The following is a 71,595-nucleotide window of genomic DNA, read 5'->3' as shown; positions in this document are numbered from 1 at the left end:
CATATAAACCATAGTTCTTTTTCTATGTTATGGTATAAATCAAATTTATATGAATTCCTCCAATTAATGTATCCAATACATCATATCAATTATATCACATATAAAACTTCCTCTTGTTAATTTGAGCACTTCAAATTAACCCAAAATCTTATTCTCAACTTGAACCCACTGAGCTACCAAGGGGACCTTATGGATCTCTAGCTTGAAGCTCCAACAGTACGTGAATAACTAACTAAACTCTTTAATCAGAGATCCACCATCCGTTAACTATTGGTCGCTCCACTAAAGACTGACAACTGCACTCCTTGCACTACAGATATATTTCTGTGTCCATTGGATATAACTAGTCAACAGTGCGATGACCCTTCACAAATCGCTCGTAAGTACAGCTGGGCCAATTTACCGTTTTGTCCCTGTAATTACATCTAACTCCTTAAGTACCACTGATTCCTCTAATGAAAAATAAGTCATAGTCCTACTATGACTGAGTCTTCTTTTTCATAGAGAGGGTATGGCCACTATGTTCAAGACCCGAAATCGGCCCTTAAGAGAACAATCTATCTACTTACCCCTGCTTCTGGGAAGGAGTGAATTCCGTCTTGTGTAGCTGAGTTCCCAGCTCCCCAATCAGACGAATCCCCAAAATGGTAGTCTTATTGAGTTGGCAATCTGGCTGCTCTCACCCATACAAATCAAAGGACCGCCCTCATGAACAGGAGTTCCCAACTCACTCGAGATTAAGACCATGTCACCTATGGTCATCCTAGTGAGATGTAAGTCTCAATTATCAATGGCGTTATATAAAGAGTCTAATCATCTCGTGGGTCTGGTCTTATACAAACTCTTTGTATAGGATACCCCCGCCCACATGTCTCAACATGAATAGTCAAGATCAGACCGTTTATAGCACTTTATAACACTTATAACGTCTACAAAGCGGGTCGTATCCGTAGTGTCATCAGGATAAGATATCCCTCCTTTATCCATCTACTGCATAGCATTTAGGTTATTACTTAAGGCATGATCCACTTATATATCTCCACATACATGCTTAAGTTATATGAAATAACTATGGATCTTAGTTTATTAGATTTGAGTAAATGCTTATAAAATAAAATTTATTTTATAAATAAAAATATGATTACAAAATGTTTACAAACTACGAGACTACCAAGAGAATTAGGACACCAATCCCAACAGAAGGCTCTTTTGTAGTGATGTCCATATTAGATATTACTGTTTTCTTGTTCGTTGAGATCAAGTTTTAAGAGAAGAATTCCTGATCATTGGAGAGGATTTCATGAATGCTTTGTGACTTCAAGAGTCGGTAATCTAAATCCTATTTTCTCTTCTTTTTTTTTTTTTTTTTTTGGTTAAGCATGCTGTAATTTTTGTTAGAATTCATATCTTTTGTTTCTGAATTTTAATTCCCTGTGAAATTGTAAATTAGGATTGATCCTTGCTTCTGCATCAAATCTCACAGTCCTTCAATTGATATCAGAGTGGCGTTTTTTGTTCATAGTTTTAAATTTCTAGAATTATTTTTTAGCTTGTGGTAGGTACTGTATTTTTTTATGCGTTTCATGTTGATGAATGTTGATTTTGCAATTGTGGATGTTTCATGATTGGTCTTTAGATTTACTGCTTTCTTTACAAATTGGTTTGTAAGGACTCGGTGTTTTGGGCATACTTATGCAATCAAGCCTGTATATTCATAGTCCGGGTCGATTTTGATTTTTTCCGACCAAGTTCTGGAGAAAACAAGATCCGAATTGGAGCAAAATTGGAAAAGATCGCCATTGTATAGTAGGCGACTGTACAATAGTGTTACAATGTTGTGCTCAAAGAGACGAATGGAAGAATTTTTCCATAGCGTTGCAACGTTCCGAGAATGTGGTCACCTTGCTTTCATGCATTTTGCATCATTTCATAGGACAAGAGTAAAGACTTAGGAATAAGCTCTATGGACACTTTGCATTCAACACATGCATCCTAGAATTAGGAGCATCGCATTTCCATTGGAAAATGACTTGCCGTTTATGGTTGTAACATGATTGCATAGTCTGACGCTGACTAAGGTTCACTTGCGGTCACTCTTAAGGGTTGCAATAAAAACATCTTCGCATTTTATCCATTTTCCCATTCATTTATTTCATGCCAAGGTTTGTCGCATCTTTACCTTTCATGCATATTCTCATTGCGTTGTCTGTTAGAAAGGAGTAGGAGTGGGATTAACTTAGCAACATCCCTTTTATTCTTTTACACAACCACCGCATGCACAATCACCGCAAACATATAGTTACAAGTCCCTGTGTTCGACCTCAGATTACCTGAGAAACTTGCGTTCATGTTATACTTGGCATGAACGCAAGAAAACTTGTGGCAGGACGCATGGTCATCGCATACATTCGTTAACGCAATTTTCATTCCAATGCATGACTATCAACGCATATTTTAGGAACATGCATCGCATAATTCGACCACGGGATTTGGTTGTCGAGTAAAATTGACTTCCAATTTCCGCACATCAAGTTTTTTTTTCAAATGATCGCAATATAATAAATGCAATTCTCCGAGACCGCTGCCACCCCCAAACTTAGAGGTTGGCAGCGTTCTCACTGCAAAGCTAAAAACAAAATTACAAGAATGCGATAATAAATGTTTGAACACAGGTTTGCACAAAATAAAACTTAAGACTTTAAAAATTTGAAGAAGCTAATAAAAGTAAAGAATGTCTTGCATTGATTAGTTAGAAAATGTGGTGAACTATACGTACCATTATAAAAACATCGCAAAACAACACAATCGGAAAAAAGAGAATTTTAAAAGGATAAGATATACAAGATAACAAGAAAAGACCTTAGGCGGAACAACACATGCGCTCATGCGTTGGAATCCACGTGATTGAAGCCTTGCGTTGAAGGGTGAAAGGAATTCTTCCGTTGAACTACGAACCAAGGAGACTTATTGTTGCACCTACAGGAGCAAACGTACCTAAAACCAAGGAAGCAACCATATATCCAAAATAAAATAAAAATAACCTATACTAAGAAAGCAAAGTAAAGATAGGGTAGAAGACGTCCCTGGAAAAAAATAGGCGTGTTGTCACCGCAAGGAGTCTTCCATGCAGGAGATGGCTCTCAACTGCTTGGGTCAAGTTTCCTTGACCATTGGAACTTCCGAAAATTGTTGGGCGCATGTTGGCCACCATGAGCTTAGAACTGCCTTCGGCTCTTTTGCAACTAATTGCCCTCCTACCTTGGGGTCAATACTGACTTTCAGCACATTGCCCACACTTCAATATTGTTTGCAACCTGGTCGCACAAGCTGCAATACACTCAAGATAAAAAGTTTGCTCACAGAGACACAAAACTTAACAAATATTTAGTTGCCAAATCCCCGGCAACGACGCCAAAAAATTTATGTGCGGAAATTGGAAGTCAATTTTACTCGACAACTACCGTGGTCGCATTATGCGATGCATGTTCCTAAGATATGCGTTGATAGTCATGCGTCAATGGTCATGCATTGGAATGAAAATTGCGTTAACGAATGTATGTGATGACCATGCATCCTGCCACACGTTTTCTTACGTTCATGCCAAGTATAACATGAATGCAAGTTTCTCAGGTAATCTGAGGTCGAACACAGGGACTTGTAACTATATGTTTGCAATGATTGTGCATGCAGCGGTTGAATAAAAGAATAAAGGGGATGTTGCTAAGTTAATCCTACTCCTACTCCTATCTAACAGACAACACAATGAGAATATGCATGAAAGATAGAGATGCGACAAACCTTAACATGAAATAAATGAAATGGAAAATGGATAAAATGCGAAGATGTTTTCATTGCAACCCTTAAGAGTGACCACAAGGGAACCTTAGTCAGCGTCAGACTATGCGATCATGTTACAACCATACACGAAAAGTCATTTTCCAATGGAAATGCGATGCTCCTAATTCTAGGATGCATGTGTTGAACGCAAAGTGTCCATAGAGCTTATTCCTAAGTCTCTACTCTTGTCCTATGCGATGATGCAAAATGCATGAAAGCAAGGTAACCACATTCAATCCTATCCTATCTCAAGGATGCATGTGATGCGTTAATAACAAATACTGCTCATTCCTAAGCGCCTATCTCTGGTATTATGTGTTCTATTCATGCTCTCCCAAGCCTAGATTCTGACCTGACCTTCCCAAGCCTAGATCCTGTCCTTAGACTACCCTCCCGAGTATCCCTAATGGACGAATGAAGCATACATAATACAAGACAATCGCATAAACTTTGCTGACCTATGGTTGTTACTATCCCTAGTGAACAACGCATACCTTGCTTAATGCATTCAACCACTTACCCTCTCGGGCAGTTGATTATTGCTGACTTCACTCATAGACAAGCAATGTGTTAGCCCATAGACAGGCGTTGCAGCAGCTTCACACTAAGAAAATAAGATTACTCACATACTTGAACAACGCACACCTCTCAGTGGGTTGCTACATGCTTCATATCCCTAATCCACATGACTAAGTATGCAATACCCAAGCAATCTCACTAAGTGTTGCAATGAAAGTAAAGATGCTAAGCAAGAAGATAGAGATGGAGTCGAAGGAATAGAGAAATGCATTGAAAACACATTGTTTTAATTTCTTAATTCAAAATATCATACAATACAATATAGAAAAAGAAAGGAAAAGAAATGATCGGCTGGAAGTAAAACTTTGCTTCCAGCGGATATGCGTCAAGGCTGCCGGTAGTGCCATGGATGGATGAAGGAGCTGACTCTATCGAGATCTAGCTCCGATCAAAGGCTCCGATCGTCACTCGAAATGGATAAAGGAGGTGAAGAACTCTCAGCGTCTTCTCACGCAGTTTTTCTGGATCACAAGGATCCGCCATAGGCGAACCTCAGGCGAAAACCTTGGATAAAATGAATTTGAGCTCATCGGCTTCTATTTATAGAGTTTGGCCGCCGACAGCATTAATTAGACTACTCTGAGTCTGATGCTCAACACGTTCGTCCTTTCTGAACCTTGCCACTAATGGCGTGGTAGGTTAAATGTTAGCATCAGCTTTGGATTTTCTTGAGGTAGCTGCGTTGATGCGTTCATTCCACCAACCTTGCGTTGATCCCATTAGAATGCATTGTCGCGTAGCCGTAATCATTTAATAGCCGTATTCGCTTAACACCGCAACTCTACATGATGACCAAAATCGCTTGACGAGCGTAACTCCCATGCGATGGACACATGCGGCTGATTACCGTAATATCCATGCGTTGATCGATGCGTTTACCTNCGATGGAGTGTTTCTCCGCATGCGGTTGTCTATGCGATGGTCCGATTTTCACGTTTGCGTTCATTTCCTACATTGGCTACAAAAATAGAACATTGAACCCATAATTAACGCAAAGTAATGCTGAGATTCATCATGTTGATCGACGCAAACTCCTTTTCTCATGAATTCCTAGCACAATCGACACATTTCTGCCTAACAACCTTCATAATTCTAAGTAAAAGGACTAAGATGACATGCATTTCTGCATGTCATCAGTATGCCATATAGAAAATCTCACCTTAGGTTATGCATTTTTTCATGCACCATAAATATTATAACTATTTCAATATAATTGCATAATTTATTTTATAGCATGTGCATGGATCATATAATATAAATGTTACAATATATAGTGCATGCATTAATGACATCATCATGCATCATTATATGATAATTATTATAATATATAGTATGCATGTTTTGATGAATATCATTATCAATTTCATTACTTTATTATATAAATGTTATGTATGTTGAATAATGAAATGGAAATTGCATAAAGCATGTCATTACTTTAAGTAATTTTATAATTGTTATAACTTTTCCTAAGTATGATTTCAAACGCAATGTATGGGATTAATTTATTTCATTTGTTTTATAATTGTTATAATTAAATGAAACTAGAAATTAAAATCAATAATAAATAATTGCATACAAATTTAGGTTAAAATCATTTATTTTAAATAGTTTAAAATATGATTCATATAGACCTAAGTTCACAATATTTCTAATATGATTAGAAATTAGTTTAATCTTTTTAATAAGTTTGATAGGATTAAAATGATTTTAATAAAATATTAAAGTTGTAGCAAATGTGTCTCTAAGGGACCTTTGTCTAAGGCTAGTTCTGTCTAGGCTGTGGTATTTAATCTGACGAAAACGGAACACTCCTATCTGGGAACTGACCGGAAAGGTGAATTAGATAGATTTGCTACAAGCATGCAATTATTTATTAAAGTTTATTAAAATATTTAATGAACATTAATCAAAATTGTTTAACTATCCAAAGCAGATGTTATTATTGGGCAGACTTAAATAATCACTTAGTGAAAATCAGTAGCCGTATTTTTCCTAAGTTAAATTATCCCTAGGTAAAACACTCAGTGAGAGGAAAATGGAGTATATGATACTTCATTGTTCTTTTCACATTTCTCCCTCATATTTTACATTGTGAGACCTATACTCTCAAGGCACCTTTGTTTGTGTCTCCCTATAGGTTGTGTTTGTATAGGTCAATACCAAGGTGAATGGAGAGAGTCCTATGGTCTCTCTCATTAATTTGTAGTAAATTTTCATACTTGGCCTCTAGGCACCTCTGCTTGTGCCCTCCTACAGATGGCATTTGCATGACTCTTTACTCAAACTCCAGAAATGGATAGGGTTGCTTTAGTTTTTGCCCCAATATATTTTTCCCTGCAGTTGACTCATTGGGATAGAACTCTCGAATCTAAAATGAGGGGTTACACTTATAAGAAAATGTTAAGCTAGTTAACAATCTTTTGATCGAACAATGGTGACTAATATTTACAGGAACAAAGAGTTGTTCTGTATATTGGTTGAGATTGTCTCATTTCAGTGAAGGGGTACCTGATTACCCTACGGTGGCTTTTGCCCTGCCTCACTGTAACATCATTGCAAAATAGATTTCATATAGGGTGCATGAAATTATTTTTCTAAATTTAATTCATTTTTAAAAAATGGTTAGTGCATGGATTACTAATATAAATAAATTATATGTTTTAGCAATATTATATATATGACTTCTGCGACTCTAAAGATGCTCAACGCTGAAAAATTAACTGGTGACAATTACATCCCATGGAAAAACACAATCAATATAGTTCTGATCATCGATAACTTATGATTTGTCCTGTTGGAGGAATGCCCTCCAGCCCAGCTCAAAATGCCACTTGAAACGTTGGGAGGCATATGAGCGTTGGGTACGGGAAAATGAAAAGGTCTGAGCGTATATATTGACAAGCCTTTCTGAAGTCTTGGCCAAGAAGCATGAGTCCATGCTCACTGCACATGGGATCATGAGATCTTCAATACCTGTATGCAAAAAGGGGCCTTTGTTTGAGAACAAGTTCTGAATATGATGGTCCACTTCAATGTGGCTGAGATGAACGCTCTATCATTGATGAGGCCAGTCAGGTTAGCCTCATTCTAGAAAATTTACCTGAAAGTTTCCTACAATTCCATAGTAATGCTGTTATGAATAGGATTGACTACAACTTGGTCACCTTACTCAACGAGCTATAGACTTTCCAATCCTTGATGAAAGTCACGGAACAAAAGGGTGAGGTAAATGTTGCCTCGTCCTCCAAAAAGTTCTACAAAGCTTTGACCTCTGGAACTAAGTTTGTACCTTCCTCTTCTGGCACTAAAAAATGGAAGAAGAAGAAAGGTGGAAAGGAGAAAGCTAATATACCAGTTGCTGCCTAAAAGGACAAGAAGGCTGAGGCTGTAAAGGGAATGTGTTTCCATTGCAACCAGGAGGGATATTAGAGAAGGAATTGTCCCAAGTACTTGGCAGAAAAGAAGAAGGCCAAGCAAGGTAAATGCGATTTACTTGTATCGGAGACTTGTTTAATGGAGAATGATAATTCGACCTAGATAATAAATTTATGGCCACTAACCATATTTGTTTTTCATATTAGGAAATTGGTTCCTGGCAGCAGCTGACACCTGGTGAGATGACGATGCGTCGATGCATGTAGGAATTGGACACGTTGTCTCTGTGAGGGCAGTGGGAGGACTCCGGTTTACTCTACAGAAAATATATATTTGGTTAGAAAATGTATATATAGTTCCTGATCTAAAGAGGAACTTAATTTCTATAAAGTGTCTTCATGAACAAAAATACACTTTATCTTTTAATATAAATAAAGTGTTTATTTACAAAAATGGTATTAAAATTTGTTCTGTTAAACTGAAGGATAAACGATATGTGCTAAGACTATTAGCAACTAAAGCTCTCTTAAAGACAGAATAAAATTGCGGTAACTCAGAATAAAAGACAGAAAACTTCTCCTAAAGAAAATGCCCATCTTTGGCACTTAATATTAGGACACATAAATCTCAATTGGATTGAGAGACTGGTTAAGAATAGACTTCTAATCAAGTTAGAAGAAAATTCTTTACATGTATGTGAGTCATGCTTTATAGGTAAAATGACTAAAAGATCTTTTACTAGAAAAGGTCACAGGGCCAAAAAACCCTTAGAGCTTGTACATTCAGACCTTTGTGGTCCAATGAATGTTAAGACAAGAGAAGGGTTTGAATATTTAATCACTTTTATTGATGAATATTCTAGATATGGGTATATTTATTTAATGCAACATAAGTCTGAAGCCCTTGAAAAGTTCAAGGAGTACAAGGCTATGCCGTAGTCGCAGAAGTTGGATCAACATCATGAAATTCCAAGGCTATTTGATAGAGCATGGAATTGTATCCCAACTATCAGCACCCGGTATACCTCAACAGAATGGTGTATAAAAAAAGAGAAATCGAACCCTGTTGAAGGAATTAATGTTATCCAAACTGATTCTCAACATGAATCCATTGAGCTACCAAGGAGACCTTATGAACATGTAGCTTGAAGCTCCAACGTTACGTGAATAACTAACTAAACTCTTTAATCACAATATCCACTATCTGTTAACTGTCGAGCACTCCACTAAAGATCGACAATTGCACTTTTCGCGCTACATATATATTTCTATGTCCATTGGATATAACAATCAATAATACGATGACCTTTCATAAATTACTCGTAAATACAGTTAGACCAATTTATCGTTTTCCCCCTGTAATCACATCTAACTCCTTAAGTACCACTGATTCCTCCAATGAACAATACATCATAGTCCTACTATGAGTAAACACTTCTCGGGCAAAGAGAAGGTGTGACCCCACAATGTACAAACCCTAGAATCAGCCCTTAAAGGAGCAATTTATCTACTTACCCCTGCGTCAGGGAAGGAGTGAATTTCGTCTTGTATAGCTGAGTTCCCATCTCCTAATTAAACGAATCCCCAAAGTGGTAGGTTTGAGACGGCGATCTGGTCACTCGTATGCAAATCAAAGAATCGCCCTCATAGGAAGGAGTTCCCAACTCACTTAGGATTAAGGTCATATTACCTATGGTCATTCTAGTGAAATGAAAGTCTTTGTCATGAACGATGTTATATAACAAGGCTAAACATTTTGTGGTCCGATTTTATACAAACTCCTTTGTATAGAGCATCCCTGCTCACATGTCTAATACATGAATGGTCAGGATCAAACCATTTGTAACACTTTACAACACTTGTAATATCTACAAAGCAGGCCACACTCGTAGCGTCACCAGGATAAGGTTTCCCTCTTTTATCTATATACTATAGACCATTTAGGTTAACACTTAAAGCATGATCCACTTGTATGTCTCCATGTACATGCTTAAGTTACAACGATAACCAGAGATCTTAGTTTATTTGTTTGTGGTTAATGCAACTAAAATATCTCATATTTCATAGACCGTAGTGAATAAAATATCTCATATTATTACTTCACAAATAGTTTGTTCATATAAGTGTTTACAAACTACAGGACTCTACGAGATTTAGGGCATCAACCCCAACAGTTGAAGAGCCCAATACCTCAACAAGAGTGTTGAAGTTGGTTCATCTAGTAAGTTACATCCACATCAAACGTTGAGGGAGGCTCGATGTAGTGGGAGGGTTGCGAACCCACCTATTCGTATTATGGGTTTAATGGAAACCCTAGCTGTCATAGCTGATGGTAATGTTGAGGATCCACTGTCTTACAAGAAAGCAATGGAGGATGTTGACAAAAATGAGTGGATCAAAGCTATGAATCTCGAAATGGAGTCTATGTACTTCAATTCAATTTGGGATCTTGTAGATCAACTTGATGGGGTTACATCTATAGGTTGAAAATGGATTTACAAGAGAAAATGAGGTACTGATAGAAAGATGCAAACCTTCAAGGATAGACTTATGGCAAAGGGTTATACCCAAGTCGAGGGAGTCAACTATGGGAAAACTTTATCACCTATTGCCATGTTGAAGTCTATCTAGATACTTTTGTCCATCGCCTCATATTATGACTATGAGATTTGACAAATGGACGTCAAGACTGCTTTTCTAAATGGCAATCTTGAGGAGACCATATATATGGAGCAGCCTGAGGGATTTATAACCCAAGGTTAAAAGCAAAAGGTTTCCAAGCTTAATCGGTCCATTTATGAATTGAAGCAAGCTTCTCGATCTTGGAATACAATATTTGATATTGCGATCAATTCTTATTGCTTTGATCAGAATGTCGATGAGCCTTGTGTTTACATGAGAATCATCAACGATTCAGTAGCTTTTCTTGTGTTGTATATGAACGATATCCTACTCATTGAGAATGATGTAGGTCTATTGACTGAAATTAAAAATTGGCTAGCATCCAAATGAAAGAATTGGGAGAAGCACAGTTTGTTCTGGGCGTTTAGATCTTTAGATATCGAAAGAACAAAACGCTGGCCTTATCTCAGGCATCATATATTGAGAAGATGTTTGTCAAGTTTTTTATGCATAACTCCAAGAGAGGTTTGCTCTTTTTCAGACATGGAGTTATTTTGTCTAAGGAACAGTGTCCTAAGACACCTCAAAAGGTTGAGGAAATGAGACGGGTCCCTTATGCATCGGTTGTTGGTTGCCTGATGTATGCAATGTTATATACTAAACCTGACATCTACTATGTAATGGGGATAGTAAGTAGATATCAATCTAATCTAAGATTTGATCACTGGACCATCGTTAAGAACATCCTGAAGTATCTTCGGAGAACGAGAGACTACATGCTCGTGTATGGTTCAAAGTATTTGATCCTTACAGGATACACAGATTTTAATTTCCAAATTGATAAGAATTCAAGGAAATCTACTTGTGAAGCTTCCAAGGAAATCAAGGAAATCTACATGCTCGTGTAAGGTGAGTATGTAGCAGCTTGTGAAGCTTCCAAGGAAGCTAAGGAAACTGTGTGGCTCAGGAAATTTCTGACTGATCTGGAAGTGGTTCCAGATATGTCAAAGTTCATCACCTTTTATTGTGATAATAGTGGTGTCGTGGTCAATTTCCAAGAGCCTAGGAGTCACAAACATGGGAAGCATATAGAGCGAAAGTATCATCTCCTTTGAGAGATTGTGCATCGAGGGAACGTGATCGTCACGCATATAGCTTCAGCGCACAGCGTTGCTGATCCATTTACGAAGGCCTTCATGGCTAAGGTATTTGAGGGTCACCTGCAGAGTATGAGTCTACTGGACATGCCACATCTAGTCTAGGGCAAGTGGAAGATTTTGTACTGGGTGCATATCATACACTAGTTCTTGTTTTGTGTACTTTTGTAATAGTATAATCTAGTATATTTTGTTTCTACTTTAATCGTATTGATCTATCCTATGGTCTAACTACACTTCTTTTTCTTCCATGTAGGGCCCAAACTAATCGAACATACCTTTAGTAACTAGTTTGAGATTTATAAATTTTACATTTGGAATGATCTTTGTCATAGTCTATTGTTTGTTGCTTGAATTGGTGAACATTTGTAATGTATTATGGTTTTGTTTTCACTTGTATATTGACATTGTTTGGGACTATTTAGTTATGGATTTTGATTTATTATAAATAGTTTGAGGTTTATTTTAATTTTCAATCTCTAAATTTCAATTTAGAATTCTATTTATAATTTTAGTTTGGTTCATTCCATATTTATTTTATTTTATCTGACAACTTTCTGCTAAATTAAAAAGTACATTTCAAATCTGTATAGAATAAAAAATTTATTTATATAAAAAATAGCTATAGATACATGAAATTAATCTTCATTAAAATATTTGTAAATATAAAAAAAACATGAATGAATGGAGACCAATTCTGAAGGAAAGTTACATGTATTCTAATATGGCATAAATTCCATGGTAAAGAAAGTATAAGCATAGGAATAAGCATTAGGGGTGTACATCGGTTAATCCCAAAATCGCCACCAAAATTCGACCAAAAAAGTGTGAAATTCAATCGACCATCGGTCCGGTTGGTCGGTTTGGCCTTTTTTTTTTTTTTTTAACAAAGCCAAAGGTGAATGAAAAGAAAAGATGAATGATGAAGTGTTATCATTAGGTTAATATAATCTCCAACTTTTAAAATTTTAAATCAATCATTTTCTTATGAAAAATTAAATCAATCATGTAGTAGATTTTGAAAATTAGGCAACATAAAAAAAATAATAATAAATCAATATTAAAATAGTAGGTTTGAGCTTGAGTTGATGGTAGTGAGTATGCTTTTATATTTATTTAAAAAAAAATTTCTAATATACGGTTGGTCAGACGATTTTCTTTTTTCTTTTTTGTTAGGAAAATCGACAACCGACCGACCTTAATTCAATCTGTTTCGATCGGTCCAATGTGCTTTTATGTACATCCCTGATAAGCATAGTAGTACCTTTTCAATATCATAAGCATAGGAATAAAATTTAAAAATTCTTAAAATTGCTTTTTAACAGGGCTTGAAATTGCTTTTAACCGGAATCAAAGTTTCAAATTTTCCATCATTATTTTCTAATATGAGAAAAAAGGTTTTCAACAATCAATTTTTTTTTTTTTTTTTTTGGTGTGAGATACAAGGGACTTTCTAGAATTTATTTTGGCTAGTTATAAATTTTCGTATATATTAAATTTTCATTCTATAACTTTTTCCAAAATTTTATCCCTCAAATTTTGACTAAAACCACATTGTGTGGCAAACCGAGAAATATGAAATCATTGACTAAAACCACATTGTGTGGCAACCACTGATATGTAGTCAACGCATATGGGCAGACTCGTTGTGTGGCAAACTGAGATATATGAGTTGGAATTTGGACATCGAAAGGAGATAATTTAGGCCATATTTGGTATTGAATGGCTGACTTAGGATGATAGATGCGACCTAATTGATATAATTGGCACAGACATACAAAAGACGGACCTCTTCCTCACTGTACTGGAAGAGAAAGGGCTACGGTACTACACACGCCTACTTGTTTGGACCCACTAGATTGACCGACTAATATTTCAACCCAAAAACAATATTTTGTCGATTTGTTTTTTGGAACGGCCATATGTTCAGTCATTTGGTATAATTTTTGTGATGTTCAGAAGAATGTAACTGTACTACACTATCACATTCTCATCATCATTAAAGTAATTATTCTATGTACAATTTCAGTTTGACATATACGATCCATATTATATAAACATAAACTAAGTTATCCAGTTATTCAATGTTTATGTTTATAACATGTCAATTTTTTATAATAATGTTAAGTTAGAAAGATTCAATATACGTACATACAATATACCAATTCATAAGTAATTGAGTTGCAATTTGACATGTTTTTTATGGTAACCGATTGAAGAGAATTAGAGTTTTTACAATTTTTCTTAAAAGAATGTCGAAAAAAATCTGTTATGTTTTACAAATTTAAAAAAATAGAGTTTTTCCAGTTTATGTCATAAAAGGGTTGATAAAATAGGTATATAGTTGAAAATTAATCAACAATGTCAAAGAGAAAAAAACAAAAAACAATCTCATTTACAAAAATTGCATTAGATACCCTAATTCAACTTTACATCTAAATACAGACTTTCAAATTCAATGCACACCAAACATAGATAATAATTACCAATTCAACTCAACTTTGCACAACAAACACATACAATTTAAGATTATATTATTTTTCTTCAATAAAATCATAAAACCATATGTTTTTTAGTGTACATTTTTTCAAGTTCAGTAATCATAACTGTAAGAGGTTTTGTTTTTCTGAAATTTTTTAAGCATCGTATGCTTAATGCCATTCTTTTTAAATAGGCGTCTTCATCTTCAGGGGGAGACGCTAAAAAAAAAGAAAAATAAAAGGAAAAATTGGTTTAAAATCGAATCAACGGTTCACAAATCGAAATCGACGTATACCATTTTTTCACGGTTCTTCCCTCTTATAAATCGAGTACCTTGATTTGATCTATAGTTTTGTCCAAAATTGGATCGAGTCAAACCATGCACATTCTTGGTCATAATATGAACTACGACCACATTTACCAATTCGTAACGAAAATTAGTGCAATCGTAATGAAATTTCATTGATATCTATTGTAACAGACCACAATCACAAATGTAATTAGATTTATTATGATGGCGTTTACTTAAAATTATGAATTTTGTCAAATTTACTGTTATCGCTATCTTACAATTGGATTGAGCACACTTCGCTTATCAATCATTTTGTGTTTTTCTATTACAGATTTGGAAGTGGGCTCACGGATGCAGAACACAAGTAAATAATCAAATGAGGTCCACTTTTCAAATTATCATTGATTTATTAACGTGACCTAAGTGTAATGACATTTTCCAAATGTAGGTTATAGTTATATTCATGTTTGAGATTAAATTACACATTTGGTCTCACTGAATTACAAAAATTAGAATTTAGTATTTATGATTTGGTAAAACCCTTATAAATAGTCTCTACGATATGAATTATTTTGTTGGATCTTATGAAACCAGACAAACTAAAATTTGATTATAAACAACTGGGACGGAATTCTAGTTTTATCTCTAAAACATAAGAACTAAATTTATAATTTAACTTTTCGAGTATAAGTAATTTATTAAATAAAATATTTAAAGCAATTCAAGAGCATCCACCAAGATGATAGCGAGTAGGGTCGGTTGGTTTTCGATTTTATATATATAATTAATTCGATTCGATTCGGTTTTAAATAGCATAAACGATTCAGTTTTATAATATACGTAATAATGATTTGGTTCAATTTAGATTTATATTTTGTGTGTACGTGTTATATAAATAGTTGGATCTTCAATTGGTTTCGTCGGTTTTGATGAACACCCTACTAGCGAGAGTCAAAAGTCGTAAAATTCATTCGTATTAACGTGGGAATAAAAATATTCTATTATCAAAATCTTGAACTTTTTATCTACGCTACAATATATAAGTGTTTTTAAATAAATTATTTAAAGAAATTTCAGAATTTGACTGCTAAGATATAATGAGATACATTATAGGAAATTTCATTCGTATTAATGTGAACAAATTAATAGTCATGGTCTTAAGGAATTAAAATATTCTCATAATCTTGAACTTTTACTTCTCTTTAGTAATTAAATTCGATCCTATCATAAAGCGATTTATCTCTCAAATTAAAATAAGTCCTTTTTAATATCATGAGTGTGACATGAAGATTTAAATCTCCAACTTCGAGAGAAAGAGTATACATCAACTCTTCTTGAGCTATATTCATTTTAACAATTAAAAATAGTTATATTTCAAATCATCTTATGTTACACCGTATTAGTACATGTGTTTGAGAGTGATTTTGAAACATTTAAAGTTATTTTGGTTATGTTTTTAATCACTCTAAAATACACTTTTAATCTCTCAAAATTAATTTAATATTAATTTTTATATTTTTAAATATACTTTTCACGGTGTTAAAATTGGTTTGAAATTATTAAAGACATATTTTTAAATAATTTCAAAAATGAAAAAAATGATCTTACCATTCTAGAATTACTCTCAAACATGTCCTTAAAATATTTTAAATAGCTAAAGTAAGCATACCTTAGCGGTAATTAGTATATACCCATTCCTTGAAGCTAAAGGTTTAAATTTTCATACCTATNATAAATGTCCAAAATATGATAATAATAATAATAATAATAATAATAATAATAATAATAATAATAATAATAATAATAAATTATAAAAAAAAGGATTATAATAATAAAAGTTTGAATAAGCCCATAAAATATCAATGTGTATGAACACCAATAATTAACTAACTTTCCAACCACTTTCATGATGTAATATAAAATTTGTTGGGGGTGGTTTGTCATATTGCATAGCATTCAATTACCTATTTTTGAAATAGATAATGTTTTCAACTTCTCATGCTATTGGATGCATAATTTATTCCGTGCCTAATATTTTTTATAATAACATATTTAAATATTACTAATACTAAACACAAAATATCACGCTAAAGACAATAGTTCTAATGTCCTATCTAAGAAAATGTATAATGTATATGAAACCATATTGTTGACTACACATTTAATACTTTTTTTCTAATAAATTTATTGAGTAAATTTTAATCGGTTATGAAAATAAACTTATTAGCAATTGTTATGTATATGAAGATTATCCTTATAAAATTTCTTATACATAATATTTTGTTCTTTTTGTTGCGTATAAAAATTTTGTCAGGATGATTTTCATATATAATCGATTATCTTAACTACTACTTGTCACCTAAAATAAATAAACTTTAATTTAGTTTTTAAGTGATTAAGATATTGACAACTATTGTAATGTTAGATGTTCACTCTAGTTTTCCATGTTATTGAATTATTAATAATAATAATAATAATAACAATAATAGAGCAAAACCAAATTATTATTAATTTGCGTTCATATTCTCCTAACAATTAATTTGCATCTAGAGTTTCAATTGGTCAAAAGTTGACAATTCTATCGTCAAAACATCCAAACAAATTAAGAAAGTAGAAGTACATTATAAAAAACTACATTGAAAGAAATAGTTTTCGTGAAACAAATTTGGTTAAGTTACAAGTTGACAAGCAAATTAAAAAGAAAAAGGAAAATTGAGGCGGGTAACGTGCTAACCTTTCTACATTATTATTACGATTATTTATATTGTTTTTCCTTTTAGGGACATTCCATTACAAAGTTACAAGTACAAAGGGGTGAAATTATTAGCAAGGAAGAGTTTATGTTAATGTTATTAGCTTTACGAGCTTGTATCATATTTGTTTTGATGATAATAAATATTCATGTTATATTGGGACAATGTTCTTTATATATGTCTCATATCATTATAAATAGTTATCATCCTTTTGTATATCCATAATCACCTATTTATCTAGCAAATGTTGGACTTTAAAATTGATCATATTCCTAACAATCATCCCCTCGAACAGAGGGACCGCTGAACCTCCTCTCGAGTAGTCATCTATATCTATCTAACTTTTATTTAGGCAAACTCATTTTCTTTGGAGCACACCGTTAATCCAATAAAGCTCAACCACGAATCTCCACAATTGACCATAACTTTCGTGGCTCACCACTTACTGTTTGACACTCGATAATTTTATTGACATAACTACATAGGGATACGACTCTGATACCACTTGTTATGGACAAATGAGTAATTAGATATCTCATAATGACAAAACTTGTAATTTATTCAAATTATTATTAATATTTAAGATGAATTGAGATACATGAAAAGTGACTCATACAACAAAGAAAAACATTGTCACTTCGATGGTAGTTCATTCTAATTCTTGACAAGTAAACAAAGCAATCGACTTGAGCATAGTTTTAACACATGCTTCTTTCCCCAAGGGCAGATCTAAAATCTCCATGTCAATAGTTATAGTAATGAAAAAAAAGAGAAAAGAAAAAATAAAGGAAGGTTACAAAAATCACTATGACCAACACGAGCATAACTCGGTTAGCATAAAATTTACATTATCGACTAAAAAATGAGGACTTTAAATATCACACCCGACGTATGGTTGAATTAAAAAAAAAGCATACTACTCATTACTTTCACTTTATTTAAATTTCAACGTTATTACCAACATGATCATAGCTCAACTAATATGAACATTTATTATTAATCATCAAGTCTAAGTTCATCTCAAAAGATAAAAGTAAAAATAAAAATAAAATCAACATGGTTTAATATTGTAAGGAGAGAGATAGAAAGAATGAGGTGGGCCAGGCAGGCGAACATGAGAAATGGGCCTGGGCTGTTGCAGACAAGAGTCATTTTATTACAATTCACCGACTCAAAGCATTGCGTGAGACAAAATATGAACTTTATAAAATTAAAATGAAAAAAAAGAAAAAAAGGAATAATAGTTACGCAACCGAAGAAGATACGATCAGGATCAACTACTTCCCTTCGAAGGGTTTTTGCATTTTCTTTTGTAATTTCAACGACTTTGGACGCAATTTTCCTACTTATACTTACCTTCCCCGATGAACTTTTATGTGGATGACGTTCATTTCTCTTTACGCTGATCGTGGTTCTGAAATTTGGTGAATAGACCCAACTTTTGGGAGGCCGGAGGGGCAAAGAGGACAATCTCAGTGTTGAAATTCACCGTTCCAGGAGGATTGAATGATCGAGACGGCACGAATTGGAGGATTCAATCTTAGGGTTTCGGATTTCTTGTGGAGTAGTTGTTGGCTGGAGTTGAAACCTGGGGAGTGCAACCTCTCGGCTACGGCGCTGTTTCTGTTGCGCTGACTGGCTGGTGCCATATTGGCGCTCCCGGAGAATGGACGATATGGATATTGGTTCCCCTTCTGAATCTGCGCCACTTAAGCCGCGTGATCGAATTCTGCGGGTAATGCGAGATTTTCTTTTCGCGTTTCTTATTTTTACATTGCATTTCAAATTTAGTGTTGATTTAGATGGGGTTGTTCGTTTTTAATCCCTTGTACTTTGCTGCCATCCTGCTACCAATCGTGTATGTTGTTGTCTTACTTTATAAACGCGTTTATCCTTTTCTGTTTTTGGATTTTTGGTTCCATTTCTACTTGGAATTGAGATCGTGTAGTGCCTTGATCAAATGATGGTTATCATCAATTCACTTGTTTATAATTCTGATTCTATTGTTTGTCAGCGGCTTGCTGTACTTGGAGTTCCTGATGAGCTATTGGATCAACTTTTTCGTGGTTTAGTTTCTTTTGTCAAGGACAACAAGTTTCTTATACCGCAGCTGGTAACTGCAATTTTGCCTGCCGATGTCGAAGTGGTAGAAGTTATACGTGATGCTAAAGCAGGGTCCAAAAAGTCTCTGACAGGCCCAACCATGAAAGCTCAATTCCGTGAAAGCATGATGTGGTTACAGTGGTTGATGTTTGAAGGCGAACCAGCATATGCTCTGAAGAATCTGTCAAAAATGAGTGTTGGCCAGCGTGGTGTATGTGGCGCTGTTTGGGGACATAACGATATAGCTTATAGGTGCCGAACTTGTGAACACGATCCAACTTGTGCAATTTGCGTCCCTTGCTTTCAGAGTGGAAACCACCAGGACCACGATTACTCCATAATTTATACTGGAGGTGGTTGCTGCGATTGTGGTGATGCGACGGCGTGGAAGCGGGAGGGGTTTTGCTCAAAGCATAAAGGTGCAGAACAGATACAACCACTTCCAGAAGAACTTGTTAAATCTGTAGGGCCTATACTTGATGCACTCTTCACTTCTTGGAAAAACAAACTCTTATCTGCAGAAGATATTAGCGTGGAAGACCCTAAATTGAGTGACCGTGTTACAGAGCATAAAAAGGTTGCAAACGAGTTAACATTTGCTGTGGTTGAGATGCTTTTAGATTTCTGCAAGTACAGTGAAAGCTTACTCAGCTTTGTTTCAAAAAGGGTGATTTCTTCAGCTGGCTTATTGGATATTTTGGTGAGGTTAGAGAGGCTGTTAACTGATAGCGTAGTGAAGAAAGTCCATGAGTTACTTCTTAAGTTGCTGGGAGAACCTATATTTAAATATGAATTTGCAAAAGTTTTTTTGAATTATTATCCTACTGTTATCAACGAAGCGATAGAAGACAGTAGTGACCATGTGCTTAAAAAGTATCCACTATTGCCAACTTTCTCAGTGCAAATATTCACTGTTCCAACACTTACTCCTCGTTTGGTAGTGGAAATGAACTTATTGTCCATCCTCTTGGGATGTTTAGAAGATATTTTCATTTCTTGCGTAAGCGAAGATGGTCGCTTGCAGGTAAAGCATCCTTATTTTCAGCTCTGAGCACTCAGTCAATTGTTATGTTGTTCGACTCCACATTCATATGATTTTTTTTTTGTAGAGGATAGATGTGTAATCTTCACTTATGTAGACACAGGCAATTAAATACTATGACCTTTGTAATGTTATGATGACATTGAAAAATATCCTCCCCCTTAAAGACTTTATATGTTAACAACAACAATAATAATAGTAATAATAATTTTCAATTAGTAGTCTTTTTGGTATAGTTCTGTTTTTTGCTGTCTTATGATTTTTCTTTTCTCTTTTCCTTTCTTATCCAGAAAAATGATTTTTCGTTTCCCATATATAGGTTGTAAAGTGGAGTAATTTGTATGAAACCACCATCCGTGTAGTTGAAGATGTTAGATTTGTCATGAGCCATGCTGTAGTGCCCAGATATGTAATCTATGAGCAGCAGGATATCCTAAGAACTTGGTTGAGACTGCTGACTTTTGTGCAAGGAATGGATCCCCAGAAGAGAGAAACAGGCCTCCACATAGAAGAAGAAAATGAAAATGTTCATTTGCCTTTTGGTTTAGATCATTCCGTTGCTAACATTCATTCCTTATTGGTGAAGGAAGCATTTTCTGCTGCTAGTAGTAGTTGTGAAGATGCAGCTGATGCAATGTATTTCCAAACGTACAAGCAGAACGTAGATGATATAGATAGTGTTAGACATGCTAAAGTAGGACGTCTATCACAGGAAAGTGCTGCGTGTAATGTATTGGGAAAGAATAGTACATCCACATCTGCATCAAGAGTTGATGAAGTTTGTTCAGATGCAATTTCATCAACTATTATGTGGCTGACTTACGAGTGCTTGAAGATTATTGATAGTTGGTTGGGAACTGAAAATGTATCTGGAAGCATTCCAAACATGCTTGATGAGAGCATTAGTCTGACACCTAGTTGCAAATTTTATTCATCAAGAAAAATGTCTGCCCTGGAATCGAAGAAAATTCCATACAAGATGGAAAAGGGTAAATTTGTTTTTGAGAAGCTTCCTAGAAGAAGCAAATACCATAATAGGCAATATTCCTCACGTATGTACGGTGGCCTTCAAATGAGTATTGACAATGAGCATGGTATAGGTCTTGGAGAAGACCACCAGTTGATGGATGTGACCAATGATACAGTGACTGATGAAGATTATGCCATGGAGATTGATGCTCTCCATTTTCTAAGCTTATCTGCTTGGCCAAACATTGTTTATGATGTTAGTTCACAGGACATATCTATTCACATTCCATTACATCGGCTGCTTTCCTTGCTTTTACAGAAGGCATTGGGAAGCTGTTTTAATGAATCTGTGCTGCCAAGTGCAACAGGTGCTAGTTCCTCAAATTTGTCATCTGAATATGTGGACTTCTTTAAAAGTATTCTTACAGACTGTCATCCATACGGTTTTTCTTCATTTGTTATGGAGCATCCTCTACGCATTAAAGTTTTTTGTGCTGAGGTTAATGCTGGAATGTGGCGGAGGAACGGAGATGCTGCCCTATTGTCATGTGAGTTGTATCGATCAATCCGGTGGTAAGTTAACTTTTGGGGAACAAAGCACTTATGTTCTATCTTCTCATTTTCGCACGTAAGGAAACTTGCTTTTTGATGGCTTTGTAACAGGTCAGAACAATGTCTGGAGCTTGATCTCTTTCTGTTGCAGTGTTGTGCGGCAATGGCTCCACCTGATCTTTATGTCAGTAGAATTATAGAACGTTTCCGGCTATCAGACTATCTTTCCCTAAATGTTGAACGCCCTAGTGAGTATGTACTCATCTATTACTTCGACTTGGAACATATTGTTCTTCTAAATTCGGGTGCAACTTAGACCCTTGTTTAATCACCAGCTAGGAACCATTCATTTTAATATCTATCCATCTATATTTTGTAAAGAAACCTAAAGTTTCATTGGATCATCAAGTTACAATAATACAGGAATTAGAATGAAACCTTAGTATCTTCTTCAAGGATACAAAAATAGAGACCCTCCTTTACCAAATTTCCGCACAACCTACACTAACACTCCACGTATATCATTTATTTGGATTCAATTTTATGAGCTTGGTATTTTGGATTGAAGTCCTTTCTTGTAGTTGAGGTCTCCCTGGATGGGCTTGGTTTTTTGTATGGCCTTGGACATTCTTTCAGTTTTCTCAATAAAAGCTAGGTTTTGTATTAAAATAATAATAATAACACTCCCTTTATATTAAGCTGACGTTGATACATTCCTTCAAGTATAGAGATGTTGAGGATACTCCTTGTAAGGTTATAATACATTTCACAATAATAACTTATCATAGAAGTTCAATTAACATTTATCACCCTTTTTTGGTATTTAAACTAGTCCTTATAAAAAGTTGGTTTTTAAATCCATGGGATATTTATCATTGGCTGAACACTGCTCTCTTGCTTCTGTAGCATTGTACTAAAGTGTGGCAATTGTATGCGATTGAAGGGACAAGTTCTATAGACGTGATAGTTATTTGAGACACCACAACACATCACGGAAGTGTTGAGAAAAAGATGGGGCAATTTTTACTATTTCTCAAATTATGTGGGTGTTGATAATTATACTTGAAATGAATATATAAAATGGTTGGGAGCGAAATAGCAATCACGTTTAACTATATATACTTTATTATTATCCCTTTCAGTAAAAAATGATGTTCTTAAAATTTTCACTTTAAGTATAAAATAACTGTTCTTCAGGTACGAGCCTATTTTAGTGCAAGAGATGCTCACATTAATCATACAAGTAGTCAATGAAAGGAGATTTTGTGGACTTACAATAGCCGAAAGCTTGAAAAGAGAGTTGATTTACAAGTTGGCAATTGGAGATGCTACTCATAGTCAATTGGTAAAAGCACTCCCTCGTGATCTTTGCAAGTGTCATCAGCTGCAGGAAATTTTAGATACAATTGCTGTCTATTCCAATCCCTCTGGATTTAATCAGGTTATGCCCTTCGCCAGTTTGGGATTTCTGTTGCATACATATTTTTGTTCATTATTATTTCTTAAGATATAAATTCATTTCAGGGGATGTATTCTTTGCATTGGAAGTATTGGAAAGAATTGGATCTGTACCACCCTCGTTGGAGTTTACGAGATCTGCAGGTTGCTGAAGAACGATATTTGAGGTCATGTGGTGTCTCTGCTTTGACCTCACAGCTACCTAAATGGACAAATATCTATCCTCCTTTTAGGGGATTGGCAAGAATAGCTACTTGTAAAACAGTCCTTCAGTTCATTCGTGCTGTGCTGTTTTATTCTGTTTTTGCTGAGATATCAACTAAATCGCGGGCCCCAGATAGTGTCCTGTTAAGTGCTCTGCACTTGCTAGCGTTGGCATTGGACATTTGCCTTCAGCAAAAGGAATCAAGTGATCAATCATTTTATGCTCAAGATTCTATTCCTTTGCTTCTTTTTGCTGCCGAAGAAATTGATGAGGGTTTAGCATATGGTTTCGGCAGACAAAGCTTGTTATCTCTTCTTGTTTTATTAATGAAAATGCACAGGAAGGAAGGACGAGAGAACTTGTTGGAGGCTGGAAGTTGCAACCTATCCTCTCTGGTTGAAAGCTTGTTGAAGAAATTTTCAGAGATTGATTCTCATTGCATGGGCAAAGTCCAGCAACTTGCTCCTGAAATCCTTGGTTACTTGTCTCAATCTGTGCCTACTAGTAATACTAATAGACCGAGTGGAACTTCTGATAGTGAGAAGCGGAAGGCAAAGGCTCGAGAGAGACAAGCTGCTATATTGGTAAGATGTCTTTTCGTTTTTTTAGTAAGTACCTTTCTTTTTTTTTAAAAAAAAAAGGATCTTACTATTTTCTTCCAAGGAAAAATATTGCTTGCCATTTGATAGATAAATAATTCTCTTGTATTTGCAAGGCCTTCTTTTCGTTCTGGTCTTGTAAAGGTTAAGTTGAAGTTAAAGTTCCTTCGTAGATTATAAATTCATTGGCCTTTTATGGTATAACCCTGTCTACGTTGGTAAACCCTAAACCCGGGCTGTGCTTACACTTGGGGATGATGTTTATTCTACTTTTGCTACTAAATGTACTTTGTTTGGAACTTCTTGTGTGGTTGTCTCCAGGAAAAAATGAGAGCCGAGCAATCAAAATTTTTGGCCAGTGTCGATGCCTCTGTGAATGATGATGATGATAGAGAAATTGGGCAAGAATCTGAGAATCCCAATGTTAGTGACATTGCCGAACAGTCTGAAACTGTTTGCTCACTTTGCCATGATTCTAGTTCCAGTGTTCCCATATCTTTTCTGATTCTTTTGCAGGTATGCAATTTGCTGTTCTTATATTCTATTAACTTTATCTTATTTCCCCATTTCAGTTTCTTTTTTATAATTTGATTCATCCTTTACAGATTTCTATTACTGATCTTAAAATTTATATCTTTCTCAAACAAGAAATCAAAGCTCGTGAGTTTAATTGATCGAGGTCCCGTGTCATGGGATCAACCTTACTGGAGAGATGAACATGCCTCAACGGTGTCAAAAAGGGACCTTGATCAATCAGGACTAAGCCCCTCCTCTGCAGGTTCAGGAGTGATTTCATCGCCGCAGTTAGCAGAGCTCATTCAGAATGCAGTAAAAGAATATTCCAATCATGGACTACCTGGGGAAGTTGGCGCTTTCCTGGAATTTGTCAAGTCTCATTTTCCTCCCTTACGAGACATTCAAGTGCCTGGTACATCAAATGTTAGAGGAGAAAAGATAATATTCAGCTTTGATAAGCTGGAAGAGGATATTTATTTATCTGTTCGAAAAGAAATGCATGATACTCTGCATTCTAAATTCAACGAGGATGATAAAGCTTCTGAAGTTGCAAGTGGAGAAGATTCCAAGTCTGTGCTGCATGTAAAATATATAGCTGCTCTATCAAGAGAGCTGGCAGAAAATCATTCAACTTCTGAAAGCTCTCATAACATTCACACGCCAGTAGAATCTTTGCAGCCTACCACATTTAATGAAATTGGTCCTACAGATTGTGATGGAATTTATCTTTCTTCTTGTGGGCATGCTGTGCATCAAGGATGTCTTGATCGATACTTATCTTCATTGAAGGAAAGGTATCCTTCTCAAAATCTGTCCATTTTTGCTCAAAACATATGGGTTTTATATATGTATATATATAATATTGATTTTATCTTTTGTTGCAGTTTATAGATTTAGAAAATCACTTTATTTATGTGTGACCAGCCTCAATATTATACAGTCTGATGTTTCTTAATTATTTGTTTACTCTATCCCAGGATTTTATGCTTTGGAACTTTTAACAATTTGTAAATCTGAGTTTTGTGGCATTATAGAGAGCAGAGGGGAAAAGGCAGGAAAAACTAGTTGTAGGAAAAGGGAACTTGTTGTGGCAGTTTGTGAATTCCTTTCTGTGGGAAGATGAAAGTGATGGCCATATTTGGCTCTTCAATGGATTGAGGATTGAAGTATCCCTGAAGTAGACCGTGGGGAGTTTGTTAGCACGTCTGTTAGAGCCAAGCTATTAATAGTAAATGTTGGCTGTCTCTGTTTCCTTTTCTTTTATCATATATTTTCAATAGACCTGTAGTTCTAGGGCTTGGGATTGAACTTGCTGGGTGTTATTGTTCTCATTTTGATATTGTAATCGTGATACCGGAACTTTTTGTGAATCAAATCGAATGTATGGAAACATCCTTGTTTACTAGTACTCCAGAGTTTCTAAGGTGAGGCTTGAAGGAGGACTTTGTCGTTCCCTTCCACTGATATATAGTTAGAAATAGGACATTGTAATGACCTTACTTGAACAGGATCCATTAGATTGGACTACTATATCCTTGAGTTCTTAGAAATAAGACATCGTTAGCTGTATGTGGAAGTGCAAGATGAACCTATTTTCTTAGACTGCTTGTTGGTACTTTTGCTTATTTCTGTTCCAATATATTTTAATGCCAAACATATGTTCTCTCATTGTACTTTCAGGTTTGCTCGAAGAATAGTATTTGAAGGAGGGCATATTGTTGATCCTGAGCAGGTATATGCACCTCTCATTTAGTTCTTCATTCTGCATTTTCTACGAATAAAGAGCCAGAAAATTTTAATTAACATAATCATAGTATCAATCATCTTAATCGAAAGCTCAATATCCCAGCTTAATCCAAAACTTAATGCTTTAATTACCTGATCAGAGTATCATCTCAATCCAAACCCAGAAATTTTACATCCAGAAATTAATATCACGTCTTTTGTCTAGTTTTTCAGTCTCTATTCTAAAATATTATCTCTTGACCTTATGTATATGACAAGATCTAGATGTTTCATGATAGCAGGCATCTACGTGGTTCTTGTTAAATTGAGTTATGTTTCTCTTCAAATAGTAATCTTCATAAGTCTTTATTATAATGCAGATGTAGTGGTTAGAATTGTAGGTTTTTCAGAGATGAAGGGGATGCTTAATAAGCATCAAGCAACTTCAAACCTTTGGTTTCTGACCAGTTGTCAGGTCTCATATACTTGGACTAAGATATAATCTATTTGATGTTTGGATTAACCTAGCCTGGTGCTAATCAACCCTACTTCTGTTCACACTTTCTTTTTGCTTGACCATGTATTAAAATAATACTTTATTTTTAATTTAGGAATAAGATGACGATGTGGTTTGTGGTTTTATACATATTCATATATATATATATATGGGTTTTATGTAACAGGGAGAATTCTTGTGCCCGGTGTGCAGACGTCTTGCAAATTCCACTTTGCCTGCATTTCCTAGGGAACTTCAAAAGATTTGGAACCCGGCGACGAGTTCAGTTGGTAGTTCATCACATGTTTCAGGTCATCTTAACAAATCAAGTGAAAAAGTGAATCCACTTTATATTCAGCAAGCAGTGGCTCTCCTGCAATATGCAGCTAATGCTGTTGGGAAGAATAAAGTTCTTAAAGATATTTCTGTACATAGACATAGGAAAGTGAGTCGCAATCTCGAAGCTGTGTCCCTTGTTCTGTCTAAGTTGTATTTTTCTGGGAAACAGGATAAGTTAATAAGCTCCTCCAGGGTTAATCCATCGATTCTTATGTGGGACACTCTCAAGTATTCCCTCATATCAATGGAAATTGCTGCTCGTAGTAAGACTGATATGAATCCCAATATTGGCATTAATACATTGTATAAGGAGCTAAAAATTTCTGGTGGTTTTGTATTGTCTTTATTGCTAAAAGTGATACAAAGCGTTAAGTGTGAGGATTCTCTCCTTTTGCTTCAAAGATTTTGTGGTATTCAAAGGTTTGCAGATTCCATCTGCTCTGGAACGTCCAATGAAAATGCTAGTGACTCATGTGGACGAGGTACAACTCTGGGGCCTAGAAGCATCTCTATCTTTTTGGGTTATTTTTGGTGCTCCCATCAATTTAATTTGTTTTGCTGTCTTTCACTCCATTCATTGGAGTGTGCATCTTAGGGACTGAGCTGAATGGATACTTAGAATCTTGTTGAATGTGTTTCTAAATGTCCATTCATTTTCTGTTTAGGGAAAGTCCTATATGAATTAATGTTGAGGATATTAGATATGATGGCTCATTACTCGTGCACATGAACTTTCAATTAATGCTAAGATATATTCCCATCTGGAATACTTTGTAGGAGTTTTTCTACATATATCTTCAACTGTTCCATTTATAGTTTGCTGATTGATGCTACTGCAGGTATCCTCCACATCTTGACCAGCCTTCATGTGGAATTGCCACAATTTGATATCCAGTTCTTGAGCCGAGGATCCGATCCTGTTCTTGCTCATGACCCATTCGCATCATTGATGTGGGTTATGTTTTGCCTTCCTTTCCCCTTTTTATCATGCAGGGAATCCCTGCTTTCCCTTGTGCATATCTTCTACCTAGTTTCTGTGGCCCAGGTATGTTTGAGGGATTTAAAGTTCCAATGTTGAGTATGTTTTGCCTAATCTAGATTTGTAATTTTTAAGTATTTATTACAGGCTATAATCACATCTTTCATCAAGTCTCAATGCAAGGTAGATGGGTTGGGTTCTAGTGATTGCTTGATCGCTGATATTTGCAAAATTATGGGAGAATCTGAATGTGCTCGACTGTATTTTGTTTCAAATTACACAGAGCCGTCTTGTAATGTTAAGGATATGATACGTAGCTTGACTTTCCCTTATCTTCGGAGATGTGCACTACTTCTAAAACTACTAAGTTCTTCTGCACGAGTGCCAATTTTTTATGGAGAGACTGCTTTGGAAACATATCTTGCGGGTAACAATATAATTGACAACATCACAGTGGAACTCAACGAAATTGAGAAGCTTGAGAAAATGTTCGAGATTCCTCCATTGGATACTGTTCTTAAGGATGGAACCTCGCGGTTATTTGTTTCGAAATGGTTTTGTCATTTTGATAAAGAATTTGAATTTCAGAGGTCTAAAATTATAAAGCACTGCACACCTGCCGTTCCTTTTCAATTAATTCGTTTACCTCATGTCTACCACGATCTATTGCAGAGGTATGTTCAACTTCTATTCAATTTCTTTCTTACCTTTTCTTTTGTTTGTGTGTGNATCTTGAAGTGTGACTAATCAAATTTTCTGCTTCAACAGATACATAAAAAAGCGATGCCCTGACTGCAAACATGTTATTGATGATCCTGCATTATGTCTGCTATGTGGTAGACTGTGCACACCAAGCTGGAAATCATGTTGCAGGTCTTTTTTCCTTCTAAAAATAATTGTACTTTCAAAATCGACTTAGATGGGATGTGGTCTAATATCATCAAATGTTTTATTTGTGCTTTACTGTTAACTACAAAGTTTTGAAAAGTTAATTATGTTTGTCTCCAGGGAAAGTGGATGCCAAGCTCATGCAAATGTGTGCGCTGCTGGCACTGGTGTATTTTTGCTGATTAGGGTGCGTCGAAATGTCCTTTATATTGTATTTAGGGATCTTTCTGTGGTACATATTTTTTGCCTGACATGGGATCAACTAAATAAGATTCCTCTTTATTTTGACAGAGGACAACAATTCTACTGCAGAGATCTGCACGTCAGGCTCCTTGGCCATCTCCTTATTTGGATGCTTTTGGTGAGGAGGTAAATTGTCATCATCATTAACCTGTTTTTTACTTGATTATATGATTGCTTTATGGTTCAAGGCAGTGTTGCAAATTATGATGTGATGTTCATGAAATCTTTCCTTTATTATTTCCAATCAAGTATTCTATGGCATTCTGTTTGGTTATTCAGATTCTGCTGTAATCTCTAGTTTCCTTCCTTGCTGCAGGATACTGAAATGCGTCGGGGAAAACCATTGTATTTGAATGAAGAGCGTTATGCTGCCCTATCATATATGGTGAAGAAAACAAACTCTTTTATGTTTTATTCCCCCACAATAACGTTTTTTCCCTTCCTCTTTTTAAGTGACCAAGTTTTAACCTTTTACGACATAGCCATCTATGTATGTTAGCGACCAGTTCTGCGGCATTTCCATTGGTTTTATGTTTCTTGGTTCTCATTACTAGTTTACTGTTTTTAATGGAGATAGAAGAACAAAAACATTTCTTACTATTTTTACATCATACTTCACCTTTTCATTTGATAGTGTTCCCTTGACTTCTCAAACAACTTAGTGAACTTGTGAAGGCAGAGAATTTCTGTATTTAATTAAAATTAGAATAGAAACCATAAAAATTTGAGTATTGAATAAAAATGCTTGAATATTTTTATTTGATCTTTCATCGTAGATTAAGAGTGTTTTTTCCCCCCTTCTTAGGTTGCTTGTCATGGCCTTGATCGAAGTTCAAAGGTTCTAGGCCAGACTACAATTGGGTCTATCTTCATGATTTAATCTGGAGTATATTTTGAGGTGATTCCTTTGGCCATTCACGGTTCAGATTTTGCACTTACCTGTTATAGTTCGTGCTTGAGTTCCTCGTCCTAGTTTGGCTAATAGAAAAGTATTCTACACCGTGAAGGCATTGATAGGGATGTCGGATACAGGTATGATGAACATGGAGAAACCCCCTATTTACCTCTGATGTAGAATAAATGTCTTTGAATAGAATTTTACTTTAATTTTTATTTTGAAAAAAAATGACACACAACACACACATATATATATATGTTTTTTTGTTATCATCAAGACATATAAAAATTCCATCTCCACATACTTCTGTCTATGTGTCACGGGGCTTAAGGGTCTGACACTACGCCTATCCTCTTTGTCACGGTTTTTGTATCAAATCTTGTGAGGATTGTAAATGAGGGATTAATGAGCTTTTTAAGTTCATGCGAGATGCCTTTTGACATTCCAATGTAAATTCTCTGCTACTATGTTTACTGTGTTGCTATCCTGCTGCTCTTTCATCACTTCCGACCTGGCTTCTCTTTCATTTGCGAGATGTTGCTTCTTAAGCAGTATTATTCTGGACATGTTTTCATGTTTGTAGGTTGTGCAGTAGTTATTGGTTTTCAAGAATCCATACTCCTACAGAAAGAGTTCTCGTCCACAAATCTTTTCAGAGGTGAAAAAATGACCCTTTTATTTTCACATATAGGAGCCAAGAAGATCCAGAGTGACTCAGAGGATGTCAAAAAATGCATACTATCACCTTTCCTTGAGCTGTGTGTTGGAAGTAGTGCGCTTGTACATAGGGATTAGGGAGGTCGAAGCATTGTTTTGAAGTTGCCTTAAATTTCTGGATTAGGATCGTTGGCATCTTTCCATTCAGAGGGTGGAGATGGGAATGGTGGTCATTTTGTACTTGGTTAAATCTGGCAGAATCAATTTGGAATCAGTTTGTGGAATTATAATGGAAGGATTAAGATCTCCAGAAAGAGAGACTGAGTTCTGCCCTTTTTTTTTCTTTTTTCTTTTTTCTTTTTATATGTAGTTTAATGTTTAAACAATTGTTAGAAGAAATCGGCACAATGAAGCTTCTAAAAGTACATAGGGGAAAGTAGAAGTGAAATTAATTGTGCATTTCTAGTCTACTCAATTTTTTATTTGTTAAATCTTTAATGTAAAATATCAACATTCGCTTGTATTTTTCTTGTCTTTTTATTCGAACTCGATCATACATCTCCAACTTTCTCCTTTTCACCCGGTCTTCAAGTTTTCATTTTTCATTTTTCTTTTTTTAAATAACCTCGATTCAAGGGTTTTTTCCCCTTTTTTCAAAGAATAGGAAAGAGTGGAGATTCGTTTTTTCAACATTTTAGTCGATAATATAATGTTTTAATTAATTGAGATATGTTTAATTGGATGCACGTTGTGCGTAGAAAATAAGGATCCTTTTTACATTAAGAAAAAATGAGTAATTTATAAATATAGTATAATTTTATAGTTTATCACTGATAGATCGTGATGAACATCTATTAATATGACGAATGTATTACAGTTTATCACTAATAAGAACAGTCATATTGATGTTACTAATAGATAGTCATATTTTGTTATACTTAAAAATATTTTTAGTAGTTTTAATATTTAAAATAATTACCTGAAAATTGTTTAAACATAATAATAATAATATTCTGCATGTTAGCAGATCGAGCAGGCTAAGGTTTCGGAGTCTCAATATATGTTACTAATATCGGTCAAAAGGTACTCTTTCAAAGAAGGGAAAAAATATAAATATAGTCAAAAGTGTAATAGGTAGGTTATTATTTATTCTGTTTTTGGATAAAAAAAAAAAAAGAAATTCGTATCAACTACAAAGGGGAGAGGATTTTGTGTGACATGTTACACAAAGACATAAAAGACATTTTTAGAAACCTCTAAAGCAAATAAATGGGCTATTAAGCAATGTGAAATCATATTCATCGTTTCGTTATCAATATGAACCCACCCCCACCCATTTTACCCACTTGGTTTACAAATATAGAGAGAAGCAATGAAGAACAATAAGGGTATTCAAGTATTTTTGCACAAAGAATCAGTACTCTTGTCTTTGAAGCGTGGGAGAGCATTATGATACTCATCCAAATATTGAATCAGCTCGTCTCTCACCGAGATAAACAGCTCTTTTTATTGGATTCACGCCAAAATCAACCTCGCTGGAAAAAAAAGTGCCACGCTAATGTTACACTCTATTTTCTAAATTTAATATTCAAGATTGTTAATTAGAAAGTTTGCTATAACTAAATTATCTTGATTCATATATATAATAATACTAATACTACCACTACTAATAATAATATTTTTCTTCACTATAAAGGATAGACACTTTTTTAAGTCATAAGACTCGTAACATGATAGCAATGCCTCAAAGATTCTAACACGTACAGTGCTTCAGAACTGAAGAAAATTTTCTTCATTGAAAGTGAAATGTTACATGTTAGAAAAATCAAACTTTATTCCATAAATATCAGAATTCTAACCATTCAAATCTCGTCAGTGTATAATGAAACATGTTTTTGTAGATACTAAAAACAGAAAAAAGTTAGACCTATCTGCAATTGTAAAACAAATAAGTTTAGAAAAATATATGTACGAAGGATCTAAGCGAATCGTCGATTTTTTATACCAGTTGATGCAACCAAGAAACACAAGATTATGGACAGCATTTTTCTCAATATAAACTTGCCGGAGTGGGGGATTCCATCGCCCAGGCTGTCAAAGATGGAACTTTATCAGTAAGTATACAGAAAGCATCTCTAATAAGTTTAGAACTTTATCTCATGCTATTTACAAGCAGAATGAGTATTTAAAGATCCTTAAAAATCAGATGAAATGCTTTGTTCTAGTAAAAAATCTCATAATAAACCAGTAATACCATACTGTGGTGTCAATTAACTAGAATTAGCATCTAAACGTTATAAAAAATCCCTTGCCTTATTCCGAAGGTATCACACACAAAAAGAGTCGACTAGAAATTTTTACATTCGCAAAACAGAAGAATAATGACTTATCATATCAAGTATCTCCCTATTAAATTAACCAAAAAAAAAAAAAAAGAAAAAAAAAAGATGCCCATTATTAATATCCGTATTTCAATGGAAAATGAGTATATGACTAAAAGAAGTAAGAGTTTCAATAACTTACAGTTCAGATTTTGCCATCTTATTGTGTTTGTTAAAGAATCCTTTATCTGGAGGGAATCCCATTTGGTTCGACTGACTTGATAGTATGGTTGTTCTTCTCCTTGTCAAATGCAAACTCAAGTTGCTTTTCCACAGATTTTGAGATAGCTGTTCGCTTGGATGTTAGCCGGTATGGAGGAGATGCATTGAAAGCCTTACTGTTTGACCTGCTCGGGCTATGATCATTACTTGGACTGTCGCATAAGCTTCCATTTGGTGAACCCAACCTGCTGTCACTATTATTAAGTGTTTCATCGGGACCAGATTCTTGGGAGATGTCCTTGACTGCTGCTATCTCCTTGTCTTGCATCTCTTGAGGAGGGAGACGAGCTTGAGTTTCCGTCTTTCTCTTACGTAATATTGAAGGAGTGCTGGGGAAACTTCTAGCCGCAATTCTCAATATTGACTCTGGACTGTGTATACTCAAGTCTCTAGTCTTCACACAAGGAGGAGTGAAGATACCAATAGGCGAAGTGATCGAACTATTATTTGTCTCGTGCATGTACATGCTTAAAAGTTCTGAATCTACTGGAATACTACTTTCTAATTGGGGTGGTTCATAGTACAATGAACCATATTTAGGAGATTCAAATCTTGAAGGGGTTCCTATAGTTTTATCTTCATCTAATTTGCCAATCACATTCTCAGCTTCACCATGAGTTGTAGTCCCATTCTTTCGTGCTGACCCAGATTTCCTGCATCTTGGATCCATGATATTTGAAGGTACTGACCAGCGTTTGACATGTCCAGAATCAGCAGACTCATTTAAAACCCCACTTGTTGAAGCAACCATATCTTCATCAGGAGGTGCTGATGACTCAATCTGATCCTTACAGCTTTCGTCCACTTTGTACAAGTCTGTGTTACCTGATGATGTTTGGGCAGTTGAGTCTGACCCCTTACTTGAGTAAGGAGGAAACCTTTTGGTAGGTAGAGTCTTAGTGGTTGAGTCTCTAGCACCATTCTGGGAACTATTTTTTGCAACTGGTGGAAGCTTCCCAGTTGCCAAATAGAAATCTAGCTTTTTCTTCAAGGAACTATTCCAATGATTTTTTATCGCATTGTCGGTCCTGAATACAGTAGGAATATGATGTCGATTTAACCAAGTCAAGCAGACAAAAATTCAAAAGCAAAGACATTTCTCATTTCTATTTCTTATGCGTGATAAATAATATTCATATTTGTGCTTGTTATGTCATGATATATAACACATCTTTCCACATTTTTCTACCATTCAGTCAGCATAATAAAAATTCTTTAAATAAGAGACAACATAACCATTATAGAGTTGCTTCTAAATTACTACCAAGAAGAATGTGAAGATCGTGATATAGCCCTATAGCCTAAAGGATTAAAGGAGAGAAATCTCCAAGAATAAAATTCAAAATCTTTATTATGAATCAAAAGTTACCAATACAAGAAAAAAAATTCTCTATTCATAGAGAATTAGGGAGAAAAAAGAAAAAAAAAAAAAGAAAAAGAAAAACTAATCATAATCTTAATTAACCAAGGAAACTAAAACTAATCCTAATCCTAATCCTAATCAATCAAGGAAACTAATCCTAATCCTGATCAAACAAGGATTTGACTAAGATATCTTCATTTACCCTAATCCTATAGACCCTTTATAAACTTAATTAGATGAGACTGGACAGGCAGCTGAACAGACGGTCTACATGTACTTGTTTGACCTGTTGCTATGGGCATTTCTATCTCCGTTCATCTCTTTTCCCCCTTTTCATATTTTCATCAAGGTTAAGTTTACAAAAATAAGAATGAGTACCTTCCAGGTAAAACCCTGGCTATTTCAGCCCATTTGTTCCCATGTAACCGATGTGCATTCATCAGAGCCAATTCCTCTTCTAATGTCCAAGCATCCTTCTTTATATCTGGATTCAAATGATTGTGCCACCTGAAAATAATAGATTATTACTTTACAACAGATACATAAATCCACGTCCCTTCAATATTCAGAAAGAGCAAAATATGAAGATAATAATGATAAAAGCTCAGTAATCACGACCTATAAATAGCTCTATTTATCCTTTAGCTAAGAAGACAAGGAAGCACACAATCACTCAAAAGGGAACACGGTCAATTTTTCATAAACTTGCAAATTGTATTTACAATTTAAAATCAAGACTTCAGCTCACTGTTAATCATAACAGTTTTAGGGGAGATACCTCTCTCGGCATTGTTTCCCTATGCGACCAGGTAAAGATTTTGCTATCAAAGACCATTTGGTAGGCCCATACTTCGATACCAGTTCAATAATTTTATCATCTTCCTATAAGAAAGAAGAACAAAATGATAAATTTTCACTATACATGCAAGAGCAGAAAGCATCCAAGAAAGAAGACATCAAGTAAAAACCTCCTGAGTCCATGGTCCTTTAACAAGATCCGGATTGAGAACCTTCTGCCATCTATGCAGACACTGAACTTCTGATCTATCATGGAAGTACTCAGCTGCACGCAAATTTTATCTAATGAGGTCAATCAACCAACCCAAGTTGCATATAAAACCCCGACCATATTGATAATTGATACATTTAAAATCATGGTCAGGCAACCCACTCATCATAGGTAAAATCTATAGTGATACTAAAAACATTCTGAAAGTTGAATAAGCAATATATATATATATAAACAAAGTAATTATCAGTTCAATTAAGACAAGTGACCATCTATTTGTCTGTTGAAAACTTTCAGCTAAAACTTATAAAATTCAAACATGCAAAATGCAAGCATAGTACAACTGGAAACACTGATGAGATCATCATCCAAAATATAAAGTTTGTAATGCATTCCCTACAGAGCTGAGATTTATGTAAAAATATTTAACAATAGTTTTTCTATTAGTTAAATGAACGTGTATAATGCTTCAAGCCTACCTTAACAGTAGAAAACATCTCAATTCCTCATATAAATAAAGATATCAACTAACGCCAAAGGTTAGAATTCTAAAATCATTTTTTTAATTAAAAAAAATGAATTCCCTTGTAACAAGAATAGAGAGAAACCTATTTTCTTCCAATTCTTCCCTTTAAAAGCTGCAACGGCATTTCTCAATGTCTCATCCTGAAAAAGAAGTCACCATCACTAATCAAGACAAGTGCTCTATTATATAAATGTTCTTATAAGTTAAGATTCTTTAAATCCAATCTGCTTTATCTGACGCAAAATAGAGTTTTTTCTAAGCCTACATGCCAATACCGTAATAACTAAGAACTTTACAACACAATAAACTATAAGAGGGGATAATCAATGCTTACCTCTTGAGGAGTCCAGCCACCCTTAGCTCGACGAATGGGGCCGCTGGTCCTCCTGCCAAGTCAAATTATACATGAAGCATAAACATCTGAGATCTTTGAACTGACCATAAGCAGTGTAGAATCATCTCATTTTTCAATTATTTTGGTAGCTAATAGTATAATGCAAAAGTTGCTTTATAAATAGAATATCTAGAAAAAAATGACAAAAACTTTGTGAAATTACCGATGAGAAGGAGATGTTGATGCTGGACTACACATCCCAGGAGACTTGGCAGTTGCGCTGCCACTACCTTCAGAGACAGAGGAACTCGTAGCAGCCGTAGATTGTTTATTTTCGAGACAACACTCTTCTTGTTTTACCTCTTCCATCTACTCATAGAACCATCTCCAAAATTCAAAATCCTAATAACAGAATAAATTTCAACTCCAATTGTAACCTAAAATCAAAACAGCAAATCATTAAAGCAACAATCCGAAAAACCCCAACTGCTATCAAGTTCTCGAAAACCCACCACCTAAACCACGGAAAAACGAAAACCAACAAAAGAACTCAGATCTTGAAACCCGCAATCAGATCGAAAACGCAGGAGGAAATCACAATTGTAGGGTTTTAGAGACGAAAAGGGGGGGAAACTAAAACAATCTTAGCCCAATCAGAGCAAGGTTGAGACGAATACGAAACAACAGATGATCAAACAGTCGACAAAATTGAAGGAAAATCAAGTGAATTAGAAAACAATCAAACATCTGAGAGCAAAGAATGATACCTCTGCTACGAAGGAAGTGGCGGGAATCAAAGTGGAGCTGAAAGAAGCGATGAAATTAGTTCAACACCGAAGGAACCACCGCTCCTTCAGAAACAAAGAGTTTTCTTTTGGTTTCGAAAATCGTCGCCCGTTGAAACAAAAAGTGGAGGCGAAACAAAGAGAGAGTAAAAAAAAAATGAAAATGAAATATATAAATAATAAATAAATACCAAAATTATAAAATTCCCATATTTTGTAATTATTTGTACATAACGAATATATATCACCACCGACGTCTCCGTTAATTACCGTTATTGAAGGCTATAGAGTTTACGATTTTTTTTAAAAAAAATAAAATAAAATAAAATAAAATAAAAAGTGAAACACTGAAACCTAAGAGCTAACGGTCAATTAACGATTATGATATAAAGGCGTTAAGATAACGAGGTTCAAACCTCAAACGGCACTTGAGATTTCGAGCGTTAAAGATCGAAATATTTTTGGGGATTGGATTCGCGGGTAGATGATTCGCGGGCAATTGTGGACCGTCCGATTGACAAAATAAGTTACCAGGATTTGAACGATTTTTTTTCCTTTTCTTAAGGATGGTTTAACGGATTCTTGTAGAGAGATACGTGCGTAAATTAAATAACAAATATTGAAATTAATCTTATCTAATTTGGAAAAATGGCTCTTTATTTATATTTAGGAAAAACATCAATTTATATCCATCAACTTTGGCGTTGTATCAATTTAAAACTCAAACTTATAATTATATTAATTTAAACCATGAACTTTTAGAGTTATATTAATTTAAACACCAAACTTTCATAAGTATCAATTTAAACTCCTAACTTTTATAATTGTATCAATTTAAACCTTAATACAATTATGAAAGTTTAGAACTTAAATTTATATATTTATGAAAGTCTAGGGTTTAAATTGATATGCTTATGAAAGTTCAAATTTTAAATTGATACACCTTTAAAGTTTAAATTGATAAAATTGAATATAAATTGATATTTGTCATAAAAAAATTTGTGCGACATATAATTGTTTTAATTAAAATTTTAAATTATTATAAGAAAACGTGTGTAAACTTCTTCTAGCATAATCTAAACAATTCAAAACTTCATGGTTATTTTGTATACTAACCTTTCTTTAAAGAAAAAAAATATTACGAGTGCAAGTTTAGTTTGTGGTTCAAGATAAATTTTATACGTCAAATTTATCTTCTCACGTTTCCATAAATCTTTTACAAAATTTTAAAAACTATAATGCATGTTTCACGCTTTTATTTTATTTTTTTTCTTTTCTTTCTTATCAAACTAATTCAATCACTGATATTAGTATTTTGTACCTAGTATCAACCTCGGTAACTTACATAGACACTAAATAAAATAACAAATTACATTCTAATATTAATAGAATATTTCAATTCAATTGTAGAGCATTATTCCCTCATATTTCAATTCAGTACTCATCCTAAGTAGATCCTTATCCTTTAGTGGGTTTAGGCATCTTTCACCTCTTAGCAAATCAGAAAATAACGAACCAATCTGGCTAAGATCGATCCCTCCCTTGAAGAAGATGGTGGGATTGAATCGGTGTTTATGACGTTTGGCTCAGTTTAGGGGCGGAATCAAACCGCTAAAATACCAATGGGAAAAAAAAAACCGAGCCGGCCGATTTTCAGGGGAAAACCTCGTCGACCAACCTGCCAAACCGGGTTGTTCACTCGGTTTGGCTTCGGTTAGCCGCGTAGATACATGGGTCGCCAATCGGGACGCAGGCAGGTCAAGATCTCCAATCATTTCTATCAAATTGGTTATGAGGATGAAGAAAAGGGAATATTTCCAACAAGAAGCATAAAAGTTCAGCTAAACCAGCTTCGTTTATACGGCTAAAGCTTGAGTAAATATGTTATCGTCCTGATGGATATGAAACCTCAATCATTTATTGAAAGTCTGCTACCAAAACCTCAATTCATAAGTCAAATCAAATTACAACTTAATCTCAGTTGCAACACATATAATGAAAAAACATGCTATAAATTCAGATGTGAAAGAACGGAAGGTTTCAAGAATACGGAAGAAACATGCTATAATTCTAGAGGTGAAAGTCCTGAAGGTCTCAAGAATGTAGAAGAAACCTACTAAACATCCAGAAGTGAAAGAACTGAAGGTCCCATGAATATGTCTGGGTGTCCTCTGATGCAACATTAATCTGAGGTAGCGGCTCCTTGGTTGAGCTCAGCAAATCTCATTCCAACGCGCATTGAATGCTTCAAGAACTTCTCGGCACACCTACGTACGCATGTTTCCTCTTGCTTGGTTAAGGATTTTCGCTGAAAGTTATCTATACAATCTGTGAAGCATCTCTCGACCAATGAGTTGTACATTCTCAGACTGCAAGTTATTAAAAGGCGAACAGTTATGACTCTTAATGTGTTCTTATATTATTGTGATGAAAACTTTATTCTGTCACATGCAGTAGTTTACAGCATTGGACCAGATTAGAAGAGTTGTACAAAGAACAAAAATCACGCATTGGATACTAAAGGAGCAGAAGAGCTGCAAGTGCTGTATAATAGTCTTCTGAAGTCCTCCTTTCAATATATAGGCTGCATCTTACTTCAACTTTGAAAGATACATTCACCCCTGATAAAATTAAGATCACTCCCAAGAACACCGTCAGTCCCCTGTTTGAAGTATATTCATGTTGAGGATCCCAAAAAGATGGGAGACATCACAATCTTTAAAATATACATGGGCTACTCCACCCATAGTCAATTGGTTTTGAAATGAAACCGATATGGTATGGAAGCTCATGAAGCCCAAATAAGTGTTCAGTAAAAAAAAATCCGACCAATAAATAGTGTACCAAAAAAAGCACTATCTTGAGGAAGCATATTGAAGATTTCATGATGGAAAAATGGGAGACCTTATAGTCTTTTAAAGATACATGACTACTCGTATTGTCAATTGATTTTAAGATTGAACACCATGTTTATCTAATAATTAGGAGGAAAATAGTAGTTCCGATGAGATATTCTATGATCAACAATGAAATGAAATTTCAGAACATTGAAACTTGTCAAAAACAGGCGAATTCCTTAAGGGGCAGCCCTCTGTTGGTTGACTTGGGGTGCTAGGAGGTACGAACCCTGAGTTCCTATGGCCAGGGTGCATGGTCGCCAAATAGACTACCGATGCAGGAGCCGAAACCACGATTGTTTAAAAAAGTATAGTGATACTATCATAAGGCGGCTTTTCTCAGAAGTACATACATATATATATCCATGAGCGTTTAGATCACCCCATGTTCACCTTGAGAATACTATTTTCAAAAGACAACTTCTTGACCCTAGCTATATCTGGTTGTTAAGATAACTCATAGAATATATGAATACCTTAATGACCACCGTAATTTGAACCCATTCCCTGATTGACCAGTAAGTTCCAGAGTGGTTATCTATAAAGTGGTGGTCTAAAACTTCAGCAAAATTTGAATCAACGTATACCCAAAAAAAACAGGGAAAAAAAAAAGAAAGAAAAAACACAGCAGGATACAATAAACAAGCTCCCAAATTGACCTGTATCTAGAAAACTTCCAATCCTTCCACTATTCATTCAAAGATGTCCAAACGCATTCCAAAGATCTCAGACAAAATTGGAAAAAAAAAATAGAGAAAAACAATCATACAAATGAAAGAAAAACAAACAAAGCCTAACGAATCAGACAAGCGAATTGATCAGGTAAATATCAATTTTCGCGCAACTCCCAGCTAATGATATTGAAATCAATCATAGGAGACAAATTCCAGTTACAAGTTTCTACCATGCCATAAGATTTAAAGATAGAAAAAACATACATAACAAGAGAACGATTCAATGAATTAGTTCCTGTTCAAAACTCGAATATTTTAGATAAGTAAATTGAACCTGTCTCGGATCTGGAGCTGGTCGATCATGGTGGCCATTTTGATCTTGTCTTCTTCAGGAAGACCATCCAAATCAGCAAGCATGTTCTTGTCCATCTTCGATTCCAACGAAAGTAAAGGGTTTAGGGTTTAACTTCTCTGGTTTCGTTTCTTGTATCGCCGCTCTTAGCTAAATTGGAATAGTAGGTTGGAGAAAGCGAAGTAGTGGTTTTGTTGCTAAATGGTCCTTCAATGTTCGAATAATTCGAATCTTGTCTCCCACTTCAACCCCTGTATATAAATAAATTTGACAAGTGATTGATCTAAGCTCCATCATCATGTACCCTCTAAACTTCGATTCAGTACATATAAATAGGTTGATTTGATTAATCTCTCTCTTTCTTTCTTTTTTTTTTTTTTTTTTTTTTTTGGTAATATAACTTTTGGTCTCGATATTTAGAGTTTGTATCTATTTGATTGTTGAGGCTTTAAAAAGTATATTTTAATCTTTGAAATTTGAAAATTGATTCTAAACGATCTTGAGTACGAAAAGTTGATGTCACTAATTGATGTGACAAAATTAGAGATGAGAAGCTTTACTTAATTATATTATTTTTTTGATAGATTATGTGGCATTTTTTTAATTAAATTGAAAAACTATATTAAAATGAAAAACAATAGAATTTTTTTGGTCAATTTTCAAAAATTTTCTTACTAATGTGTTGGTCATGCCAACACTCCATTTCTCCTTGTAGATTTTAGCGTTCTCATATGCTTGTAGTCTCCACTCATCCAACTTGCATAAGTGCAACTTCCTTGCTTTCCCTAATTCTTCATATTAAAGTTGAGTTTCTTGGTGGCCCAAAATGTCTTGTGTTTAAGTTCTAGAGGCAAGTGGCAAGCATTACCAAATACAAGCACATATGTAGACATTCTAATAGGCGTTTTATACACCATTTGGTAAGCCCATAGCGCCTCGTCCAACTTTTGTTCCCAATCCTTCCGTGTTGAATTAACAACCTTTTTAAGTATGGATTTAATCTCCCTGTTGGACACATCAGCTTTTCCATTGGTCTGAGGGTGGTAGGTTGTCGCAATTGTAATGGACGTTGTATTTTATCAAAAGCTTGCTGACAACGCGATCGATGAAATGTGTGCCCTCGTCGCTTATAATGGCACACGATGTGCCAAAGCGAGTGAAAATATTCTTCTGCAGGAACTTCGAGACTGTTGTCGCATCATTTGTAGCACATGAAATTGCTTCAACCCACTTTGAAACATAATCAACAGCTACTAAAATGTAGTTGTGTGGCCGTTGGAAGGCGGGAATGGGCCCATGAAGTTAATTTCCCATACATATAATTTAGATGTTCCTCTTCATTTTTCTTAGGTGAATTCTCTAATGAAAGCTCAAGGTGTTGTGCTAGAGGTATTGCCACAACTTTAACCTCTTGTATATTAATTCTTTTAAGAATCTTGCTAGTTATATTAAAGAACATTTTTCTCTATTTTTAGAGATTTCAACTCCTAAAATCTTCTTGGACTCACCAAGATCTTTCATATCAAGTTCTTCCTTTAGAGAAGTTTTAACTTTTTTGAGTACTTCATTAGATTGACTTGCAATTAGCATATCATCCACATATAACAATAGATAAATAATAGTGGTATATGAGGTTGAATTAATATAAGCACAATTGTCATAAGAACTTCTTTTAAAGTTTATTTTAAATATAAAATCATCAAACCTTTTATACCAACATCGTGGATACTGTTTGAATCCATCAATGGACTTTTTAAGTAGACACACATGATCTTCTTTGCCTTTTTCTTCATAACCTTGTGGTTGTTTCATGTATATTACTTCTTTTAAATCTCCATGTAAGAATGTTGTTTTTACATTTAATTGGTCTAAATGTAAATCATACAACTAGTGAAAGTAACATTCTTATAGTAGTAGTAGTTTGTTTCACAACATGAGAGAAAATTTCAATGTAATTTATTCCTTCCTTTTGTATGAAACCTTTAGCCACTAACTAGCCTTAAATCTAGGTCGTTAAATACTCGAGATTTCATCTTTTAGTTTATAAACCCATTTACAAGATATTGGTTTAGCTCCTTTAGGTAGATAAACTAATTCTCATATTTTATTTACTTCTAAAGATGTCTTTCATCATTCATTGCATTTATCTATGCTTTTTCATCTTTACAACTCACTACATCATTAAAAGTAAGAGATTCTTGTTCACTTAGTTTAGTCATAGCATTTAGAGCTACACTTACATAATCTGCTTCACAGTATCTAGTTGGAGATATGATTACTCTTCTTTGCCTATCTATAGCTAAACTATAGTTTGTGAGGTATTCTTCTTTCTTAATTCAAAATCTTCTATGTTAATAGGTTCTTGTGCACCTATTTCTTCACTAGATACAGGAATATCTATATTTAGTTCTGTAGTTCTATTAGAATTAGAAGGCTGCTCCACCTCAAAATTTATTATTTATGGATTGAAGCCTTCTTCTTCAGAACTTTTGCTCATTATGAACATTTCTTCATCTCTAAACAGAACACATCTACTGATTATACTCTTTTTCTCAATTGGATGCCACATTTTCAAGCCCTTTACTCCTTCTGTAAATCCAATAAACATAATTCAATGGCTTTAGGTAAACTTCCCTTGATTTTGATGTACATACCCTACACAACCAAAAATTCTAAGATTCTCTGGTTTAGGAGGGTATTTAGTCCATCTCTCCTCAAGTCTTATGAAATTTTTGGAGTGATGTGGACATCTATTTAATCTATAGATAGTGTATGCTACTGTTTCTACCCAATATTTTTTTGGTATTATTCAAGACATTTGGCATCTAACCCTATCCATAATGGTCCTATTTAGCCTTTTAGATACTCTGTTTTGTTGCAGTGTGTGCCTAACAGTCCTAAGTCTAACTATACCATTTTGTTTACATAAGTTATTGAATTCCTCATTATAAACTCAAGCTCATTGTTTGTTATAAGATATTTTATTCGTCTTAAGTTTGATTTTCACCTAAAATCTTCCATTCTTTGAACTTATTAAAAACTTGTTCTTTTGTTTTTAGAAAGGAAACCTAACTTTTTCTTGAAAATTCATCAATAAAAGATAGAAAATACCTAGATCCATTAAGTGAAGGTGTTTGAGTAGGACCCCATAGGCCTAAATGAACATAGTCTAGGATCTCCTTTGTATTATATTCTGCCTTTGAAATTCTTACCTTGTAGCTTTTCCAATGATATAATGTTTGCATCTCAATTTTTTTTGATGAACTAGCTGGAAGTAATCCTTGGTTTGACAATATCTTCAAACCTTTACTACTAATATGTGATAAATGTTTGTACCATAGGTCAGCCTCTAACAATTTATCACTTGAAACAATTAAAGCATATTGAGTTTTTGGAACATCTTTACTCGAATAGAGTCCATTGGTCTTCCCTCCAACTAAAATTACTTTTGAGTCCTTTTTAACCTTAAATCTTCCTTCATGTCCATAGTATTCACATCCAATTGAATCCAACATCCCTGAAGAGATTAAATTCCTCTTTAGTATTGGCACATACCTAACATTTCTTAACAAAGTTACAGAACCGTCCTTGAATTGTAAGGAAACCAATCCTACTCCAATGATTTTGCAAGAGTTATCATTTCCCATATAAACCAAACCTCCATCTGTGTCTTTATAGGTTGTAAACTAATTCTTTGAGGGTGTCATGTAGAAGATACATCCAAAATCTAGTACCCACTTGTGTGTTTCATTAACATCTTCCTTGTTTGCACTGAACTGAGATATTGTGAGGGCATCAGAAAACAAAAGACTCTCCTCTGCCACAGATGCTTCAGCTTTAGGTTCCTCTACTTGTTTTTTCTTTTATTCCTTCGATTTTGTTTCTTCTTCGAGAAGAAATAATCTTGCCTTAGATGCCCAATTTTGTGATAAAAGTTGCATTTCAATTTGCTTTTGTCATTTTGGTTTTTATTTTCTTTCTTGGATTTACCTTTAGAGAACAATCCTTTCCCATTACTTTGTTCCTTCTTTAAGATAAAATTTCAAGTTATTTAGTCTTAATGCCTGAAATAACAATGTCTGTTGTGATCCTTTCTCTATCATATTTCAGGACTGTTTTTACCTCTTTGTAAGCATATGGGAGAGAGTTTATAAGAATGAAGGACTCACTCGCTTCACCAATTTTATCCCCTAAGTTCTTGAATTCAGCATAGAGTCTTTTAAATTTACTTAAATTATCTGTTAAAGGCTTATTTGGATCCATTCTGTAGGTTTACCTCTCTCGTACATATGTTGATTTGGAAGGTCCTTTGATAGGTACAATTCATCAAGTTTTTGCCACATCAGATATGTCGTTTCTTAATCTATAACCTCTCTAAACACATTATCACTTAGATTCAGGACTATTGCTCCATAGGCAACATTTTCCATCACTTCTTTTTCTTCAGCATGTTGGATTTTATGTCCTAAAACTCATGGTTCGTAAACAATAAACTTATGCTGATAAATTCAATAAAGTTGTTATTGAAGTTTGATTCAATAAAGTTGTATTGAATATATGAATTGCTTATTTCGTTTTAGAAATAAATCCAATAAACTAAAAGATCCACGACTATTACATGGGTGCTTGAACTTTATGTGAAGACATAAGAGTGGATCATGTTCGAGTAAATAGTCTAAATGATCTATAGTATTTGAATAAGGTTGGGTGTCTTATCCTGATAACACTATAAGATGCGGCCCACTCTATAATTATTACAAGGAGTTGTAAAGTGCTATAGATGAAGTGATCCTGATTCGTACATGTAGTGACATAAGAAGTGAGGGCGTCCTATGCAATGAGTTTGCGCAAGATTGGACCGAGAAATAAGTCACTCTTACTTTATAACGCTATTTACTGTTTAAGACTGACTATTTTAAAATGATGACCTAGGTAACTTGACCTTAATCTTGAGCTAACTATGAACTCCTGTTTATTCGGGATTATCCTTAGATTTTCATAGGTGAGGGTTGGATCAACAATGTTGGCTCAATAAGCCTCCCATTTCAGGGGTAAGACCAGATAAATAATTGGGGACAAAGGATGCAAGATGAAACTCACTCCTACCTACTTTTAGGGATAGTAGAGAGGTTTTTCCCTTAAGTGCTGACTCCGAGTCTTGAACAAGGGGCCCCACCCTTTCATTGGCTCGAGAGGGACTCGATTTAATGATCAGATCATAAACCAATTGTTCATTAGAGGATCAATAGAACTTAAGGAATAAGAAGTAATCTTGGGGGTAAAACAACCTTTTGACCCAGTCATTATTACAAACAACCTGTGAAGGGTTAACTTACTAATCATGGTTATATCAAGTGAACACAGTATATCTACTGTGAAGAGAGTGCAATTACGGGCTTTAGTGGAGTGACCCGGTAGTTAACGAATGGGGTTAATTTGATGTAAAGAGTTTAGCCAATTAATCTCGGATCATTGGAGTCCATGATCTATAGGTCCGTTACGCCCCCTTACTAGCTCCTTAGAATATTGTGAGAAGTTAATCTGAATCGTTCAAATACGAATTAAGGGAATTAGTAATTATATGTGATATAATTACACGTTTAATTTTGGAATTAAACGAAATTGGAGAATTGGTTAATATTTAAATATGATTTAAATATTAAATCCATGAATAGGGATTCATGGTGGTGGAATTAGTGTTGAATTAATTTAATATTTGATATTAAATTAATTAGAATTAATTAAATTGTTTAATTAATTATTATTAATTTTATTAGAAAAAAAATAATTTTGTATTAATTTTTGTAAAATTAATAAAATTTAGTTCTAATTTTAAGATTAAAAACTGAAATTGAAATTTAATTTTGTAAATAGTTTCAAAATAAATGAAAAATGAAGAAAATGAGAAAATCTCAAAGTTAGATTTTTCCACTTCTCTAGAAGCTCATTCATGGTTCCACTAATTTTACAACTTAAATTCTCAAACTTGAGCTGAAATTCATGTAGGACATTGATTTGCATGAAAGTCATGCAATATAACAATGAGATCTGAGTGAAAATTAGGAGGCAATCGGTTGCAATTTGCTGAGAAAAGTGGTTGAAGAAGTATTCTTCACACTGGTGAAAAACCAGTTCTTCACTTCCAATTTCCCTAATTCAAATTTGTTTTGAGTCCCACAACTCAATTTAATACTACAAGAGAATAGTATGGAAGACCTTGTAGTGGTTCACAACCAAAGGAAAAGGAGATTGCAGCTAAAGATTGAGATTCAAGAGGTACTTCAAAGGTTAGCGTTGAAACTCTCTTTTTAGTTTATGTGCACGATGAATTTGAAGCAAAAATTACTGAATTAGAATGCTTAATGATCCCATTTTTCTTCCGTTGTTTGTTTCTATATTCCAACACAGAAGTCATTGTAGTTGGAAGTTTTGTAGGATCCATAAGAGTTTTAATGGTTTTCTGACCAAGAATAGCTCTTATTTTAGTCTTCCATAATGCAAAAGCTCCATTTCTATTGAATTTTTCTATATCATAGCGTGCAACTGCCATTTTATTGATCGAGAAAGTAAGTCTCGAAGCTTTCTTGAACTTTAAAAACTCTAATACCAATTTGTGGAGGTTACACGTGGAGACACTCAGACACAACTGCCATTACTCTTTCTTTACAGACCCAAGTTCAGACATACAAAGAAACGAAATTCGAAAGAATAAAATGGCGATCTTGTGTTCTTGTTGAAGATGGAATCACAGAACTGAAGAAGAAGGAGAAGAAGAAGGGAAGAAACAGAGAGTTTTTAAAGTGGTTCGATCACAACAATCTGCATCCACTGTGTTGGGAGCAGAGTTTTATTCAAGAGATTATAATAAAAGAATTTACAAATTCGAGAGAGAGAGAGTTTTTCCTTCAAATTACCTTTTCATTGTCAAAACATCCATTGCATGTGAAAAGTTTCATATATATAACCCATTTTTAAACTTGTGTCATATCGAGTAGTTGACTTTCACATGCAACAATTCGATAATTGGAACCTGTAGTTCTTTGGTCAAATATAATTGTAGTTAAGCTATATTCACTATTGTCTTTCATTTTAAAGTCCAATATTCTCATACACATTAAAATATTGAATGAATATGTAAAAGACTGTAGTGAAAGGGTTAATGTTGAATTAAATAAACATCACGGATTTGTAAATCACTTTAGAGTGTATTTTTTGAAGTAATTCAAAATTAATTTTAAGTATGACATTAGTATATACTTCTAAATAAATGATTAAAGATTCAAATTACATCAACAAACAATACCAAATGCATAAACACTTGCTTACTAGTAAACTTGGTATAGTGGATTGATTTATATCAAATTTAAAGTATAACAAAATTACTATTGATATACATGCTCAGTAATAAAGAAAAATGGAAATTAGATTAAATATTTTATTATATTTGCAAATTTAAGAATTTGTTTTAGGCCATCGAGCTCTACAGGCCCAACTCACCAGGGCCATGAAGCCAGGCCCAGGATAATTCAAACGAAGGTTTGAAATCAGTTTCAAATAAAGAAAAGTTGTTTATTTTTTTAAAAAAGGGGGAAACTAAAAAAAAAAAAAAATTCAAATTAAGAAGCGGAAATCTGCCACCAACGGTCTTCATTTTCAAAATCGCCCTTCACTTTGCATGATTTCTCGCCACTGCTTACGCGAATCATCTTCCATTTCAATGGCTGCCGAAATTTTTGAACTTCACACACCTGCTAGATCCACAAACCACTGTGCAATCTCCAAGGTCAGAGTGGTTGCTAGGGTTCGTCCATTTCTCCCTCAAGAAGTTTCAGTCAAAAGTTCTAGGGTTCCAATTTCATGCATTTCTGTCGTGGATCAAGGTCGCATCTCTCAGGAGGAGGTCACCGTTCATCTCAAAGATCCGGAAACCAGGTACTTAGTTTTTGTAAATTTCTCTGTAGCCTATTTATCTGCCGTAGAAGAATCTTCCGATTCGATTTGATTATTGTTGGTGGATTTTCCGAGTGTAGTCGAAACGAGTGCTATCAATTGGACTCATTTTTTGGCCAAGAAGATCATACGGTGAGGCAGATATTCGATAAAGAAGTTAATCCATTGATTCCTGGACTCTTCCATGGATGCAACGCTACTGTGTTTGCTTATGGGGCTACTGGCAGTGGAAAGACCTACACAATGCAGGTGCAATTAGCTTAAAATCAACAGAAGAATTTGGCTTTTCATTCACGAAAACTTGAAGTTTCCTGAATTTGATATAAAACAATCAAACAATACAAATGATTAGCACTCTGAACTGTGTCGAATTTGGTTGAGGATGCAGGGTACTGAAGAGGAACCAGGTTTAATGCCGCTAGCCATGCTTAGAATTTTATCACTTTGTGATGAAACTGGGTGTAGAGCAGAGATGTCATACTATGAAGTGTACTTGGAAAGATGTCATGATCTTCTGGAACCCAAAGCTAAAGAAATTGTAATTATGGATGATAAAGAAGGCCAAATTCATCTTAGGGGATTGTCTAAGATTGGTGTAAATTCCATGTCTGAATTCCGGGAGACATTGGCTCTTGGAGTTCAGAGGCGGAAAGTTGCTGATACTGATCTTAATGAAGTCTCGAGTAGAAGTCATGGGGTTCTTGTAATTACAGTTTCATCACCCGTGTGTGGTGATTCTGGGGCTTCTGTTACAGGGAAGCTCAATCTCATAGATTTGGCAGGTATGTTCCTTAAGCATAATGGAAACCTAGCCCTAACCATCGAATGAATTTTGAATTTTATTTGATACAAATAATATTTATGCACCCCTCAAGAATTCATGTTTTCTGAATAGTTGTTATTATTGCTAATTGGGTTAATATCTGTCCATAACCATCCATGGCAGGTAATGAAGATAACAGGAGGACTGGCAATGAAGGGATTCGCCTTCAAGAGAGTGCAAAAATCAACCAGTCTTTGTTTGCGCTTTCAAATGTGATATATGCATTAAACAAGAACCTTGCCCGAGTACCTTACAGAGAAAGCAAATTGACTCGCATATTGCAGGATTCTCTTGGTGGAACAAGCCGTGCTTTGATGATAGCTTGCCTGGTAAAATTGATGCAGGTTAATTGTCTATTGTAATCTAAAACCACACTTGCTCAAATTGCCTTCTTATTTGAAAACAGAATCCTGGAGCATATCAGGAGTCTGTCCATACAGTCAGCTTAGCAGCTCGATCGCGTCAAATTTCAAATTTTGTTTTGCCGGTCCATAAACAGGGAACTCCACAAGCTAAAGTTGACATGGAATCGAAGCTACAAGCTTGGCTTGAATCAAAAGGCAAGACCAAGAGTGCACAAAGAATTAGAGGGATTGGTTCTCCATTTTCTAGTAAAACACCTTGTTCTACTGCTTCGAAATTGAGAAAACCTCTCTTCAGCAGTTCTGCCAAAGTTAAGAAAACTGCCAACCAGAGTGCTTGTAAACAAGAAAAAGAAAGGTCTGGCAATCATATTGTTTGATTTATCAACTTTTAATAGCCTCTACTAACTTCTTTTTTTTTTTCCCTATAATTTTGCATTGATGATCTTCAGGACTGTAACTGTTGCTTTCGGAAACTTGGTTGAAAATGAAGATGTAGTTAATTCTATCACAACCAAAGATCACGGTATTTTTTTTTTTTTTTTATCACAGCTGCCTTAACTTGTTCGCTCAAGGAATTTGTTCATTTTTGCCACCTTGTGTTTGGATATGATTGAATCTTCATTTTCAGATGCAGTAGTCAAGGTGAAATTTAATAGTCCAAGAAAGGCTCTGTCACCACTCTACAACAATGGAATCCAAATGCCTATGCTGGAACTTTCGTTTACTGACCAATTATTAACTGCAAGTACTCCAAAAACACCGTTCCCTGCAAATGAGGAGCTTGAATCTTTTGGGACCCCATTAGATAAGTTTGGTGCTCAAGTATCAATCCTGAAGGTACTCAACAAGCCTACTTAATAGTTCATTATCTACTTCTTCATGCAATATGGATTCCAGTAACTCTGGTTTTTCTTGTTATCTTAATAGTTCATTATCTACTTCTTCATGCAATACGGATTCCAGTAACTCTGGTTTTTCTTGTTATCTTAATCAATCAGAGTTGCGTTGCACAAAAATATGTGGATTTCTTGAATACAGCAAGCAGGTAGGTCCATAATCATATACAATATTTAGCATCTCATGTACAAATCCACAAGAATACGTGGGTTTATTGTTCCATTCCCCAACTTTTCAATTTGAACGAGTGAAAAGTTCAATTAATTATTAACTGGCGTTCTTTGTTTTGCAGAGAGGAACTAGTAGAATTGAAGGTAATATTTTTGAGACTCAAGACCACAACTGGGATTTTTTATTTAAGAAAAAAGTTAATCTTTTCCCTTACATGTTCTGATTCTCATTTCCCTTTCAATCCCCAGGGCATTGGAGTGAAAATGGCAGAGTACATTCTCGATCTCAGAGAAACTAGTCCATTGAAATCGGTAAGACAAAAGCTTGAAACTTTTTACGGAATTATGTATGAAGAAGACATTCTCTGGCAGTTTTTAGCTCTCGCATCCTAGATAGACAAATTTGTGAATTATACTTATGCCCCGTTTGATAACCATTTTTTTTTTTTTTGCTTTTTGAAAATTATGCTTATTTCCTCTCTATTTCTTACCATGATTTGCATTTTTTAAAGTTCAATAATTGAATTCTTAACTAAATTCTAAAAATAAAAGCAAATTTTTAAAAGTTATTTTTTTAGTTTTTAAAATTTAGCTTGGTTTTAAACCATTTGTAAAAAGTAGATAATAAAGAAAAAAAATTTAAACTTTTTTACCAAATGGGACCTTAACTATTAGATTATTTAATAAGACCGCTACAATAGGTTACCTCGTAATAATTGTTGGATGTTGATTCTCACCCCTAGATCTAAATTTGAGATACCTTTCTCTCATATATCAATCATAGCCTCATCAAATAATTTCTCTTAGTGAACAACATGGTTCCCAAAATCTGTCTATTTAATAATTTCTCAAATAACTTTATTTTATCCCTTCTCTCTCATAGTCCAATCGTGCTCTCAAGAACTTCATTTTGGTGTCTAAGAATGTGCAAGAGCTTTCATCTTCCTTTATCTTTGACAAATACAGTTCAATCCTACACACATACTTTTGTTCGCTTTTGATAGTCACTTAACATGTATAAAACATCACATGTTGTAAAGTTGATGCAAAAATGAAATACAAGTCAAGAAAACAACAGTACCCAACTTTTTTTCATGAATATTTTCTATTTGGGTGTCAAAATGATGAATTTTTCTTCCCTTTGTCTGTGTTTATATAGCTCACTGACTTGAAGAAACTAGGACTCTCATCCAAGCAGGTAATGTTTCAGCAAACATAATAACTACCATTTTTTCTTTTTCACTTTAGGAAAAACCAATCCCCTGAAAGTAAGGATTTGTTTTTTGTGTTCTGCAGATTCACAATTTATTCAGCAAAGCTGCAAGGGGGATATTTGATAGAATAGAAGATTTGGGGGCTCCCCCTTGCCCAGAAGCTTCATTATCCAACCAATAATGAAGGATGATGTAATAATGTATTGGGAAAAGTGCCATAGCAACATCCTCCAAGTTGCTGTATGTTAAATTATTGTACCGAGTAGAGAAAACTGTCTGATTTAGGATTTTGCCTGGTCGGCGTGATGGGCTTCCTTGCTGTTCTATAGCTCTATCTGTATCATTTTTTTAACTAAAATATCCATTTGTAACTTTAAACTTGTGGCTAATGTAATCTAAATATGATTAATTAGAAAATTGCACAGAAAATCCATTTTAAAAGCCCAAAATGGTAAAAGGATCCAGATTTTAGAAGAAAATGTCAAATGCCTCTTTGTTTATGTCATGATCTTGTGAATTTCCAATAATTATCCTTTCTTGATTTTTTTTTTCTTTCTTTCTCCTTTAGCTCCTTTGTTTTTTTTTTCTTTTTTCTTTTTCCTCGTCCTTTGTCCCCCTCTATGCGTCATCTCTTCTTCTCTGATCTCGTTTCTCTACATATTTTCTTCTTCTTTTTTGGCACGACGAGTTCACACGGATGATGCCAACCCACGTCAGTCTCGCTCTAACCGGTCTCCCTCTAACCGGCATTGGTTTTTGGTGAGAGGGAGACCGGTTAGAGCGAGACTGACAAGAACGAAACAGACGAGAGCGAGATCAGGGAGAGCAAAACAGGTGAGAGGGGGAAGAAGACGATTCACTGTTCAAGTGCTATATTTTGGTAGTTTCACTTGAATTTAACGTCAAGAAATATCAATTCGATATTTTTTTTCTAAAAAATTAGGTCATTTGACATTTTCGACCCAATTTTGGATCACTTGTACAAATTTCCCATAATTAATTCATGTAATTGTCGATGTTTCTATGGTTTATGTGAAACCATTCTTTGAATGTTTTGTATTAGAAATACTTTCATTATTAGCAATGGAAATTGGGAAGTAAGATTTAAAAAAAAAAAAATAAAAAATTGACGAGTTTAATTTTTGGTCCATATTTCTAAATTTTACAATTTTATCTTTTGAGATTTTAATTTAGTCTCCAAATAAAAAAAAAATACACTTCTAAACTTTATTTGTTCACTAATTAATAACTATCAAGAAACTTAATTAATTCTTTTAATTCTTTTTAGATTAATTAATAACATTAATAAGAAAGTGAGTATTTGATTACAAATAAATTAGACCTGACATAGAATGTTTTTTTTCTATTTTTTCCCCTTTTTATTTGTTTAACAAATGTGGGTACAAGAATATTAACTTATAAAATTTTATATTTTTAAAGTATATCACAAGAGAGTGTGAATTTTTAAAGCACTTTTTAATACAACAGCTAGATTGAATTTTAACAAGTATATAAATTGGCAACGAATTTGACATTTCCTGGCTATGTTTTGAAGTCAAAATTAATTTTCACACAGATTCCTCACGATTATTTTTTCTTGGAAAAAGATTGGTCAATAAAATCAAGATTATTTTCTGGGTACGGGGATCAGAAAACCAAACACTAGAAAATATTTTATATTATTTCTATTCATTACTTGCCACAATAGCAACATTTAATGCAAAATTTATAAATTAATTAATTAATAAACTATTTAATAACGTGTCAATAATAAGGTGGTACTCGGTTATGCTAGATTTTTTCATAGAACAACGTTTTAGGATGGGTGATAGTAAAAATATAATATTCGCTGTATTTTTATTAAATAAAAGATAATTTTATTTTCTAATTAAAAACCATTCGACACGTGTGGTGTGCCTTTCGAAGATAATTATAGACAGTCCCTTTTAAAAAGGAAAAAAAAAAAAAAAAAGAAGAAAGAAGAAAGAAGAAAAGTAAAAAAATCGAATACTTTTGAAAAAGAATTTATAAGGCCCGATGGAGAAATAATTTGCATTACTTTGAACTTTAAATTAATTTTATGCTAGAAGTAACATTAATCAATTAATTTGGTACTGTTTCGAACAAAGGAATGGATTTACGATATGGAAGTAGTGACAAAAGCAAAGTAGTGACAAAAGCAAAGTGAGTTTTTTTCTTTTCTTTGGAGTACACACAAAGTAAGTCTTTAGTTAAATACTGATGAAGATTTGAATGAAAAGTGAATTTTTGAAAGCATATTGAATATAATTGAAACGGAGAGTGAAAATCTACAACGTCATTCACAAACCACCAAATAATAATTCAAATAATTTGTCGTGAAAGAATTTTTATTTAATTTTTTTAAAAAATATATTTAAAATTCATAAATTCATCAAATATAAAATAATCAAATTTTAAACCGAGAGAAATATATATAATACACCTTATTTATTATATATAAAATTTGAATTGGATTACATGAACCCAAATTTTTACTCGTTTGAACAACCTAGAAAAATGGAGTGTTTCAAATACCAATTAAAGTTGTTACTTTCCCTATCTGTAAACTCACCCACCCACTGTTGTAGCGATAAGTTCTACCAAAATGAAGAAACCACTTAAAAATCTTCAATAAATGAACAACGACGTGCTAACCAAATCCTTACCTTAAAGGCAAGAGGACGAAAAAGAGCCAGGGAAAAAATGATCAATTTTCAAATCTATTAGCCATTAGAAAGTTTGGCCATCACAGGAAAAATTTACAAGAACACGCAAATATGCATTTAATTTTGGATGTATACATATCGATTTAGAACGAATGGCACTTAACTATTCAATCGTCCCCACCACCGAAACTGTAAGAACTTTTACAAATCGAATATTATAATTGAAGATATTGTTTGGAATCGAGACTTGGAGATATTTATCAAGTCAAGATCTTAGAGAAGATTCAAACTCTGTTCTTCATTTCCAACCATAGATATGGATAACAACAGAAACTCTGTTACCTCTCATAAATTAGCACGTACCGTTTTTAATTTCTTACAGAAGAAAACACTAGACAGACATGGATAAACACAGGAATCTTGAGCTAAGAAGATCACTGACTGAATCATAACAACAGCATATAAGTTTTTCCACAACTCCATGACAGCTATTATTCAAAAGGAACACTACAATCGACACTTAAAAGACGCAACGACAGAACGCAAACACTTGGAGGTTTGATAATTGTTATTAAAAAGGATGCATACTATTTGTACTCAGACAATCTCCACTTGAGAAGATTCGACCTGCTGCTTCTCATTTACAGTTGCATGGATCACAGGTGCAGTTGTCACCGCACTTGCAGCCGTTCTCTGCTCCCATCTCTGCTACCTCGAAGGACCTGATATAGAAAACGCCTATACCGTTAAATGAAATCATGACTGAATACCTAAATTTCTCTTGAAAAAATTAGGCGTAATTGCAGAAACTTACATCTTCTGAGGAGCGAAACCGACTACGAAGGTCTCGATGGTAGCGGTGGTCTCTGAGAAGCTCATGTCAGGGAACATCTTGCATCTGCATAACAAAAGATCAAAACGTCATAATCATCGCGATTATCCTCGGGAAAATTAATATCGTAGTCATTTTCAGAAATTTCAGAAGGAAATCCGCCTTGATAGTGCGATCTTTCTCATCTCCATTACTCGATGGAGATGATCAGCGAATGATCAGATCGCCATCATCCATCGATCGAAGCACAAAGATACAAAGAAGATTAAGAAATCGAAAGCGATATATCAGAAAACTGAAGATCAGATCCTCAAGAGAATATTTTCCACAGAATCAAATGAACAAAAAGCAATTTCACGCCATCAAATACAAAGGAGAAAATTAGCGAGAGATTAACTCACCCTCCACAGCCACTTCCGCACTTGCAGCCAGAGCCGCATCCACAGTTTCCACCACAGCAAGACATTCTCGACGATGAACAACGAAGAACGAAGAGATTGGTAGTTTGTTTGTGTAATCAAAATATAACTTATCGCGATTGAACGAGTTTAAAGAGAGAAATGACGAGTTCCATATATAGAGACGGGGATGGGGAGAAGGAATCTATCCACCGTCCACGTGTCGAAATCGTAGCGGAAGGAAATTTTCGCGTATAGTCCCGAAGCTGCGGCTTTTCTCTTCCACGTATCTCTCGTGTTAATCACTCGTATGGTTTTCAGTTGTATGGGTTTTTTTTTTTTGAGGGGTCAGTAATAGACGATCAAACAACGTCCATGCATAAATCAACGGTTCACAATTGATCTTATTAAAGATAAATCAACGGTTGACATTGAACTTAAAGATTCTCTCGGGATGTAGGAACCACCCAACTTTAAATCAAAGGTCTAAATTTAGTTTAGTTGCAAAAAATAATTTGCATGAACATTTCTTTCTATTTTCTTTTATAAAAATCATTATATTATTATTATTAGTTAACTAATTTCAACGAAAACTACCTTCAACAAACTAGATTTAAAATTTATTAAAAGTATAAGAAATTATATTAAAATTTGTTAAAAGTTTAAAGAAATTTAGACCATCAAAAATATATAAATTGTTGAATGGGAAGTTTTTGTTCAATCACAATCAATTCGTGATTTCTCAAATTAAGCATCACAAAATATTGAATTTGACCTAATTACAAATCGACATGTTAAGACATGAAATTGGTGTATCATAACCATTAGATTGAATAAGTCTAACTATGCCCAATTGAATCATAATATTTGGGCCTAATTTCAATGAATTAAAAAAGGATGGTGGATGTTTCAGGATCGAGTAACTTTTCTCTATAAAATTTCAAACTTGAATCAAATCATGTTTAATATTATTATTCGTATTGTTGGTATGAAAGTGTTGGTCATTAATGATTAGGTATATTTTGCGTCTAAGTTAAATTTAGCTCAAAATGAGTATATACATTCAAGAGAAGTAAAAGGACTCTTTGGGGTGATGAGATGATATAGGATGTAGAGAGTTCTGATAAAGTATAAACGATCAAGTATGATCGAACATCTTCAAGCATTGAGATGATATACGATACAAGGAAGGAAAATGACGGTGAGATACAAAACAAGTTCTGAAAATGAGTTCACAAACAATTAAAATCTATGAGATAGGATAATGAGTCTCCAAATACTGATGATATAGGATGTAGGGATATATCATCTCATGTTGAACTCCAAACAGCCCAAAATGAAGAATGGGAAGAAGAAGAAGGAAGTAAGAGAGAGGGAGTGAAATACCACATAAACTCAATAAATAAAACTGCTTTACTAACTTTCTTTTTTTTAAAAAAAAAAAAAAACACAAAATATAGTAATTACTCACTAGTGAGCCTGTTAATTGAAACCATTTTTTTTATAAGGGTGAAATCGCTATTGAAACATGGTGATCAAATTATCAGGAATCAAATCGAGGACAACAATGCATTTTTTTTCTTTATGATTTCTTTCGATCATTTTTCTCATAATTTATTTATTTATTTATTAACCATTTGTTAATTTTTTTAATAACGATAGTTGAAAAACAATATCAATAAAATAAGTCAAATAAATTATTCTCATTACTCAAAATAAAAAAAAAAAAATTGCAAAATATGGAAAATGATGTTGTATTTAATTAAAAGTACATGTTTGAGATTTTAGCTTCGTTATGTTTTGTTTTTTTCAAGAAAAAAAAAAACGAAACAAACAAAACTAATAATGAACAAGTCCAAACTACAGTTTTCTTTGGCTATCTGGGAAAGAGAGGATAAGATAAATATCATCCAACAATACATGTTTACATGTTCAACACAAATAAACTTGTTTTTTTCTAAAAAACAAACAAACAAAACAAAACAAAATACGAAATTAGATCAAAAGAAGAATCGACTACAATAGTTATTGATTGCATACGACATCCAAGATGATACTCTCCCAACCATACTTATGAATGAACAAAACCTATTGGACAGGTCGCTAAGTCGTGGGCCACACTATTACATGTTTTCGAAGACAAATAAAAACCTCTAATGCTTTCCCTCCCATGCTGTCACACAGATCGTCCACAAAGATGAGTTTCATTATCAAGACGGTTTAACATTCTCATTAGTTTTCGTAGGATTTGGAAATTAGTTTATGCCCATATATCAATACTGCTCAAATCCATCAAATTTTCGAACACAACAACATCAATGTTCAGCTTTAAAGTAGCAGATGACGATAAAATCCACTTATCTTGAATATCTTTAGTCTTATCCAAAATGGAGTCACCCTCCTCGAAAATCAATATTGAATTATTAAATAATTGATGTTGATAAGAAAGTTCGATTTCCCTCACTTGAATTTGTAATTTGAGAAAAAAGTGACCCGAAATGAAGTGATCTACTAAAGAGCAAGATTATACAATGATGTGGTACTTGCCACAAGCACTATTAGTTGTTTCGGTAATAGAGAGAGCAAGCTTAATAAACTTGTGTGGAGTATCATATTATATATAATATGATGTTAAACTTAGGATTTTCCACGTAGTTTTAAGTACTCGACTTAGAAGACTAGATCGATACACATGGAACTAGTTAGGCAAGCTTGACAGGTCGAACAAACCTTTTGGGTTCGATGGTCCAATCTCGCCTTGAGCTGTGACCCCATAAATAGCAGGTCCTATCATATAGGCAGTCATATTACCCTCAACCTTGACTTCCAATTGGTTTTTTTGGCCAGATGGCCAATCGCCTTGTCCCTTCTTCAACACATGTTTTGGGTCCTAATGGAATTAGAGATGTCCCATTTTTCTATAGGGACGGGGCCCGCCCTGAACGGAGTGGGGATTCCACAATTGAATGAGGGAGGGAGTGGGGAAAAAGTTCCTTTGAGCTAAACGATGATAGGGACGGGGAATGCATTCCCCATCCCCATCCCCGCTCCTGCCCCCACTTTGGTTAGCTTCTATTTATTTATTTAGTATAATTATTTAATGTTCTGTTGTTATTATTATTATATAAACATTACATTTAAATTTCAAGTTTGATTGTTTATTGGTTAAGATAATAAATATGTTTGAATTGAATATTTACATTTAGATTATCTAATAGTTTGATTTATATCTATTTCTTTCTACTAAAAAAATTTAGTTTTTTTAGGTCAAAATTTGAATAATTTATATTTAAATTCAAATTATCACGTGAAACTAACCATAATAAACAATTTAGTGATAGAGTTAATTATTTAATTAAAATTTACTCACATTAATGATTTAAATTAATTGATTTTTTTTAATAAAAATACTAACGGTGAATCCCACCCCGATCTCTATGAGAAATTTCCAAAAAATGGGGAATGAAATGGGGAATGGTGATGGGAACGGAAAATGACATCCTCGACCCCATCTCGCGAATGGACATCTCCAAATAGAATTAGATTATCTTTTCCCAATTTTATCCTTGACGTTTTATTCCTTTTCAAATTTTTCTTGTAGGTCCAAAATGACCGTTCTTAGGGCCAAAATCAACCCCTTCAACAAAATAACTATTTTTCATCATGAAATGCATTAGCTTCTTCTTTACCGCAGAGATTCGTTTTCAAAATAAAGTATCTCCTTCAAAAGCTACATTAAAATCTAAATAAATGTGTCGGAACTATATTCTGTTTTCTTGAATAACATCAAGAAATATAGTATTTTTCCAAAAACAAATCTAAAAATCAGACATGTAGTACAAATGTGTCCATTATGTTGTAGTACATTTGAGCATCATAGTATAGTCAATGTAGTACACTGATGAGTCCAGTAAATCCACTACTTATTCTCAATATCTTTTTGCAATTATTTCTATCACAGTGGTCATATAAAATATCATCATCTCAATTTCATTATAACAAGGGAAAAAAAAAGGGTCCAACAACACTTGAAGATGAGGACTCAAATGTTTGACTCTTTTTTTATCTTTTTTTTTTTTCCTTCGAATAATAGTCTAACCTCTTAATTTAATGTATATGTTTTCACCTATACTCTTATAAATAACTAATCTTTACCTAAAATCAACCTACTTTGCTCAGTTTCGATATAATTTTCAATTGGTATATTTTTATTATATATTTTATGAATATTTGAGATATCATTGCTGTTCATTAAATTTTAATATTAATGTCGAATCTTTTCCAATAACAATTATTATTGACGAATGTTTTAATTAAGTTAAAATATTATTTATTCGACCAAATAATATAATAATATATTAAATATTGCTAAATTTGTTTTATGACTACATCAAAGTTCTCTTACATTTAATTAAATAATTATTTAAGTTTTATTTTTATATACAAAATTGATAAATCAAATACATAATGTAATTTTAAATACTAATTATTTTGCATAGGTAAAGGCATACATTTAAAATCTAGACATTTAAATCTTAGATATTTAAAGGTTGTTTGGACTCCGACTAAAAGTTTGAAATATAATAGTCTACTAGGGTTGGTAACTGGGATGGAGCAGGGCGAAGGAAGGTTCCCCATCTCCTTCCCCTACGAATTTACTCCATCCATGCCCTGACCCCGCTATTTGAAGGTGGGGACGGAGTTGGGGATTCCCATTAGGGAAATGAGTCCCTTTCTCCTATTAATCCCCGTGAGGATTTCCATTTAAATTGTTATACCTTTTTCTTTTAAATCTCATGTATTTCATTGTTTTAAAATCATCAAAAGTAAACATAATTTAATAGACACAAATTCATGAAATAAAATAAATAAATTTTACAAATTCCCAAGCTCACAAAATTCATGAGTTAAATTCTTCAAATTCTACAAATTTACAAGCTCACAAATCTATAAGTCAAATTTTACAAATGCTACACATTCACAAATCTATAAATCAAACTCAACAAGTTTACATATTAAATAAAGTTTGAATAAAAGTTTGATGTAAAATAAATTCAAATGTCTTATACAACAACCAATATAAGTTTTGGGCTTTAGTTTTAGGTCAAATAAGTATAAAATAAAAGTGGATCAAATAAATATTGGATAAAATAGATATGGGTTGAGCTAAATATATATATAATATTATAATTAAAAAAATATAAATTTTGAGGCAAGGTCGGGGTCGGAGCAAGGATCCCCTCCTCATCACCGACCGGGGACTCGAAAAGAGTCTCAGTTTCACTCCTATCCCCAGTCAAACCGAAGATTCTCAGACTCGATCGGATCGATGCTTCGCGGGGACCCGTCCCATGAATTTTTTTGTCGTCTTTATAGTCCACTCCATATATGAGCCACCAAATATAATAATAGTGTGGTCAACTAGTATTAGCTACACTTAAGTATAATAAATACTATTTCCAAATTTTCAATATTATTTGTTACAGTATTTACTATTTACCATTTATCGTCTATTTTTTTTTTATAATATTTACAATTTTTTATACAAACAAAAAAATTTATACCTTTAATACAAACTATTATAATCTTAATTAAAATAATCTACACCTTAAATATTAACTATTATAATCTCCCAACTTTAATAATTATTGACTATAATAATCCATTCAATATCTACCCGGATCGGTTCATACTCACAGAAGAACATATGTGATCGAAACAGGCACTATAAATTATAACGTGGAGGTGAAATACAGAGTTTGGAAGTGGCTATGTTTAGGCAAAAGGGTGGCACATGGGTCATTCATAGTGCGTGGGACCCACAAAATTCACCTCGCCTTTTTTTTTTTCCAACGGAGGGCATTTATCAAACGAAAATGGAACATAAAAATGGGCCCCACATTATCAATCATAGTGTAAACTAATGGGGCCCACGCGGAATTTTGTCCATCTGCGGTGGACGTCCAAAGTCCGATGGCGTGGCCCAAAAAGTTGCTCTGTAGCTATCTGTTTCTCTTCGCTCTCCAGGAATCTACTTTTTCCCTCTCTAAAAAACCTAAAATATTTGTATCCATTTAATCGGTCTAGACTCTACATTCATCAACTTTCAATTTTATTTATAATTGGCTTAATTACAAAATTATATAAATTATTAATCTTAATATGCAATTTTATATATAGTAGACTGATGCTTTCTTTAATTTTAATTTGAAAGCTGCCGAATCAACTCGACACAAATCTTAAAAGTTCAACGCCTTAATTCGTAATTTAAAAAATGTAATATATTTCGAAGTTCAATTTCTATAAATGTTTAAGGGTCTAGTTTTTATAAATATCTGGAAGTCCAATTTTTATAATTACATAAGTTTAAGGGTCGAGTTTTAACACTTATATAAATATGATATTTCAATTTTGACAATTACACCATATTTTAGGAATGTAGTATTTACAATTTACCAATAAAATTTTGATAATTGATCTATCAAATAGAAAATTGAACTTTATATCAATTGAAGACATAATATTTCAATGTTTAGTACATACATGAACTGAAAAAAAAACTGTTGAATAAGTCAAGGACATGTATAAAATTGAGAATTTTAGACATTTGTTGGACACAACATTGAAAATTTAAGAATTTATCATCCCTTTAAAATTTTATGAACTTAATGACATAACACTTTATGTTTAAGAATATAGAGTATGCCAACAGGACAAGAAGTTAAGTTGTGAAGTCCAAGAAGTTGTGAATTCCTAGACCCACAACATAAGTTGTTAATAAGACATAAAATTTATATTTTTAGTCGTGAGCCCACAAAGTCCTCGATCTAAATTACTCTCCCAACTGTAATTCGAAGTCCTTGGTCAAATACACCATTAAATTAAAGAGACATACATTTTTAAAAGTTTACAAACTAAATAAATACATAGTGAAAGACTAAACCTATAATTTAAACTTAAAACATTTAGGCCCGTTTGATAATCATTTCGTTTTTTTAATTTTTAAAAAATTAAACATATTTCCTTCTCATTTCTTACAAAGATTGATATATTTCTTTAAGTACAATGGTTGAGTTCTTAGCCCAATTCCAAAAACAAAAATAAAATTTTAAAAGCTACTTTTTAGTTTTTAAAATTTGACTTAATTATTTAAACTATTAATAAAAAGTAAATAACAAATAAAAAAATTTGGAGGTAGAAGTAGGATTTTTTTTTAATTAAAATAATGTTATTTTAATATATATTGACAAAAGTATGGTAGGATTGAAAGTATTGTCAAAAATAGGTTTTTAAATCGTGTATCCGGTACACGATTAGCCCTAAATCATGTATCTGGTACACGATTAGCCCTAAATCGTGTACCCGATATACGATTAACCCTAAATCGTATACCCGGTACACGATTTTCTATTGATCTGGCACGCGCAGTCTGTCGTGGCAGTCCTGCAGCATTGACTGAGGTAATCGTGTACCCGATACACGATTACCTTAAGTCGTGTATCGGGTACACAACTCCCTTCTCCATTAAACCACCGCGAGCCTTTCTTCTTCCTCCATTCGAAAACCTTCTGCCTCCTCTTTTCTTTCGTCTTCCCCGTCCAAAAATCTCCTCCGTTCGTCCATCCGAACAAATTATCCGAAAATCTCCTGCCTTAAGTCATGTGCCTCCATTTAACCGTCCATCCAACCATTCGCCCGAAAGCTTCTCCTCTCTTTGATTGTGGTAAAAAAAGTTCCCTACGTTGTTTATATTATGGTACTTAAATTGTTTGCATTTGGGTTGAACTTAATGTGTCGTTTATGGATCCATGATTTATTTGTTGGGTTAAATCTAGAAATATATATATATATATGTTTGTCTATTTGTTAGGTTGATTTTGTCCAATGTAGTCTATGAACTTAGAAATTAGATTTTGATTGGGCTACTTTTCTGATTTTGTCTAATATAGTTTATGAACTTAATGTGTAGTTCTAATGTAGTTTATGAACTTAAATTAGATTATGTTTATGAACTTAAAAATGAAGATTGGTTCATATATATATTATTTTGTTTGCAGTTGAAAAAATCATAATAAATATGTCGATGCGTCTTGAAGATTTAGTTATTCTTGAACCTGGAAATGATGGAGATAATGACATTGATGTTGAAGTTGATGAATTATTTAGAAACGACGGTAGTGGAGAACATGATCTCGAGTTGGTACCGTCGGATATGTTCACCCAAATAGATTGGGAAATTACAAATTCAACGTGTGAACTAGGGTCTACTTTGGAGGAAAGGAATATAGGTGTAGATAACTGTAGTTAATATAGAAAGGGATGTTTAATACCAAAGAAGATTTGCAACTTGCTGTAAAAAAATATTGTGTGACAGAACACTACGAAATTATTGTAGTGGAATCAAATCAAGATCTTTGGTATGTCAGATGTAAATCATGGAGTGATGGTTATGCTTGGAGGTTATGGGCATGTCGGCGTAAAACTCATGGGATGTTCGAAATCACCAAACTTCAAAGGGAACACTCATGTTTGTTTTCAGAATTGACACAGGATCATTCATAACTTGATTCAAATTTTATGAATATTAAAATAAAAAATTTGGTCAGAGCTGATCCTGGGGTACCTGTGGCCCTACTCCAAGAACAATTAAAAAACAATATGGCTATAATGTTAATTATAGACGAGTGTGGCAAGCCAAGAGAAAAGCGTTGATTGTTGTATTTGGTGATTGAGAGAAATCATATTCAGAGCTTTCATATTGGTTGAGTGCTCGTGTTTAGTACGTTATAGGAACATGAACAAATTGGTTTTTCCTTCCCTCTGATGTGCCAGGTACGACTATTTTTGGTTGAGTTTTTTGGTCCTTTGGTCCTGCAAGAGAAGGGTTCAAACATTGTAGGCCATTAATCCAGATCGATGGAACTCATCTCTTAAGGGAAAATTATTGACTGCCTTATCTATTGATGCAAACGAACATATATTTCCCCTTGCTTTTGCTATTGTTGAAGGTGAAAATTCGTCCAGTTGGTCATGGTTTTTGTGGGCATTGCGTGAATATGTTACCCAAAGAGAGGGTATTTGCTTGATTTCCGACAGACATAAGGACATTCTTGCTGCAATTAATAATAAGGAAATTGGTTGGAGCGAACCTAGAGTGCACCATCGATATTGTCTTCGCCATATTGCCAGTAATTTCAATACGAAATACAAATCAAAGCAACTAAAAAATTTGGTGTTTAAGGCAGGAAATCAACACCAAAGGCGCAAGTTCATTCGGTGCATGAAAGAATTGAAACAATTGCACCCTAAATGTCTTGAATATTTTTCAGACATTGACTTGGAAAAATGGACTCAATCACACGACGGTGGGTACCACTATGGGTGAATGACAAGCAATATAGCTGAGTTCATGAATGGTGTTTTCAAAGGTGTTAGAATGTTACCAATTACTTCTTTGGTTAGGCTAACATTCTATCGCACAATATTGTATTTTGAACGTCGGAGACAAGAAATCAGTGAAGCACTCGGTCGTGGGGACATGTATACAGAATATGCCCTAAAAGATTTAAGAGGTGGGAAAAACGAGCATCTACGTATACGATGACATCTATTGACAGGGAAAGTCAAACTTTTGAAGTACAAATTGGCATAAGTATGATTTCTCCCTATAAAGGACAACACACCCAAGTTTTGAGCTTGAAAGAAGGAACAGTTCTTGCAATAAGTGGCAGTCATTCAAGATTCCATGCTCTCATGTAATTGCAGTTTGTAATTATATGTGTATGACATACATACCACTTATTGATGAATGCTACAAATTGTCCAATTTCAAGCGATGTTATGAAGGCCGCTTCCATACAATACAACACCCAGATTATTGGCCAGAATTATCATTTACAGAAGTTCATCCAAATGTGGACTTACTAAGAGAACAGGGTCGGCCAAAAAGTACGTGCATTCATAATGAAATGGATTGAAGAGAGGCAAGCCAAAAAGTGCGAGGTACAATTTGCAAGAGAGAAGAACATAACAGACGTACTTGTCCACAACGTACATTAGGTGCTTCATCTTCAGGTCATTAGGTGTATCTTTTTTTTACTTTGTATTTTTTTTTTATGTAATTGTATATTTTATGTAATTGTATTTTTTATGTACTTATATTTTTCATGTACTTATACTTTTTATGTAATTGTTTCATTTTATGTAATTATAATTTTTATGTAATGGATTTATTTTATGTAATCGTGGACCCGTTCTTAAAGTCTTAATATTATTTTACATCTCCAATTAAAAAAAATAATTAGTCAATCTATTTTTTTTAAAAAAAGAAAAACAAATCATGGACCGGGTCCACGAGTTTCTGTCAACCAGTCAGTCGACGTGGTACTGGATTAAATCGTACTCGTGTACCCCGTATACGAGTTTGCCACACGTAAATTGTGTACCCCGTACACGATTTCACTACACTAATTTTGTAATAGTTTCAGCAAACACCTATTTTTAAAAATACTTTCAATCCTACCCTATTTTTGTCGATGTATATTAAAATAACATTATTTTAAAAAAATCTAGAAATAGTGTCTATATGCTTAGCTTTCAAACACAAAAATAAACAATCAAATGATTATAAAAAAAAAGGTTTTACCTTTTTTTTTTTTAATGTTTTTTTTTAGTAAGAAATGGGAGAACCATAGTTGTGTCAATGTGGTTGAATAATATTTATTCAAAGATTTGGTCCTCTTAGATAAAAGATTCGACAAAAAACCATCATTTAATTTGATTTCAACAAATTTCGCTGGCTATGAGGGATTTGGAATAAATTTATCCATTTTGAAGGAATTTAGATTCATTGGCCTTTTAATTTCACGTAACATGCTGTACAGATACAATATACACTTTTTATGTGAACCCTTAGCTTCCAAATAATAAAACTATCCATATGGATACAATTTCAACTTAAGAATTGAATTAGAGAATTAGAGATGGATTATCTTTAGATCAAATTTATGGAGAGAAATAATAAGTTTTTTAGTTAAAGATTTTGAACACTCACAAAATAGAATGATCAATTCTATTTATATATTATTGACATGCAACTCAATACACAAATAGTTTTCTTAGCTAAACTTAAAATAAAAGTACAAACGCTAAAGTTCAATTCCAAGTGTCACAATGACGATACTAGTAAAATAACAAACATATCCCTACTTAATATATTGTAAAAAGAATAAAAGTAAAAAATAATAATAAAATTACGTCCAAATTATTAATTGGAGACTTAGCCCAATGTCTACCACCAAAGTCGCCTTTTGTCGCCCCTCGAGCGGATCTTCACTAGTTATACTTGCAACATCTTATATTCACGTGGTGATATTCTATCTTTCTAAGAGTTAGTACTACCCTCTATGTAGTCTCGCCTTCCTCATTTCCCTGGACCTTCCCCATAGAGTGCTTCCTCAAGTTGGGCCACTTATCATAAGAAAAAAAGAAAGGAATTCACGAGCTCCCGTTTTGCGACGTGGTAGCAGAAGGTCCACTTTGAAGCTTCAACCTATACAAGGGAGGTCGAATTGACAACTAATGATGATACACTTTTTACATAACTTCTAATACAATTCTTTTTCATTCAATCAGTTCATCAGTAAATGGATGAGAACTCCCCTAGGTCTTATTATAAACCCTACCAACGTGTGCTTTACAAATGCATGCTTCACAGGCGGCTTTTATGGATCAAATGTGCTCCAAGCTACTACAGGTGAGAGAAAGAGATCCGTTGCATGAGCAACCCGACTATGCCCTTTAAAAAGAAGACCCTTAGGCATAAGATTAAAGAGTGTAAGTGACACACAGTACAAGCATAAAGTATCCTATACTGTTTCGAGGGTGAGATAATATCAAATTCAATTAGCAGAAAGTTGTTTACGTGTTTTACTTGTGTTGGCAACATCGACATATCTATATCGGTAGGAACAATGTCCTCAGGCTTTCTTCGAAATAATCTCGATCAAGCTATTGCTAGTTGCAAATTTTCTCTTCCAAAAGAACCTATTTGCCTACTGACTTTTAGCTAGCGAAAAAGAAGTGAAGATTTTGCTGAGGAACGCTTTGGTAACCAGTTGAAATTGGGCTACAATCGAGAAATGACTTGATGAACCGTTCCATTCGCCTCCTTGACCTTCATTCTAGATGAACTGCTAATACAGCTGTGGCCATTCTTGATAAGTGTCTTTCTTATATTGTGTAAACAAACTTCAAATCAACACGAATTCCTCCACCCTTTGATGAAAGCCCTAGTTGCTCGGACCTGATGGAAAGCTTCAAAAATCACAATTAGAGAAATGGACAACCAAAGGAGTATGAGTTCGAAGAGCTATGGAAATCCATATTTCCAAGATTCTTAGTCTGAGGTTCTTTGTAACAAGGGATTTGCTTTCTCTTACCCTTCTTTGTCCTTTTGCTTCAAAGAGTAAGCCAAACAACTTACTTCCCAGAGACATAGTTAGACTAACTTTTGTTGCCAAAAATACATTCCTAAAAGGAGATCTTCATAGCGCATAGAAGGCAAATGCTTGGCCCAGAAAATGCCTTAGGCATAAGGGAGATTGGAGCAACACGGAACGAGTAGCTCCCGTCCTCTCATATCATATAAAAGAGAAATTTGTCCTGCTTATAGCGAGGGTGAGCTAACTCTAAAAATCTGTCCTCAATTCAGATTGTAGGTTGCAAATAAGTGGAAGATTCATTAAACTGTGAAATGTTACCTCGTTGGTTGTTGTAACTATAGGTGGCACGAGTCTTGCTACAATAATAGCTAAAATTAAATTATTTAGGCTCTGTTTGGTAATCATTTCGTTTGTTGTTTTTTATTTTTAAAAATTAAATCTAGCTCCTTCCAATTTCTTACAAAGGTTTGCATATTTTTTAAGTACAATTGTTGAGTTCTTAACCTAATTTCAAAAACAAAAACAAAATTTTAAAAGTCACCTTTCTAATTTTTAAAATTTGGCTTAGTTTTTTAAACTATTAATAAAAAGTAGTTAACAAATAAAGGAATTTAAAGGACGAAATAATATCTATAGACTTAATTTTTAAAACAAAAGCAAAAAATCTCAAATAGTTATTAAATAGGGTCTTGACTTTTTTAAATCAATCTTTTTTTTTTTTTCTTTTTTCTTTTTTTTTTCCTTTTTTTCTTTATTTTTTCTTTCTTTTTTTATAGGAAAGAAATGAGAGAACCATAGTTGTGTCAATGGGGTTAAATAATATTTATTCAAAGATTTGGTCCTTTTAGATTAAAGATTCGAAAAAAAACTATTTAATTTGATTTGAACAAATTTCGCTTGATATGATAGATTTGGAATAAATTTATCCATTTTGAAGGAATTTATTGGCTTTTTAATTTCACGTAACATGCTGTACAGATACAATATACTCTTTTTATGTCAACCCTTAGTTTTCAAACATTTAGGTTCTTTTGATAATCTTTTTTTTTTTTTTTTTTTTTTTTTAAATTTTTTTTAATTTTTATAATTAAAAATTAAATGCATGACATTATTTCCACTCTCAAATTTCTTCATTTTTTATCTATTTTTCACCAATAATAATAAAAAAAAAGTTAAATTTTGAGAATTAAAAAATTAGCTTTTATTTTTGAAATTTAACTAAGAATTCAACCATTGTAATTAAAAAAAAAGATGTAAATCATGATAAGAAATGTGCATGAAATAGACTTAATTTTAAAAAACAGAAATAAAAAATCCAATAGTTATCAAACGAGACCTAAAACTCTCCATATCGATACAATTTCAACATAAGATCAAAATTATTGAGAGAAATAATAAGTTCCTTAGTCCAAGATTCGAAACGTCGCAAAATAGATTGATCAATCTTATTTATATATTTGACATGCAACTCAATACATGAATAATTTTCTTAGTCAAACTTAAAATAAAAGTACAAACGCTAAAATTCAATTCAATAGTCTCACAATGACGAGTTTAGTAAAATAACAAAAATATCCCTACTTAATATCTTATAGAAAATATAAAAGTAAAAAAGACAATATTAAAATTAAGTCCAAATTATTAATTTGACGTGATATCAAGATTACTCACAAAACTATTGAGATTATAATGCAAATAAAAATAGACCAAATAAAAAATTTGATCCTCTATTTTTAATATAAATTTTAATTTGGAAATTTTACTTTTTACATTTTAAGTGAGAGAGAGAAACCTTTAAAAGAATATTATAAGCTAATTACAAAATGTTTTCCATTTGAAAAATAGGTAAGTTCTCATTTACTGAATAAAAAAAATCTATCAACCTGTTTATATTTTTTTTATTTATCTAATTAACTAGATTAACAGTATAAAAAATTGCTAATAGATGTCCAGTGATTAAGGAGACAAACTTGAAATCTGTGTTAAGCTTTAACTAACAATTTAGTTTCGGAACTTTAGTTTATAACAATTTAATCCTTATACTATCAATTTTGAAATAATATAGATTTTGGATTTTGATATGCAACAATTTAGTTCTTGTACTTTTAAATTTGGAATGATTTTGTTTCAATTTAAACCCTTAACTTTCATAATTGTATCAATTTAAACCTTCACACGTGTGTGGTGAAAGGGTTATACTTCACCACCAACACACTTTAGACTCACATCTAGCATGTCTTAGTATTTATACCCTTTAGGTATTGCTAAATTTTTTAATGTGGGACAAAGCTCTCCTATTCTCTTAACTTTTGTATGGGTTTAAGCCCAAAAGTCATTTCCAACCATCTCTCACAAATGATTGTTACAGAAAAGTTAACAAGTAAAACAAAAAACAAAATAATTTGAAGAAACTGTTATGAGGAAATAAAGGAGATCAAAATTAAATATCAATATCTAATGATTTGAATTGATGCATAATAAAGTAACGCAATAATTTCATTAGAGAAGT

At 33.7% G+C, this 71,595-nt stretch overlaps 5 protein-coding genes across 12 annotated transcripts; 2 read left to right on the top strand and 3 right to left on the bottom strand.

Moving 5' to 3' along the window:
- The first annotated feature begins 18,316 nt into the window (after nt 1-18,316).
- Nucleotides 18,317-31,343, top strand: LOC120090285 (E3 ubiquitin-protein ligase PRT6). 5 transcript variants are annotated; one of them, XR_005485499.1, is made up of 18 exons: nt 18,319-18,830; nt 19,110-20,222; nt 20,560-21,782; nt 21,873-22,013; nt 22,959-23,202; nt 23,286-24,008; nt 24,345-24,539; nt 24,672-25,333; nt 26,220-26,271; nt 26,948-27,581; nt 27,939-28,144; nt 28,226-28,752; nt 28,847-28,951; nt 29,087-29,153; nt 29,258-29,335; nt 29,526-29,594; nt 30,015-30,241; nt 30,799-31,343. XR_005485499.1 is itself a non-coding variant. In XM_039047855.1 (18 exons), the coding sequence occupies exons 1-17, from the start codon at nt 18,762-18,764 to the stop codon at nt 30,087-30,089; spliced, it is 6,183 nt and encodes a 2,060-aa protein (XP_038903783.1). In that variant the 5' UTR covers nt 18,319-18,761; the 3' UTR covers nt 30,090-30,107; nt 30,799-31,343. The 5 variants fall into 5 exon arrangements, 3 of the variants coding, with proteins under 3 accessions (XP_038903784.1, XP_038903783.1, XP_038903782.1); XR_005485498.1 differs by having other exon boundaries at nt 30,691-31,343; XM_039047855.1 differs by having other exon boundaries at nt 30,015-30,107.
- A 1,235-nt stretch (nt 31,344-32,578) lies between these two features.
- LOC120091756 (transcription factor MYB3R-3-like) lies at nt 32,579-37,534 on the bottom strand. 3 transcript variants are annotated; one of them, XM_039049876.1, is made up of 9 exons: nt 37,367-37,534; nt 36,823-37,036; nt 36,600-36,651; nt 36,348-36,405; nt 35,699-35,793; nt 35,509-35,612; nt 35,109-35,237; nt 33,288-34,395; nt 32,579-32,855 (listed from the first exon to the last, which is right to left on the bottom strand). In XM_039049876.1, exons 2-8 carry the CDS (start codon nt 36,966-36,968, stop codon nt 33,330-33,332), a joined length of 1,650 nt encoding a protein of 549 aa, XP_038905804.1. In that variant the 5' UTR covers nt 36,969-37,036; nt 37,367-37,534; the 3' UTR covers nt 32,579-32,855; nt 33,288-33,329. The 3 variants fall into 3 exon arrangements, with proteins under 3 accessions (XP_038905804.1, XP_038905803.1, XP_038905805.1); XM_039049875.1 differs by having other exon boundaries at nt 36,823-37,001; XM_039049877.1 differs by having other exon boundaries at nt 36,823-36,968.
- A 1,746-nt stretch (nt 37,535-39,280) lies between these two features.
- Nucleotides 39,281-41,538, bottom strand: LOC120089697 (mitochondrial import inner membrane translocase subunit Tim9). Its single transcript, XM_039047062.1, has 2 exons — nt 41,290-41,538; nt 39,281-39,753 (listed from the first exon to the last, which is right to left on the bottom strand). The coding sequence occupies exons 1-2, from the start codon at nt 41,382-41,384 to the stop codon at nt 39,567-39,569; spliced, it is 282 nt and encodes a 93-aa protein (XP_038902990.1). The 5' UTR covers nt 41,385-41,538; the 3' UTR covers nt 39,281-39,566.
- A 7,361-nt stretch (nt 41,539-48,899) lies between these two features.
- LOC120090254 (kinesin-like protein KIN-10B) lies at nt 48,900-53,226 on the top strand. 2 transcript variants are annotated; one of them, XM_039047813.1, is made up of 12 exons: nt 48,900-49,239; nt 49,338-49,506; nt 49,646-50,039; nt 50,204-50,409; nt 50,487-50,800; nt 50,895-50,968; nt 51,074-51,282; nt 51,444-51,490; nt 51,635-51,656; nt 51,762-51,824; nt 52,672-52,710; nt 52,809-53,226. In XM_039047813.1, exons 1-12 carry the CDS (start codon nt 48,983-48,985, stop codon nt 52,905-52,907), a joined length of 1,893 nt encoding a protein of 630 aa, XP_038903741.1. In that variant the 5' UTR covers nt 48,900-48,982; the 3' UTR covers nt 52,908-53,226. The 2 variants fall into 2 exon arrangements, with proteins under 2 accessions (XP_038903741.1, XP_038903742.1); XM_039047814.1 differs by lacking the exons at nt 51,635-51,656; nt 51,762-51,824; nt 52,672-52,710; nt 52,809-53,226 and having other exon boundaries at nt 51,373-51,490.
- Nucleotides 53,227-55,686: 2,460 nt separating this feature from the next.
- Nucleotides 55,687-56,808, bottom strand: LOC120091944 (metallothionein-like protein type 2). The gene is made up of 3 exons (XM_039050116.1): nt 56,647-56,808; nt 56,228-56,311; nt 55,687-56,135 (listed from the first exon to the last, which is right to left on the bottom strand). Exons 1-3 carry the CDS (start codon nt 56,709-56,711, stop codon nt 56,051-56,053), a joined length of 234 nt encoding a protein of 77 aa, XP_038906044.1. The 5' UTR covers nt 56,712-56,808; the 3' UTR covers nt 55,687-56,050.
- Between the last annotated feature and the right edge of the window lie 14,787 nt (nt 56,809-71,595).

This window comes from Benincasa hispida, chromosome 11 (assembly GCF_009727055.1).
Source record: "Benincasa hispida cultivar B227 chromosome 11, ASM972705v1, whole genome shotgun sequence".
Taxonomy (NCBI): domain Eukaryota; kingdom Viridiplantae; phylum Streptophyta; class Magnoliopsida; order Cucurbitales; family Cucurbitaceae; genus Benincasa; species Benincasa hispida.
The sequence above is the reverse complement of the archived record's forward strand: the minus strand, read 5'-3'. Positions and strand labels throughout refer to the sequence as shown.

Excerpts from the sequence above, each read along its gene's own strand:
- LOC120089697 (XM_039047062.1), bottom strand. The coding sequence starts at position 41,384 with ATGGACAAGAACATGCTTGCTGATTTGGATGGTCTTCCTGAAGAAGAC. Across the intron at positions 39,754-41,289 it reads CAGCTCCAGATCCGAGACAG|TCTGAGAATGTACAACTCAT; the intron begins GTTCAATTTACT and ends AATAACTTGCAG.
- LOC120091944 (XM_039050116.1), bottom strand. The coding sequence starts at position 56,711 with ATGTCTTGCTGTGGTGGAAACTGTGGATGCGGCTCTGGCTGCAAGTGC. Across the intron at positions 56,312-56,646 it reads TGCGGAAGTGGCTGTGGAGG|ATGCAAGATGTTCCCTGACA; the intron begins GTGAGTTAATCT and ends TTTGTTATGCAG. Across the intron at positions 56,136-56,227 it reads GGTTTCGCTCCTCAGAAGAT|GTCCTTCGAGGTAGCAGAGA; the intron begins GTAAGTTTCTGC and ends TTTCTATATCAG.
- LOC120090285 (XM_039047855.1), top strand. The coding sequence starts at position 18,762 with ATGGACGATATGGATATTGGTTCCCCTTCTGAATCTGCGCCACTTAAG. Across the intron at positions 24,540-24,671 it reads CTTTTCTGATTCTTTTGCAG|AAATCAAAGCTCGTGAGTTT; the intron begins GTATGCAATTTG and ends TTCTCAAACAAG. Across the intron at positions 29,154-29,257 it reads GTGTATTTTTGCTGATTAGG|AGGACAACAATTCTACTGCA; the intron begins GTGCGTCGAAAT and ends TTATTTTGACAG.
- LOC120091756 (XM_039049876.1), bottom strand. The coding sequence starts at position 36,968 with ATGGAAGAGGTAAAACAAGAAGAGTGTTGTCTCGAAAATAAACAATCT. Across the intron at positions 36,652-36,822 it reads TCAACATCTCCTTCTCATCG|GAGGACCAGCGGCCCCATTC; the intron begins GTAATTTCACAA and ends TTGACTTGGCAG. Across the intron at positions 35,794-36,347 it reads GAAGAATTGGAAGAAAATAG|CTGAGTACTTCCATGATAGA; the intron begins GTTTCTCTCTAT and ends ATTTGCGTGCAG.
- LOC120090254 (XM_039047813.1), top strand. The coding sequence starts at position 48,983 with ATGATTTCTCGCCACTGCTTACGCGAATCATCTTCCATTTCAATGGCT. Across the intron at positions 49,240-49,337 it reads CTCAAAGATCCGGAAACCAG|TCGAAACGAGTGCTATCAAT; the intron begins GTACTTAGTTTT and ends TTCCGAGTGTAG. Across the intron at positions 50,410-50,486 it reads CTTTGATGATAGCTTGCCTG|AATCCTGGAGCATATCAGGA; the intron begins GTAAAATTGATG and ends ATTTGAAAACAG.